Raw genomic sequence first — 60,948 nt, 5'->3', positions numbered from 1 at the left:
GGGTCAGTCATCTCAATTCTCTTCCTAAAATAGGAATCTGGAGTTCCAGAGTGAAAGTTTCAAAACCTGACCCTAATCTGACCCTGAATGGTCTCCATAAACCAGAAACACCTGCCTTTGAGGTGAGTGAGCATGGGAAATTTTCAGTTTGACGCCATTAACCCTTTTCTTGCCAGAGTGTCACTGATTATAGGTCTTGAGGCACAGAGTGCAGGCAGGGAGACTGAAAGTTCTGGAGCTTTGGAGTAGTGGAGGGGGAACCCCAAGCAGCAAAGCCGGACTCACATGGTGGAGGTGTGACATCAAAGAGACCAAACCAAGCATAAAATAATCTCATTCTTTATTAATTACATGAAGTACACGGAAGGACACAAAATGCATTCTCTGCACACATTAATAAAGCAAAAGAAAGAGAAAGATTCCAAACTGATAATGATGAATGTAAGGAGCCTGACAGATGAACCTGACAGTAATTAACTCAATCCTTTCTTTTCATTGCTAGGATTGACTGTTTCTCCCATTAATTTTTTCAGTAGCATTTCTCTTACAGTTTCCTTTATTCCCTTCCATTCTACAGTAACACAAGGAATACATAGACACATAACACACACATGGCTTGTGTATGTAGTGTGGAGGTGCATCAACTACAGGTTTTTATTAATAAATATGTTTGTAAATAGTTGTCTTCTGAACTTGAAGAGGATGACACAGGCTAAGGCTGTTGTTTCTGGCCTTCATCTTTGGAGAGTGTGTGGATGCCAAAGCCAAAATTCTCAAGGGGGTGGTCAGTGCAACAAGGAATTTTTGTTCTCCAAATTCACAACACCAAGATAAGGGAGTGCCCATTGGAAGGTTGGAAAGTGCTTGTGGCAGTCAGTTCCATTGGCTACCACACTTAAGAGAAGGAGGAGGATGCCAGAGGGAGGAGGATGTCACTCCTTGGTACTTCTCCCTGAAGTGTTAACCTAACAACCAGAAAGAAGGACTGGGGATGGAGAGGAGGGCATGTTGGAAAGAAAAAGGAGAACAGGGGCCATCTTGAGACAAGGGGAAAAGAGTTGGTCTGTCTGGGAGAGGAGGAAAAGGGGACAACTTGTGCTGTACCTGGATGGATCCAGTTCACAAGGAGAGAATGGAGAGGATCCCTGGAAGTTTGAAGTCAAGCAGACAAGACTCTGGAGGAGTTGAAGCTACCGCCCTGGAGAGGGAGAAGAAAGTGAACTGTGGGACACATGCAAGGAAGTATTGAGGTTCCTGGAGGGAACTCTATTAGATCCAGGGAAAGGAGTTTTAGCATGGATTTGTTTTGGCTGTTACCTTATTAAGCATTCATGACATATTGTAAAGATCCAAGATCCTGTTGTATGCATATGGTAAGGGCTGGGAAGTTCCAGATGCCAGGAGAGAGGTAGCCTGGGGAGCCACAGGTGGGAGTCCTTAGTTTCAGGCTTGTTCTCTTCCCCTCTTCAAAGCCCTATTGAGGGCTACTTCCTCCAGGAGGCATTCCCAGATTGATCCCTCCCTTTCCCTCTGCTCCTCCTCCCCTCCCCATTGCCCATTGGAGAAGCAGCGTGGCTCAGTGGCAAGAGCACGGGCTTTGGAGTCAGGGCTCATGAGTTCGAATCCCAGCTCGGCCACTTGTCGGCTGTGTGACTGTGGGCGAGTCACTTAACTTCTCTGTGCCTCAGTTCTCTCATCTGTAAAATGGGGATTAAGACTGTGAGCCCCACGTGGGACGACCCGATTCCCCTGTGTCTACCCCAGCGCTTAGAACAGTGCTCGGCACATAGTAAGCGCTTAACAAATACCAACATTATTATTATTATTATTGCCCCTACTCCCTCCCTATGCTCTACCCCCTTCTCCTCCCTACAGCACTTGTGTATATTTGTATATATTATTTATTACTCTATTTTATTAATGATGCGTATATACCTATGATTCTATTTATCTAGTTTGATGGTATTAATGCCTGTCTACTTGTTTTGTTTTGTTGTCTGTCTCCCCCTCCTAGTCTGTGAGCCCATTGTTGGGTAGGGATTGTCTCTATCTGTTGCCTAATTGTACTTTCCAGGCACTTAGTACAGTGCTCTGCACACAGTAAGTGCTCAAGAAATATGATTAAAAGAATGAATGTAGGCAACCCTGGGAAGGGAGTGGTAGGCTAGTCCCCATGACCTCTATGCCTGGAGAAATGACTGATTCTGTCATAAAACAATGGCAAGAGGGGTATAGGGACTTTGGTAACAGTGAGTAGGGCATCCCACAAACCTGCAGGAAAGGAATGAGAAATCTGGAGGGCTTTAGGGTAGAGAATAAAGCAGGAAGAGAAGACAAAGAAAGAAATCAAAGTTGAAATAACTGCAGCATGAAAATAGGCATTGAGTTTATTCTGATCGAGTTTATCTCATATCTATTGTTAATTCCTATTGAGTTGATCTCATTTATCATTCATTCAGTATCAGTTTTATTCATTCATTCATTCAATCAATAGTATTTATTGAGTGCTTACTATGTGCAGACCACTGTACTAAGCGCTTGGAATGAACAAGTCAGCAACAGATAGAGACAGTCCCTGCCGTTTGACGGGCTTACAGTCTAATCGGGGGAGACAGACAGACAAGAACAATGGCAATAAATAGAGTCAAGGGGAACAACATCTCGTAAAAACAATGGCAACTAAATAGAATCAAGGCGATGTACAATTCATTAACAAAATAAATAGGGTAATGAAAATATATACAGTTGAGCAGATGAGTACAGTGTTGAGGGGATTGGGGGGGGGAGCAGAGGGAAATGGGGGGGAAAAGAGGGTTAAGCTGCAGAGAGGTGAAGGGGGGCGGTAGAGGGAATAGAGGGAGAAGGGGAGCTCAGTCTGGGAAGGCCTCTTGGAGGAGGTGAGGTTTAAGTAGGGTTTTGAAGAGGGGAAGAGAATCAGTTTGGCGGAGGTGAGGAGGGAGGGCGTTCCGGGACCACAGGAAGACATGGCCCGGGAGTCGACGGCGGGATAGGTGAGACCGAGGGACGGTGAGGAGGTGGGCGGCAGAGGAGCGGAGCGTGCTGGGGGGGGGCAGTAGAAAGAGAGAAGGGAGGAGAGATAGGAAGGGGCAAGGTGATGGAGAGCCTTGAAGCCTAGAGTGAGGAGTTTTTGTTTGGAGCAGAGGTTGATAGGCAACCACTGGAGTTGTTTAAGAAGGGGATTGACATGCCCAGATCGTTTCTGCAGGAAGATGAGCCGGGCAGCAGAGTGAAGAATAGACTGGAGTGGGGCGAGAGAGGAGGAAGGGAGATCAGAGAGAAGGCTGACACAGTAGTCTAGCCGAGATATAACGAGAGTCCGTAGCAGTAGGGTAGCCGTTTGGGTGGAGAGGAAAGGGCGGATCTTGGCGATACTGTAAAGGTAAAACCGGCAGGTCTCGGTAACGGATAGGATGTGTGGGGTGAATGAGAGAGACGAGTCAAAGATGACACCGAGATTGAGGGCCCGAGAGATGGGAAGGATAGTCGTGCCATCCATGGTGTGATAGGGAAGTCTGGGAGAGGACCGGGTTTGAGAGGGAAGATGAGGAGCTCAGTCTTGCTCATGTTAAGTTTTAGGGGGTGGGCCGACATCCAGGTGCAGACATCCTGGAGGCAGTAGGAGATGCGAGCCTGAAGGGAGGGGGAGAGGAAAGGGGCGGAGATGTAGATCTGCGTGTCATCTGCGTAGAGATGGTAGTCAAAGCCGTGAGAGCGAATGAGTTCACTAAGGGAGTGAGTGTAAATGGAGAACAGAAGAGGGCCAAGAACTGACCCTTGAGGAACTCCAACAGTTAAAGGATGGGAGGGGGAGGAGGCGCCTGCGAAGGAGACCGAGAATGATCGGCCAGAGAGAAAAGAGGAGAACCAGGAGAGGACGGAGTCCGTGAAGCCAAGGTGAGATAAGGTGTGGAGGAGGAGGGGATGGTCGACAGTGTCAAAGGCAGCAGAGAGATCAAGGAGGATTAGAATGGAGTAGGACCATTGGATTTGGCAAGAAGGAGGTCATGGGTGACCTTAGAGAGACTTTTAGAAACTTGCTATCTCTTTTCTTTCTTTCTGCTTCATTAATATATGTACAAAATGAAATTCAGGAGATTCGCAAGGAACAAAATGCATGTACATTTAGAATATGTTCTTTGAATTTTGGAATTGATCCTGCCAGAGGGGAATGACAGCTAGGAATAATAATAAGAATAATGATAATGTCATTTCTTAAGCACTTACTACATTCCAGGCACTGTACTAAACACTGGGTTAGATACAAGTAAATCCAGATGGACACAGTCCCTGTCAATATGGGGCTTTCAGTCTCAATCCCTATTTTACAGATGAGATCACTGAGGCACAGAGAAGTGAAGTGAGTTGCCCAAGGTCTCAGAGCAGACAAGGGGTGGAGCTGGGATTACCAATCCACACCTGTGCCTCTTCTTCCTCAGTGGGGTCTGGAATTGGGTGGGAAAGGAACCTGCTCTTTCCCTTATTCTCCTTTGTTATTATTTTAATCAAACCTCACTCCTTACCCCACCTACCCCTGCCTTTTCCCTGCACCGCACCAAGACACCCCCTCGGCAAACCAGTCTTTCCCTTTCCAACTGACAATTCCCCAGAATAAGGGAAAAGTGGATCATTTCTGTTTCCCTCCCCATTCCCACTGCTACAGTCTCTGCCCCCTTCCACAGTATCCCACCCCTACCCATTCCTTCCTCTAATAATACATTATATGAAATGATTATTATGGTCTGGGCAATTATTCATATATCTAAGTTTCTTATACACTCATGTTAAGTCTTGATGTCCATTCCTCCATAGTACTTGTGTACATATCATTATGCTCTAATTGTCCTCCTAACTGACAAGAACAGTGCTTGGTTCATAGTAAGCACTCAACAAATACCATCAGTATTTATTTAAATATCAGTCTCCCCTGCTAGACTGCAAACTCCTTGAGAACAGAGGTTAAGTTTCCTAATTTTGTGACATTCTCTCAATCAGTTCACTGCTCTACAAGCCCACATTAGGTGCTCAATAAATACTATTGACTGATTGATTGTTGGATGGATTGAGCTCCTGTACTGGATTCTCTCTTGTATGTGAGCCAAGGATGGCAGGGTCTAAGGGAGAATTGCAGGTGCCCTGACTTAGGGCCGGGCTCTTCTGCACTGTTAGCCAAGGCTCCTGGGGGCAAGGACATCTTCTATTGGCTTGCCTGTGGTGTTGCTCAGCATTTTCTACATCAGAAAGATGCACTGTAAGTCTTCCTCACCTAGCACACTGAGAAACTTCCTTGCATTTCCCAGGGAAGCCACTGACCATTTTTATTTACTCACTGTGATGCCTTGGTTAGGCCACTCAGTATGTCCATTTCTCAGGACTGCCTCATGGTGAAAGCTCTTTTACTTTTGCTTAATATCACCTGGGGCAGTAGCTGGTGTGCAGCCATCTACCAGAGAGGAATTGGACAAGCAGGAATGGGCTAGAAAAGTGAGGGGAAACCACAGTCCAAGAGGTAAGGTGCCCTGCCAGATATTTGAAAGGACTGGATGTGGGAGCTGATGTTTGTTGTGAAGGTTAAGGGTCAGCAGAGAGAACTGCAGGGAAGAATGGGGGATGGTATGCCCCCAAAGAAGCTGCTAAGGGAGCAGGAGCAGTTTAAGGTGAGGTTTGGGTTTAGATGGAGAACTAAGATGAGGGAGCCTGCATTTATTCCTGGTCCTGGTTTGAGATTCCTTTGTGCCATTATTGCTGTTGACTCCTTTTATCCAATTATCTACTATTATAATCTGTTTAAAACTAAAAAGAGTGTTTGAGCAGTCTATGTGTGCTCATCCTGGAGAGACTGGCTATGACAGAGCAGAGGAGAGGAAGTTGGCAATCTCTCCCAATCTCAGCAGCCAACCCAGGAGCCACTATATTTTTTTCATCTATTTGTTTAGTGCTTACGCTGTGCCAGGCATTGTACTAGCGCTGGTGGAGAAACAAGCCAATCAGGTTGGACACCGTCCTTGTCCAACATGTGGCACATAGTTTTAATTCCCATTTTGCAGATTAGATAGTTGAAGGACCTGGGTTCTAATCCCCCCCTCCACCAGAAGACAAGTGGTGAAGTCAGGAATTAGACCTCAGTTCTTCCTGACTCTTAGGTCCATGCTCTATTCTCTAGGCCACACTGTTTCTCCTCCAAGAGGCCTTCCCAGATTAAGCTCCCTTTTACTCAGCTCCCCCTCCCTTCCGGGTCACCTCGTCTCACTCTCTTTGCTCTTTCCCCCGTCCCCCAGCACTTATATATATATATATATATATATATATATATATATATATATATATGCATATATCTATAATTCTATTTATTTATATTGATGCCTGTTCACTTGTATTGATGTCTATCTCCTCCCCACTGTGGGCCCACTGTGGGCCCACTGTGGGCAGGGATTGTTTCTCTTTATTGTTGTACTGTATTTTCCAAGCACTTAGTAGAGCATTCTGTGCACAGTATGTGCTTTATAAATACAATTGAATGAATGAATGAATCCTTGCTTCCAGTCCTGTTTATTTGGATCCCAAATTGTTCCCATGCACCAAGAGCATCTCTATCCCCACAGTAAAGAACTGTGGATACAGGACCCTAATATATTTGGACATCTGTGACACCATCAGGAGCTCTCAGCCCAAACCCATCTGCTGGGTCCTTAAGTCTTCCAGTTTTCCCTTTGCAGAACAAGGAGACTGGGGATCTTTTCCTAGAGAATTCCAAGTCCATATACTCCTATCACTGCCACAAACCTCTTCCTAAAGCTGAGTGTCTTCAAGAAGGCAAGGGGATCATCGAGAAATAGCCTTCTTCCCCTCTGGGACTAGCTACAGGGAGTTTGTGGAGAAAGGCCTCCCACCCCCTCCCTCAGATTCCCAGGTCCTTGCTTCTCCGCCAGCCCCACCACAGGCCAATGCTAACAGCAGAGATCTCAATTACATTTACAAGTCTTCTTGCAAGTATTCTTAATCAATCAATCAGTAATGATATTTATTGAGCATTTAGTATGTACAGAGCACTGTACTAAGCATTGGGAGAGTACACCACCACAGAACTAGTGGACACATTCCCTTCCAGTTCAAACACCTTTCCATAGCTCTAATACTTGTCCCCAACTCCAGTATGCTCTGTTCTTTCCTGAAGGTGTCCCAGGGGTTACGTTCTTCTGGTCCTTTCTCCCCATCAGGGACAGGAGCCTTACCTCTCCAGAGTTCAAGCCTTTGGCCTGTAGGGCTTTGCACACAGTAAGTGCTTAATAAATACCATTGATTGATTGACTGACTGATTGATTGACATCTTAACCCCCATCTGGGACACTCTACAATCCCTGCCTGTGCATCATTCCCAGGTCACAGTTCCAAGCCATTCCAGTGTCCTGCTCTCCCAGAGACACAGCTCCAACATAATCCAACATAATAATAAGTGGTCTAGGACTTCAACCACCAACTCCCTGGCCCCTTGACTTGCTTTCCCATTATTCCTTCTGATTGGCTTCGTTACAAGATACTTCCACAAAAGGTGCTAATTAAATTTCCCAGGAGCGTAGTGGAGAGAGCACGGGCCTGGGAGTCAGAAGTTCATGGGTTCTAATCCCGGCTCCACCACTTGTCTGCTGTGTGACGTTGGGCAAGTAACTTCACTTCTCTGAGCCTCAGTTACCTCATCAGTATAATGGGAATTGAGACTGTGAGTCCCATGTTGGGGAGGGACTGTGTCTAACTCTATTTGCCTCCAGGACGTCTCTACCTGGATGTCTGCCCGCCACCTAAAACTCAACATGACCAGAACTGAGCTCCTCATCTTCCCTCCCAACTCCTGTCCTCTCCCTAACTTCCCTATCACTGTGGATGGTATGACCATCCTTCCCATCTCTCAGGCCCGCAACCTCGGTGTCATCTTTGACTCGGCTCTCTCGTTCACCCCACACATCCTATCCATTACCGAGACCTGCCGGTTTCACCTTTACAATATCATCAAGATCCGCCCTTTCCTCTCCACCCAAACGGCTACCCTACTGCTACGGACTCTCGTTATATCCCGGCTAAACTACTGTGTCAGCCTTTTCTCTGATCTCCCTTCCTCCTCTCTCGCCCCACTCCAGTCTATTCTTCACTCCACTGCCCGGCACATCTTCCTGCAGAAACGCTCTGGGCATGTCACTCCCCTTCTTAAAAACCTCCAATGGTTGCCTATCGACCTCCGCACAAAACAAAAATTTCCCACTCTAGGCTTCAAGGCTCTCCATCACCTTGCCCCCTCCTACCTCTCCTCCCTTCTCTCTTTCTACTGCCCATCCCGCACGCTCCGCTCCTCTGCCGCCCACCTCCTGACCGTCCCCCATTCTCGCTTATCCCGCCGTCGACCCCTGGGCCACGTCCTCCTGTGGTCCTGGAACGCCCTCCCTCCTCACCTCTGCCAAACTAATTCTCGTCCCCTCTTCAAAACCCTACTTAAAGCTCACCTCCTCCAAGAGGCCTTCCCAGACTGAGCTCCCCCCTTTTCCCTCTGCTTCCTCTACCCCCCCGTCACCTCTCCGCAGCTAAACCCTCTTCTCCCTCCTTTCCCTCTGCTCCTCCCACTCTCCCATCCCATCCCCTCAGCACTGTACTCGTCCACTCAACTGTATATATCTTCATTACCCTATTTATTTTGTTAATGAGATGTATGTCACCTTAATTCTATTTATTTGCTATTGTTTTAATGAGATGTTCTTCCCCTTGATTCTATTTATTGCCATTGTTCTTGTCTGCCATCTCCCCCGATTAGACTGTAAGCCCATCAAAGGGCAGGAACCGTCTCTATCTGTTACCGATTTGTACATTCCAATCCCTTAGTACAGTGCTCAGCATATAGTAAATGCTCAATAAATACTATTGAATGAATGAATGAATGAATATTTGCTTGTATCCACCCCAGCACTTAACAAATATCTTTATTATTCTTTTTAATATGGCTTGGGATCCTCTTTCCCATCCTGACTGTGGAAGCTAGTTGGAATGGCCACCTCAGCAGCCACCTTAAAATAATAATAAATGATAATGTTGGTATTTGTTAAGCACTTACTATGTGCCGAGCACTGTTCTAAGCACTGGGGTAGATACAGGGTAATCAGGTTGTCCCACGTGAGACTCACAGTTTTAATCCCCATTTGACAGATGAGGCACCGAGAAGTTAAGTGACTTGTCCAAAGTCACACAGCTGACAGGTGGTGGGGGCAGAATTAGAACCCATGACCTCTGACTCCTAAGCCTGTGCCACTGAGCCACGCCGCTTCTTCTCCATCTTGCCACCTCTCAACTTGCCCCCTTTAAACCAGCATGCTCGACTGTGTGATGCTATAGTTTCCTACAGCCCAACTTCCTGATCCTCTGCCCATAAACCCCAAACTTTGAACCTCCGCACTAAAGCAGTGTCCAGAATTTCAATGTCGCTGTCAACTGGTTTTAATGACCAACACCACTCTGTCACTATTGGTCTTCTCCCAGCCTTCCCTACCCAGTGTCTCCTGCACCATATCTGCTCCTTCCATCACCTGGTTTTGAGGGAGACCTTTGAGAATGAAGATGTGACAGAGAGAGAGGAAGGGAAGGATAGACAAATGTTAAATGAATGTGGGAGAAACAGTTTGGACTCCAGGTGTGGAGAAAAGGGAGGCAGCAGGGCCATGGGAGCTATGGGCATGGGGAGGGGGAGGGGGTAGGGACTGGGATGAGGAGGCAGAGGAGAGGGAGAGTGGAGGACGGGGTGAATAAAGCAAAACACATTTTAATGGTGCACCTGGAGACAGGTGGCTGAAAAGGGAGATTTCTGGTGATCTGGCAAGTGACAACTAGACACTACTTCCTCTCACATGCTGTTGTTCAGCAGCAGCAGAGGCAACATTTGATACAGGAGTGGAGGGGTTTATGCCTGGGCACTCACCTGCGTCCCCTCACTGTGAACGTGGCAGATATACCGGGCCGTGTCCTCCACTCTCAGACTGTCCATCTGCAGGTAGAGCTGGCTTTTGGCGTTGTCCCTGGAGATGGTGAATCGTCCCTTCACTTCATCTGCATACTTTATATAATACCAGTCAATGATGCTGGCGACAAACTCACGGGACTTTCCTGGAGCGTCCCGATACCAGTTCATAGCATAGCTGCCAAAGTCGAACCCTGAGGTCTGGCATGAGAGATGTAAAGATTCCCCCGAGTATTTCACACCTCCTCCGGACTCCACCAGCTGCACCTCACCCATGGATCCTGGAAAGGAAAGCACAAACATTAGTTGTCACCAAAGGGAATCAGTGCCAGTCAGGAGCAGTCACAGCTTCACAGACAACCCTATCTCACAGAAAGAACCAATTTCATAGAAAACTCCAGTTTGTGGAGTTAAAAACATACCTGTGAGAGCTGAGAGCAGCCACAGCAGCTGGATCTGGACCAGCATGTTGTGGCCAGAGCCAGGGAGAGGAATATGAGAAGTGAGCAGGCCTGCCAACAAGTCACGGTTCAGGAGGAAGTCAAGGCAGTGATATTTGGAGGCAGGGGGGCAGGAGAGGGGAGGTGGAAACAGCCAATAAGCCATCAGATCTGCTCTTCCTGTGGTTCTCGCCTGATCTAGTTCTGAACCTCCCTCTCTCTGCCCCTCACCCCAACCTGAGGTTAAAATTGGGCTCATGCCAGCTCAGGGCTCCTCTGTGCAGAGGCCTTTGGGAATCTGAACCAGGGCGGCAGATTCTCAATCCCAAAGATCATGGATAAACTGTGGACCCAGGATTCTTTACCAAGGGCCAAGACTCTGGTTTGGTCTGGGCTCTTCCATGGCATCCCCAGGTGCAGGGATCAGGAGTCAACCTCTCACCTTCCGCTGCACCTTCTGCCCAGGAACACTTTGTAGTAGTAGTGTTTTCCAGCAATTCCTAGGTGCAAAAAACTGTATTGTACACTGAAAAATTAATACACAGCTGAGATTTAGACATGGTCCCTTTGCCCCTAAGGGCTTCACAATCTTAGGCTGAGGAGGAGAGGAGACATATTTAAGGAAAGGCAAACAAAAATAAAAAGACAAACTACAATAAACACAAAAGGAGTAACAAGTCTTCAGACTCCTCACAGCTCTCAGACCCACAGTCCAGGAAGTCTCAGCTGCTGCCACAGTGGTGACCTTTCCAATGTTCTAAAAGTCGAGAAGGCCTCTTGCTGTCTTTGGTCATGTCATTCCCTGAGCAGAAGCAGGGTCGATGGGAGCCCCTGGGGTCATGAGTGAAGGGCAGTGCCTTTCTGCGTGGTTGGGCCCACGGTCAGGAGTGTGGGGAGCAATGGAGGGCTCACATGAGCCCCAAGGCATGTCCTTTCCAAACTGGACCCAGGAAGGTGTCCCAAATGGAGAAAGCCCAGTTGCCCAGGCAAGGATAGAACTTCACAACAGATGGAAGTAGGGAAGGAGAAGAGGGAAGGAATGAAGATGAACCCTGAGCTTATTCTCTAGAGTGTAAGCTCGTTGTGGGCAGGGAATGTGCCCATTTTCTGTTGTATTCTCCCAAGTGCATAGTACAGAGCTCTGCATTCAGTAAGCACTCAATAAATGCATTGAATAAATGAATGAATAGTTGCACAGTTTGCAGAAACAGCTGTAGCCAATCACTGGAGTTTAGCTATTGCTTGCAGAGGTCAAGGGTAGAAAAGCAGAATTTAATACTGAGGTGTTAATCGCTATGCTAAACAGGAAATCACACTGAGGCATGTAGAAAAGGGGGATAGGGTTAGTTGTTGTTTTTATCTTCAATATTTTTTTATGGTATTTGTTAAGTGCTTACTACGTGCCAGGCACTATATTAAAAGCTTGGGCACATACAAGCTAATCAAGTTGGACAGAATCCCTTTCTCCCATAGGGCTCAGTCTTAATCCCCATTTTACAGATGAGGTAACTTAGACTCATAGAAGTGAAGTGACTTGTCCAAGGTCACAGATGAGTAATGGAGTCATGATTAGAACCCAGATCTTCCTGACTCCCAGGCCTGTGCTCACTCCACTAAACAACGCTGCATCTCATTAAGTTGTCTTTCATCAAAATCGCCATTCATCAAAATTAATATTCATTAAGCTCTCATTTCTACATTGTACTTTGAATAATAATTATAATAGTAAGTGTTTATTATGTTCCACGCACTGTAGAAAGGTCTGGAAGAGATACAGTCTCCTCAGGGCAGATATAAGATTTGTACCAAATGACAGATCTACATCTCCGCCCCTGTCTTCTCCCCCTCCCTTTAGGCTCGCATCTCCTCCTGCCTCCAGGACGTCTCCACCTGGATGTCGGCCCGCCACCTAAAACTCAACATGAGCAAGAATGATGAAGCTCCTCATCTTCCCTCCCAAACCCGGTCCTCTCCCAGACTTCTCTATCACCGTGGATGGCATGACCATCCTTCCCGTCTCTCAGGCCCGCAATCTCAGTGTCATCCTTGACTCGTCTCTCTCGTTCACCCCACGCATCCTATCCGTTACCGAGACCTGCCGGTTTCACCTATACAATATTGCCAAGATCCGCCCTTTCCTCTCCACCCAAACGGCTACCTTACTGCTACAGGCTCTCGTTATATCCCGGCTAGGCTACTGTGTCAGCCTTCTCTCTGACCTCCCTTCCTCCTCTCTCGCCCCGCTCCAGTCTATTCTTCACTCCGCTACCCGGCTCATCTTCCTGCAGAAAAGATCTGGGCATGTCACTCCCCTTCTTAAACAACTCCAGTGGTTGCCTATCAACCTCCGCTCCAAACAAAAACTCCTCACTCTAGGCTTCAAGGCTCTCCATCACCTTGCCCCTTCCTACCTCTCCTCCCTTCTCTCTTTCTACCACCCACCCCGCACGCTCCGCTCCTCCGCCGCCCACCTCCTCACTGTCCCTCGGTCTCGCCTATCCCACCATCGACCCCTGGGCCACGTCCTCCCGCGGTCCTGGAATGCCCTCCCTCCTCACCTCCGCCAAACTGATTCTCTTCCCCTCTTCAAAGCCCTACTTAAAACTCACCTCCTCCAAGAGGCCTTCCCAGACTGAGCTCCTCTTCTCCCTCTACTCCCTCTGCCACCCCCCCTTCACCTCTCCGCAGCTAAACCCTCTCTTTCCCTTTTTCCCTCTGCTCCTCCACTCTCCCTTCCCATCCCCACAGCACTGTACTCATCCGCTCAACTGTATATATTTCCATTACCCTATTTATTTTGTTAATGAATTGTACATCGCCTCGATTCTATTTAGTTGCCATTGTTTTTACAAGATGTTCTTCCCCTTGACTCTATTTATTGCCACTGTTCTTGTCTCTGTCTCCCCCGATTAGACCGTAAGCCTGTCAAACGGCAGGGACTGTCTCTATCTGTTGCCGACTTGTTCATCCCAAGCGCTTAGTACAGTGCTCTGCACATAGTAAGCACTCAATAAATACTATTGAATGAATGAATGAATGAATGACATTCACAGTGTAAGAGAGAGGGAAAATGGGTATTTCATTTCCATTTTACAAATGAGGTAACTGAAGCACAGAGAAATTAAGTGACTTGCCTAAGGTCACACAAGCAGGCAAATGTTGGATCTGGGATTAAGACACAGATCTTCTGACTCCCAGGTCTGTGCTCTGTCTACTAGGTAATACTGTTTCTTATGAAAAGTCTACAGTTTATTAGGGGAGATCAGGCAGTATACAGTCACAAAGGAATAGAACAGAAACTTGATGAGAGTTTTTTTTTTAAATGTGGTAGAAATAGGAGGAAGATGGGGAGGCTAGCTAGGAGACTGGTAATGGTCCGGTTCTGAGGTAAGGGGGGTGGGGGGGGTCTTGCTTCACTGTAGTGGCTGAAAGAGGGAAGAGTTATAGAGAGACAGATGAACTATTACAGAAAAGATACAACCCGGTGGCAGTTTGGACAGGTACAACAGAAGGAGGGAGTTGAAGAGGAAGTCAAGATAATGATCATAGGGGTTGGTGAGACTAGTGAATTTGATGAATTGAGGAAAGCCAGGTAGGGAGGAAGGGAAGAAGCTGATAACTTAGGGTTCCCCCTCCTGCGTCTCCGGAGATACTTGCAACTGTTTCTTGTAAGACAAAGTTGGGGATGAAGTGGAGTGAGTTGTTGTAACAAGACCTGATTCTGGACTGCAGCTAACGTAGTTTGGGGTAAGTCCATGGCCCAGAGCACCAGGACAGGCCAGAAGCAAGATTTGAGAGGCTGCTCTAAACCCTGTGGTGACAACAGATCAGAGGTTCTTGATGCTCTGCTGGGCTCTAAAGGGAGAGTCAAGGCTGTGAAAGTCCCTGCTTCATCAGAGGTGGATGCTCTCAGACTTCAGCAGCAAGTGTCCGGTCTTCCAAACAGCAGCTCGAGGGGTAGGTAGCAGCCAGGACCAGCAGCAAATGCTCCTCAGACCTGGAATCCCAATAGGTCGTCCCTCGGGGAAAGAGAACTAGGAGAAATGAGGGGGTGCCTTGTGCCTTCCCTGACACCCCAGCCCTGTATTTACCTAAGTCTCCTCTAGCTGCTGAGGTGGTTCTTAATGACTCAATCAAATCAATCAATTGTATTTACTGAGCACTAACTGTGTGCCGAGCACTGTACTAAGCACTTGGAAGAGTACAATGAAACGATATATCAGAGTTGGTAGACACGTTCCCTGTTCACAGTGAGCTAACGGTCTAGAAGGAGAGACAGACATTAATATAATTAAATGAATTGCAGCTATGTACATAAGTGCTGTGGGGCTGAGGGTGGGATGAATAAAGGGAGCAAATCTAGATACAAGGGCAATGCAGAAGGGAGTGGGAGAAGAGGAAATGAGGGCTCAATCAGGGAAGGACTCTTGAAGGCGACATACCTTTGAAGGTGGGGAGAGTAATTGTCAGATATGAGGAGGGAGAGCATTACAGGCCAGAGGCAGGACATGGGCAAGAAGTCGGCGGTGAGATAGATGAGATTGCTTTACATTGAGTAGTTTGGCATTAGAGGAGAAAAGTGTGCACACTGCGTTATATTTGGACAGCAATGAGGTAAGGCAAGAGGAGGCAGGATGACTGAGTTCTTAAAGGAGTTGGTAAGCAGCTGTTGTTTGATGAGAAGGTGGATGGGCAACTACTGGAGAGGTTATTTAGGAGTGGGGAAACATGGACCAAACATGTTGCAGAAAAGTGATCCAGGCAGTAAAGTGAAGTACAAACTGGAGTGTGGAAGGGAGAGACAAGGTCACAGAAAACAGATCTTAGATGGAGGTGCTACTTCTCACTGCCCAACCCTGGGAGCTGCCTATGTATATGTTTGTTCTACTCCCTTCCTAGACCTATATCTCAGCTGGCCAATCCCCGACTACCAGGACCACCCTCTGTTTCCTTCATTAAAAGTAAAAACTTCTGCTGTCTTCTAGGCTCAGCCTTCTACTATCTTCCATGGGCTATCAGAAATCAAATCCAGTGATCCTGCAGGAAACCCAGCCGATTCCTTCCGTAACCTCAGATGCAGATAATCCCACTCTGCTGCTTTAACATGTAATAGACCTGCTACATTCTCATACCTGCTACCTACATTCTCATACCTGCTACCTTACATAGATCCAACATTTAAAAATTGTTTCTTTCCCTTTTCTAGTCTGAATTTTCCACCTTCTCTTCTCAGAGTGTCACCTACCCTCATTAACTGGTTCCAGCTGGGTTAATGGAAACCAGTTTGGGGACAAGGACAGGGTTTCATATAGCAGTGACAAGTATGGATCCCTAGCCCGGCATTAGTGTACAGTGCCCAGTAATGCTGTCTTTATCAGGCCCATTATCAGGCGTATGTTGGGTGGTTTCTATTTTCATTCATTCATTCAATGGTATTTATTGAGTGCTTACTGTGTCTAGAACACTGTACTAACAGCTTGGAATATACAATTCAGCAAAAGATAGAGACAATCCCCGCCATGCAATGGGCTCACAGTCTAAAAGGGGGAGCCAGCCAGCAAAACAAAACAAGTAGTCAGGCATGATGAGAGTCTCTGGCCTTACTGTAACTGTTTCCCTTCTTATTCGTACTCTTTATTTCAACTTAGGGTGGTTGGGATGAAATCTGACTACCGTTAGACTTTGCTTTTTAAACTTTGCTGGCTTATATTGGTTTTGAATTTTGATAGGATAATTTTAAATGGCTCCTTTAGTCTCACCAAGATATCTTAAATGTCCTGAAGAAGAAAGCACCTTACAGGCAACAGCAGGCATCTCACGGTCAAGTTTGAAGAAATGGGGGAACAAATGGAAAATGAGAAGACTGAGTGGTTCCTCTGTTTATAAAGAGCACCAGAGAAAAAGAAGTGATGAGAGATTGGTCACAGGTGGCTCCTTCAGAACCACAGGGGTCTATTAGGATCTGAATGTTAAAAACAGAAACATGAAGAGGAAAGTGACTGGTTCTGAAATGGCCATTATGCAAGACTGGAAACATTTCATTTAGAGCCTGGGGGCTAATTTGGGGTGGAGAATTGAGAGGACAGGGCATTGGTGGTGGGCCTTTGAAGTAGTCAGGGGTAGAAGGGAGGATTGAGCAAAGGAGAAGGAGGAAAGCAGGAAAGAAAAGAGAAAGAAAAAAGGGAGGAAGAGGAGAAAACAAAAAAAGGAGGAAGAGGAAGCAAGAAGTGGGGAGAGAAAGAGAGCACTTGAGATCGTATACCTTCTATTGTGCACTCCTAAACTACTAGTATAGTGTTCTGCACACATAATCGTTCAATGAATAAAGTAATGATAATATTTTCCCTGCCACACCCTCTTCAGTTCAGTTGTAGCCAGCAGGGATACTTCTCTTCCCATCACTGTGCAGTGGAGCAAGGTCTATTTTACTGCCATACTTTCCTCTTTCTCTTTTCTCTCTCTCTCTCTCTCCTTCTCTCTCTCTCTCACACACACACACACACACACACACACACACACAAATAAATCAGACAAGGTGTCAAGTCATTTTTTCCCTAAGATTATCTGTTTACAATTTTGATCTCCTTTGACTACTCCAATAGCAGTACGAGAAACAGCATGGCCTAGTGGAAAGAGCTCCAGCTGGGAAAACAGAGGGCCTGGATTCTAAACCTGCTTCTACCACTTGCCTGCTGTGTGATCTTGTGAAGGCCATTTAACATCTCTGGGGATTCAACACTTGTTCTCCTTCCCCTTTAGTGTGTGAGTCCCACTGAGGGAAAGGAACTGTGCCCAACACGATTATCTTCAATCTACCCCAGTACATAATTCAGTACTTGGCACATAATAAGCACTTAAGAAGTGCCACAGCCATTATTATTAGCTGCTCTATGGTGAGCTGAAATGGGGAAACTGTAAACAGGAAGTGCAGAAGAACCGTTTTAAAACTCAACAAGGTGAAACCTCAAAGGATGTGGCTGAGGTCCAGAAAGCTGGGGTTGGATTTGCAGACAGGGCAGCTTAATGCACCACAATTAGTAATGGGGAGTTTCTCAGAGCAGAGCTTTACCAGAAGACCATGATCCTAAGAGGCAGAAATGAAAATAACATCGGGTACGATGTTTGCACACACGAGATGAGGAAGGGGATCTCCATCCTACATCAGTGTATTGCACACACACACAAATATACAGTCTGAGAGAAAATGTCCCCAACTTTCATCTCATTTCTGACCTAAGGACAGCTTCCCATGATTTTCAGTCAGAAGAGTAATAACACCCAAAGTGAATCAAAAGCTGTTTCCTTGAAGCTTTCAGAATTCTGATCGGTAGCAATCCAGGCTAGAAATAGCTCAATCAATCAATCAATCAATCAATCAGCTAATCAAAGGCAAAATGACCTGGAGGAAGAAGGCATCCTCTATGATAAACAGGAGATTCAGTTATTAAGAAAATGGAGAGCTCAAATATCAAAGTTGTCAGGGGAAAACCTTCACACTGACCCTGGTATAGTAAAGGAGTTTGCTTGCTGGGCTTCCCAGAGAGATGAAAATTCATTTCCTCCTCTAAATATTAAAGTGGGAAATCAGGCAGTGATTGGTGGGAACCATCTATCTGCTCCTGATCACTTTGGTTGGTAACAACTTTGATAACAACCATCGAGGCTGAACCTACCTACTGACATTTATCTGGAGTTTGGAGTTCTGAATTCCCCTTTACAGATGAGGTCTAGAAACCTCTGGACATATCCTGATATAACAAACACAATCTGGAGGGGGATATGAGGAACCTTGTCCCGATACACAGCAGGCAGTGTTGGGAAATGGTCAGATCACACGAGGCTTCGTGGAAAGAGCATGAGCTTGGGAGTCAGAGAACGTGGGTTCTAATCCCTGCTCCGCCACTTCTCTGCTGTATGATCTTGGGCAAACCACTTAACTCCTCTGGGCCTCCTTTACCTCATCTATAAAATTAGGATTGAGACTGTGAGCCCCACATGGAACGGCCACTGTATCCAACCTGATTTACTTGTATCCATCCCAGTGCTTAATATAGTGCCTGGCACATAGTAAATGCTTAATGGATATCATAATTGTTATTAATAATAATAATAATAATAATGTTGGTATTTGTTAAGTGCTTACTATGTGCAGAGCACTGTTATAAGCGCTGGGGTAGATACAGGGGAATGAGGTTGTCCCACGTGAGGTTCACAGTCTTCATCCCCATTTTACAGATGAGGTAACTGAGGCACAGAGAAGTGAAGTGACTTGCCTACAGTCACACAGCTGACAAGTGGCAGAGCCGGCATTTGAACTCATGACCTCTGACTCCCAAGCCCGTGCTCTTTCCACTGAGCCATGCTTATTATTATTGTTATAATCATTAAAAATGTACTGCTGCTTTCCCTAGGGAATATACCATGTATTGTGCTCTTTGATCATGGGTGAAGCTCAAATGCTGTACTAACTGTATACAAAGAACCTTTGTATTTCTTGAAGTTAAGCTGGTCTTGAGTAGTAATACTTGAGTAATACTTGGTCTTGAGTGTCTTCCTTTGTTTTGTTCTGTTTTGCTTTGCTGTCTGTCTCCCCTGTTTTGACTGTGAGCCCGTCAGTGGGCAGGGATTGTCTCTATCTGTTGCCGAATTGTACATTCCAAGTGCTTAGTACAATGCTTTGCACATAGTAAGCGCTCAATAAATACTACTGAGTGAATGAATGAATGAATAATAATGATGGTATCTGTTAAGTGCATAGTAGAAGTAGTAATGATGACATTTGCTAAGCGCTTACTATGTGACAAGCACTTGTACCCAGGTGGTACTCGCAGTCTTAATTTCCTTTTGACAGATGAGGTCACTGAGGCACAGAGATGTCAAGTGACTTGCCCAAAGTCACACAGCTGATCAATGGCGGAGTGGAATTAAAATCCACGACCTTTGACTCCCAATCCCGGGCTCTTTCCACTAAGCCATGCTGCTTCTCTAGTGCTACTACTAGTAGTAGAAGACTAGTAGAGGAAACCCTGCCCATTTAAGCTTTACTAAGAAAGAAACTTGTCTCTGACATACCCATATGAACACAACGCAGAGACTGTGAAGTTTTCTTTGACAACACAGTATGCATTTAATAAATACCACAATTTCATTAGAGTTAAATGTTTTTAACGAATCCCAGGTCTCAGGGCAATACTTCAGCAAAGAAGTTTCAAGCCCAACAGGTTGGGTGTTTAAAGCTCCGTGGAGAGAATAGACTCCCTGGTTTTCTTCCGACCCTTTGGTTTGGGTGAGGATGAAGCTAATTCTGCGAACTTCACTCATAGCCAAACTCACAAGTGAAGTTGGACGCAACACTCCCAGCCCTGACTCTGTCTCAGGTCCAGAAGGTGTCTCCTTCCTCCCTAGTATTCAGGCAAATGTTGGCCTTAATGCCCTCTCTGTCCCATCCCCCAACTCTCCTCAGAGGTCACATATTCACAGCAGCTCCGGGGGACCGGTCCCTTCAGCCCAGGAGGCTGTGGAGCAACCCCAGAGATATGTAGAAACTCCACTGCTCTGCATGTGACCCTCTGACCTTTCCAGCCCACAGAGCCTGCCCCATCCTCTTCAGATCATCTACAAGCTCAGATCACAGCTCTGCCCCAGCAGCCCCACCCTCCTGCCTGCCCTTCTCTCCCAGTTCCCCCCATCCCACCCTTCTCACTCTAGCCCACCTGCCTTTTCACAGACATTGCCCTTGTCCTTCCTCTCAGGCACCAGACTCTGGAATAGGTGCCTGTCACCCAAACTGACCATGGGCAGAGGGAAGAGAAAGGATTAATTCAGGCTATTTTTTAAGATTTTTTTCCCCAGATCATTTTGAGACCCTGGAGTAGCACATGGATGACAAATGATGGGCAGCCTCAGGGGTGGCTCGAAACTGTGACATTTCAAGAGTGAGCTGCTGCTGCGGACCTGGCTGGGGTCCAAGGGGACTATGAGATGGACAAGGTTCACACTGGGGTTGGGCACGGAGTTAAACTTAGGAGGTGAAGTGAACATACCCGCTGCTCAGAGGCAGCGGCACACAGATCTATCCGATTCCTTGGGAACCGCACCACAGGGCTTCTCAATGGGGGAGGTCCCAGATATGAGGACGCCCACAGGGTCACTCTGCTAGGGGGAGGTCAAATCCTCTCCTCCTCCCTACCTTCCCATCACTATAGACAACACCACTATCCTCCCTGTCTCACAAGCCCGTGACCTTGACATCATCCTTAACTCATCTCTCTCACTCAACCCACATATTCAGTCTGTCACCAAACCCTCAACATCTCAAGACTCCACAACTTCCACTCTATCCAAACTGCTACCACTTTTATTGAGGCGCTTATCATAACCCTTCTTGATTACTGCATTAGCCTCCTTGTTGACCTCCCTGCTTCCAGGCTCTCTCTTCTCTAGTCCATACAACACTCTGCTGCCCAGATCATTCCCCTCAAAAATATTTATGTCTCTCCACTCCTCAAAAACTTCCAGTGGTTGCCCATCTGTCTCTGCATCAAACAGAAACTCCTCACCCTTGCATTTAGAGAACTCAGACAGCTCTCCCCTTCCTTCCTAACCTTGCTTATCTCCCTCTAGAACTCAGCCTGAACATTTCACTCCTCTAACAACAACATACATATGGTTCCAAAGTCCAAAATCTCATCCTTTGGTGTTGACTCCCTGTTCATGTCTTCCTGGCCTGGAACTTGCTCCTCCTTCATATCCAACATAAACACCACTATCCTCATCTTCAAGGCTCTCTTGAAAATCATATCTCCTCCAGGAAGTCTTTCCTGACTAATCCCTAATTTCTCTACCCTTCCTTCTAAGATTTCTACGCACTTGAGTCTGTACCCCTTAGACTATATTAATAATAATGTTGGTATTTGTTAAGCGCTTACTATGTGCCGAGCACTGTTCTAAGCGCTGGGGTAGACATAGGGGAATCAGGTTGTCCCACGTGGGGCTCACAGTCTTAATCCCCATTTTACAGATGAGGGAACTGAGGCACGGAGAAGTTAAGTGACTTGCCCACAGTCACACAGCCAAGTGGCAGAGCTGGGATTCGAACTCATGAGCCCTGACTCCAAAGCCCGTGCTCTTTCCACTGAGCCATGCTGCTAACCCCTAACTAACTAACTAACTAACTAACTAACTAACTAACTAACTAACCCCACTAACTAACTAACTAACTAACTAAAACTAACTAACTAACTATTACTAACCCCACTTCCAGCCCCACAGCATTTATGTACATATCATCTTCCTCTATCTGTAATTTATTTTAACATATTTCTCCCAACTAAATTTTAAGCTCCTTGAGGATAGGAATCATGTTTACCAACACTGCTGTAAGCAGTGTGGCTCAGTGGAAAGAGCAAAGCTTTGGAGTCAGAGGTCATGGGTTCTAATCCCAGCTCCGCCACCTGTCTCTGCCACCTGTCAGCTATGTGACTTTGGGCAAGTCACAACTTCTCTGTTCCTCAGTTATCTCCTCCGTACAATGGGGATTAAGAGTGTGAGCCTCACGTGAGACAACCTGATTACCCTGTATCTACCCCAGTGCTTAGAACAGTGCTCGGCACATAATAAGCACTTATTATTACTGTTATAATAATATAACATTATTATTACTGTCCCATATGCCTAGCATAGTGCTCTGCATACAATATGCACTCAATAAATACCATTGATGGATTGATTGATTGATTGGAGGGCTTGGGTGAGAGTAGGGAGGAAGGCACAGCTGAAGGTAAACAACAACTAGTTCTAGCAGATGGACAAAGTGCAAAACCTGCCATGAGCTGTGAAGACTCTCAGATGCTGTTGGGGAAGGAAAAGGCTAATATTTACATATTGCTGTTGGGATGAGGTCTCCATTCATTCAATAGTATTTATTGAGTGCTTACTATGTGCAGAGCACTCTACTAAGCGCTTGGAATGTACAATTCGGTATAGACCCATTGCTCGGGGATCGAGATTCCCAAGATAATGATAGTTCTATATGTGAAAAGCAGAGGATATCTTAAACGAATACCAAGAGAGATTTCCTGTTGCTTTTTCAGAAAATTGACTAGAAACCCTAATACAGTGTAGGTGGGGTTGATCATTTGGGAGTTGATCTGTGGGCTGGCCATAGTGACTACGCATGCATGGTGGCAAAAATGATGATGATGATTTCATGTGATGAGAGATGCATTTGAATGGTAATATCAAGTGTATGTAGCACAAAAGTACATATTAAGCCTGTGTAGTAGACAGAGTGGGTGGGGAAGAAAGAGTAATCTCTAAGAAAACCCAGTTCCACTCAGAGTGGGGTGGAAGTCTCCCACTATTGACATGGAAAGCAAACCTTCTCAGAATGCTCCACTGGCTTCTGGGAGGTGTAAACAAACCATTTCCATTTCCTTTACCCTCTGAGTAACTTGTCTTGTCTTGTCTTGCTGGTACCAGCTCTCATAATATTCCAACTGGATTATTGCATCAGCCTCCTCTCTGATCTCCCATCCTCCTGTCTCTCCCTGCTCCAGTCTATACTTCATTCCGCTGCCCGGATTATCTTTCTACAGAAATGCTTTGGGCAAGTCACTTCCCTCCTTCTCTCCAATGGTTGCCTATCAACCTTCACATGAAACAAAAACTCCTCACTCTTGGCTTCAAAGATCTCCATCACTGGCCCCCTCCTACCTCACATCTCTTCTCTCCTTCTACAGCCCCCCCTCCCCCAAGATTCCACTCTTCTGCCGCTAACCTCCTAATGGTCCCTCGTTCTCACCTGTCCCGCCATCGACCTCTGGCCCACGTCTTACCGCTGACCTGGAATGCCCTCCCTCCTCACATCTGCCAAACTAACTCTCTTCCCCTCTTCAAAGCCCTACTTAGAGCTCACCTCCTCCAGAAGGTCTTCCCAGACTGAGCTCTCCCTTTCCCTCTGCCCCTCCTCCCCTCCCCATTCCCCCCTTCTCCCTCCGCTCTTCCCCTTTCCCCTCTCCACAACACTTGTGCATGTTTGTATATGTTATTTATTACTCTATTTTATGAATGATGTGTATATATCTATGATTCTATTTATCCTGATGGTATTCATGCCTGACTACTTGTTTTGTTGTTTCATCTGTCTCCCCTGTTTAGACTGTGAGCCTGTTGTTGGGCATGGATTGTCTCTATCTGTTGCTGAATTGTACATTCCAAGTGCTTAGTACAGTGCTCTGCACATGGTAAGTGCTAAATAAATATGATTGAATGAATTAATGAATCCCCTGAAATTTTCTTGGCATCTTTTATCATACCTTTCTGGTGGCGTTTTAGAGCACATCATTTTGGCTATTTTATCTAACCTCCCGTCTTTGAGAGACTGGAAGAGAGACAGAAAAAGAGAGAGCACAACGAGCTGAAAGTAGAGAAAATTACTGTGTGTATGAACAAGAAAGTTAAGGAAGAAAAGAAGTGGGTTTTTTGGAAGAGGAGGAGGAAAAGGAAGCAGTAAAAGTAAAGGAGAAGATGGAGAAAGAAAAAGAAGAGGTGAGCTACAGGATTGCTTGAATGAAAGAAAGAAGAATGCTTGCAGAAATCTGGTTAGACTGAGGAAGATTGTCAGGAGGGAAGTGTTCCTCCGGGGTCTTGTCTAAGGACCTGGCTGATTCAAGGACACCCCTACAGCAGCAGTTGTATCTCAGTATCCTTAAGTTCAGGAGTATTTTGCATGGAATCCACATGAGAGGCCCACTTTGGGTTATGAGGAAGGAGGCTAAGAATGCAAAGGGGAACGTTAGCTGTAGAGAAGTTAGATGGTCCTTCTGAGCTTCCCAGTGCAGCTGTTGGTCTGAGCCAGTAAAGGCACTGTACGTGATGTTCAGTACTTTTGCTTAATATAGAATTTAACAAATGCCAACACGTAGGAAATGAAGGCTAAATGCTCTCAAAATACAATTTCAGCTATGAAAGAAACCTCACGCATAATTACAAGATGTAAAAACGAGGCCCAGCTCACTCATCTGAAAATTTGGCAAGGGCCTCTGATGTTCAGAAAGCACTTCCTGGGTAGGATGTTTACATATTTACAGGAAGCAATCATTTGCACCCTTAGCCAGCCACAATGGGACAGGAATGAATTCTCAAAGTAGTAGAAGTAATAGTAGCGTGGCTCAGTGGAAACAGCACGGGCTTTGGAGTCAGAGGTCATGGGTTCGAATCCCGGCTCGGCCACTTGTCAGCTGTGTGACTTTGGGCAAGACACTTAACTTCTCTGTGCCTCAGTTACCTCATCTGTAAAATGGGGATTAAGACTGTGAGCCTCACGTGGGACAACCTGATTCCCCTGTGTCTACCCCAGCGCTTAGAACAGTGCTCTACACATAGTAAGCGCTTAACAAATACCAACATTATTATTAATAGTAGAGTATCAAGTGCTTACTATGTGCAGAGTGCTGTACTAAGCACTGGGAAAGAATGCACAGGGGGGAATTACACAGAGTCCCTTCCTCTCAAGAGGCTCACGTTACAAAAATGTAAGATGGGAGAAGAGACTGGACACAGACACATAAGAAGTAATGAAGTAGGAAAACACTAAAACAACAAGAAAGACAAGAACAAATACACAAAATAAAAACAAAAATCAGTAGGGTGTTGTGGCTAGAGGAGAAGAATTTTAGACTCTCTATGGATCAGAGTCCAAGGCATACTCAGAAATGTTATAGCACACAGAGGGTTAGTGCAGGTGGCAGGCTGCCAATCCGTTCTCTTTTCTGTGTGGGTAGTGGAAGGCAAGACGGGATGGAGGAGTAGGGAGCCGCTGCAGGTTCTTGGGGAGGCAGCACGCATGGCCGACAGCGGGGAGATACCAACAGCCTGCAGCAGCAACGTTTACACAATGCTCGGCCCACACGGAGCATGTCGGGGCAGAGGTCTTCAGTGGTACGGAGAGGAGATGGCAGAGATCTTCACTGGTGCGGAGAGGAAATGGCAGTTTTGGGATGCTTTGCTCTGCAGCAGTGCAGTGCGGTGACAGGAGGGGGAATGCCACCTTGGGGTGTGGGTTGGGCAGGAAATCTATGTGGAGGGACCAGGGCAGAGGAGCGGAGAACTGCAGGAATGAGGGTGGGGTAAGAAGGTTGCCAGGACCAAGTGGGGGGCAAGGACAGTGAGGGAGGGCAGTAAGGGGTCAGTATGGTAGCTGCTCTCAGCTCAACCCCATAACATAGAGCTCATTCATTCATTCAATCATATTTATTGAGTGCTTACTATGTGCAGAGCACTATACTAAGCACTTGGAATGTACAATTCGGGAACAGATAGAGAAATTCCCTGCCCAACAATGGGCTCACGGTCTAAAAGGGGGAGACAGACAACAGAACAAAACAAGTAGTCAGGCGTCAATACCATCAAGATAAATAGAATCATAGATATATACATATCATTAACAAAATAAATAGAGTAATAAATAATATATACAAATATGCACAAGTGCTGTGGGGAGGGGAAGGGGGGAAAGCAGAGGGAGGGAGTCGGGGGAATAGGGAGGGGAGGAGGAGCAGAGGGAAAGGTAAGGCTCGGTATGTGAAGGCCTCCTGGAGGAGGTGAGCTCTCAGTAGGGCTTTGAAGGGGGGGAAGAAAGTTAGTTTGGTGGCTGTGAGGAGGGAGGGCATTCCAGGTCAGCAGTAGGACATGGGCCGGGGTCGACGGCAGGACAGGTGAGAACGAGGGACTGTGAGGAGGTTAGCGGCAGAGGAGTGGAGTGTACGTGCTCAAGTCATTCATCAGGAAGGGAAGATTGACTAGCTATCTCGACATCTCATCTATGAAATATCTCAAAATAGAGTGTTCAGTTTTACTCTTAATTGGAAGATTACACGCTTCAATAGAAACAACTTCAGCTGAACAAAGAAATGAACTTGTTCTTCGTTTTTAACTGCCAATTTCAGTGCTCTTCCCCTCATCCTCAACCCTTCATTCAGTAGTATTTATTGAGCTCTTATTGCATGCAGAACACTATACAAAGCGTCTGTTAGCTCCTTATGGTATCTCTTATAATTATCATCATCATCATCATCATCAATGGTATTTCATCAACAGTAGTATTTATTGAGTGTTTACTGGGTGCAAAGTACTTAGCACTAGGAAAAGGACAATACAACAGAGTTGGTAGGCGCATTCCCTGCCCACAAGGAGCTTACAGTCTGGGTGTGAGAAGTCTATGAAATGCATAATGTGTGCTAAGCACTGTGCTGAGTGCTGGGAAAGAGATCAAAACAACTGATCAGGCACAGTGGTTGCCCCACATAAGGCTCTATAGGTGATTCCCCTTTAAATTTGAGGCCCACTCCACCCAAAGACCCCTGACATTTACATTGTGAGCCCATCGCTGGGCAGGGATTGTCTCTGACTGTTGCCGAATTATACGTTCCAAGCGCTTAGTACAGTGCCCTGCACATAGTAAGCCCTCAATAAATACTACTAAATGAATGAATTAGGATAAACCAAGTCCTATCATCCCCTGCTCCTGGGCCAGAGGAGAAGAAAGCCTCCCCCAACTACCTTTCAGATTTTCCTTTCAACCTTCAAGTCCTAGCATGGGGCAGACCAGGCCCCCCAAACACTTGTATCCTTTACCACTGCTCACGGAGAATCGTGGATCTCACCTCCTGAGTTCCTCCAGGGAATATTCAACCTTGCCTATGGGCAACAGGAGAGTCCTCTCCAATCTGCAGCTGCCAGACCTGCTTCCACCAAGCTCGGGTCTAGCCTCCTTGTCAGGCCTGCTTGTGTGAGCATCAGGTGTGGGTGGCGATGTTAATTAAGCTTCTGGTCAGTCTGGAATACAGAGAAATGTAGTCTCTCAAAAGTTTACCCAACTATTCCCTTGGCTGAGTTGGGGCTGTGGTTTTCAGCTATGTACCAACTCTGTTGTATTCTCCCAAGGCTTACTACACTACTCTGCACATAATATGCACTCAAATGAATACCATTGATTGATTGATCTAGAAAGCATGAAACCTGTCCCCAAATTTGGATTTTGAAATCTGGAAGCACCAACATTTCCAATATTAAGATGTCGTCAATCTCAGAGTCAGGAGAGCCAGGTTCTAGTCCCAGCTCTTCTCCTGGACTGTTGTTTGACCTTGAGCAAGTCACTTAACCTCTATGGAACTCAGTTTCCTCATCTATACATAGACTGTGAGCCCTATGTAGGACATGGACTGTGTCCAAGCTGATTAACATGGGTCTCCCCAGAGTTTAGAACAGTGCTTGACACATAGTAAGTGCTTAACAAATGCCATAATTATTATAAATAGAGATTAAGTCCCTGCTCTCTCTTCCTCTTAGAATGAGAGCCTGGGCCTGAGCATGGATAATGGATAGAGCATGGGTCTGAGAGTCAGAAGGTCATGGGTTTTAATCCCATCTCTGCCACTTATCTGCTGGGTGATCTTGGGCAAGCCACTTAACTTCTCTGGACCTCAATTACCTCATCTGTAAAATGGAGATGGAGACTGTGAGCCCCATGTGAGACAGGGATTGGGTCCAACCCAAGTTGCTTATTTCCAACCAAGCACTTAGTAATGTGCCTGGCATATAGTAAGCACTTAACAAATGCAAAAATAATAATAATTATAATAATTATAATAGTGTAATAATAATAATACAATTTGAATATATTTTATTTATACCAGCACTTAGCATATGCTAAACACAATAAATTACAGTATTAGTATTTTATATCATTTTAATAATAATCATATCAAATGCACAAATAATCAACTATATGTGTACCCATGAAGCAGAAAATAAGAAAATCAACTGACCTTGAATCAAAGAAACAATCCAGACCAATAAGCCTGATTGTAATAAACTGAATACCTCTCTGTGAGGTTACATCGTTTTTCCTTTTAGTCTCCTCCCCTCATCCCGTACCTCTGCAGGAGTCCACTTACGAGGTGACTTTGGCTGTTAATCAACCCTTGTGAAAGAAGCAGTGTGGCTCAGTGGAAAGAGCCGGGCTTGGGAGTCAGAGGTCATGGGTTCGAATCCCTGCTCTGCCACTTGTCAGCTGAGTGATTGTGGGCAAGTCACTTAACTTCTCTGTGCCTCAGTTACCTCATCTGCAAAATGGGGATGAAGACTGTGAGCCTCACGTGAGACAACCTGATTACCCTGTATCTACCCCAGCTCTTAGTGGGTTGCACATAGTAGGCGCTTAACAAATACCAACATTATTATTATTAAAGAGAAAGCGCTCTGGGTTTCACAGACCTTGGGTGGGTCTCAGTGCAACCCCTCACCTCCAGGCATGTGAGTGACTAATCCCAAAGCAGATAGTAATAATAATATAACAATAATAATAATAATAATGTTGGTATTTGCAGCATTTTTAACCTTTTTCTTTTGACTGACACAAATGCAATGATAGCATAGGATTCTTCCCTGGGGGTTTGCTGCCATCCAGTGATTGCTCTGAGTGATGACCTGACTGTTTTGTACGCACAGTCAGGCAATCAATGGTACGTATTGAGTGCCTACTGTGTGCAGAACACTATTCTAAGGGCTTGGGAGAGTACAAAACAACAGAGTTGACAGACACATTCCCTGACCACAACGAGCACACAAGACTTGCATACCACTCTCTTACTAGAGCCCCTGGACTACTCACTGAGGGCACCTGGATTTCCTTGGGTAGCCGGAAATGGCCTTGGTGGGCCTTTAGAAGATTAAAGAGAGACTAAAGAAATCAATATATTATTATCATTATTGTTACTATTATTACTATTATATTTATAAAACACTTGCTCTGTGTCAAGCACTGTTCTAAGTGCTGGGGTAGATACAAGTTAATTAGGTCAGAATACCTATCCCATGTGGGACTAACAGTCTAAGTAGGAAGGAGAACAATTATTGCACCCATTTTACAGATGGGGAAACTGAGGCACAGAAAGTTATGCTCAGTGCATTCTGGGTATGGGGTAAAAGCTGCTGCTGCAGGCTCTTGGTGTCCTCCCCATGAACCAGCACCAACTGTCCTTTCAGGTCAAACGGGAGAACAGGCAGGAGAGAGAACGGGTATTGAATCAATTTTAAAGATGAGGAAACTGAGGCACAGAAAAGTTAAGTTACTTGCTCAAGGTCACAGGACAGGCCTGTGGCAGATATGGGATTAGAACTCAGGTCTTCTGACATCCAGGCTTGTGCTCTTTCCACTAGACCATACTACTCATCTGATTTTCTGGGTCATTGCATCAACTTGGGGGCTTCACCTGGACGGGGAAGGCCTGAGTGAGCCCGGGCATGATCTGGAACTGTGTAAACAAGCATGCAGCTGCTCCTGTACACTGGAACTGCCTATGAGCTGGTGCATGTTCTCAGCTAGAAAACTGATGGGACCCCTTCCAAGAAAGCCCAAGTTGGTGATGTGTTAGTTCTAGGGAAGACAACACTGATTCTGCTCATTGATTTTCCATGGCACCCCCCTCTGTGTTGTCAGTCCTTGGGCAGCCTTATACAACAGGAATAGTAATCATAATAATTTTTAAAAATTGTACTTATGTGCCAAGCACTGTGCTGAGCACTGGGGTAGAAACAGTACAATTAGATCAAATGCTGCCATCTTCCCACCATGATTTCCTGGGTCCAAGCTCCCAGGATGCCCTGGGCATCCTGTAGAGATTTAAACTTCTACAGTGCACACCACCACTCCCCACCCCTCTCGTCACCACACGTAGCTGAGCGAATCCTCTAGGAACCCCTGCCACCTTCCCACCGTGACATACAGGACCCTCAGCATCCTCCCCTACCAACTCTCCCTGCTGCCTACCCACGATCCCAAACAGACTCTCCTTGATATCACTGAGGGAGTTTCCATCTTATATTGTCTTGCTCCACCCTGAGAGGAAAGAGAAAAGCAGGTGCAGAATGATGCCACCTTGATAAATCCTCTGGAAGAACATGATGACTGCTTCTCTAGTGAACAGAGTGTCTCAGGTTGTAATTGCTGGACTCTGATCTATGAGGGAGCTGAAATTCCCCTCCTCTAACCACAGTGTTCTACTGATTATAATTGTCATTTTATGCGTTTGTCTTGAAGTTGTCTTAGTGTTTCATTTCAACTCTCCTTATGTGTCTTGCCATTCACTTATTCATTCATCCTAACATCCGCCAAACTAGCACAAGTCCTTCTGAAAGTTCACCTCCTCCAGGAGGCCTTCCCAGACTGAGCCCCCCTTTTCCTCTGCTCCTCCTCCCCTCCTCATTGCCCCAATTCCCTCCCTCTGCTCTACCCTCCTCCCTGCTCCCATAGCACTCTTGTATATAAGTATATATTTATTATTCTATTTGTTTGATTAATGATGTGTATATATTTATAATTCTATTTATTTTTACTGATGCTATTGATGTATGTTTACTTGTTTTGTTTTATTTTGTTGTCTGTCTCTCTGCTTCTAGACTGTGAGCCCATTGTGGGGTAGGATTGTCTCTATTTGTTGCCGAATTGTACATACCAAGCTCTTAGTACAGTGCTCTGCACACAGTCAGCGCTCAATAAATACGATTGAATGAATGAATGCATTTCTCTGTGTCTCAGTCACTTCATCTGTAAAATGGGAATTAAAACTGTGAGCCCTATGTGGGACAGGGACTGTGTTCAACCTGATTAGCTTGTATCTACCTCAGTGCTTAGCACAGTGCCTGGCACATAGTGCACTACATAAATGCCATAAAAATATGGTATAGGGGACTGGGAAAATAACTGGGGAAAACTTGTTGGAAGAGGTAGGATTTTAGAAAGGCTCTGAATGAGGAAAGAGCTGCTGTCTATCTGATGTTGAAAAGAAAGAGAGTGTGAAGCCAGGGAAACAAGGTGAATGAAGGGGGCAGTGAGTGGAATTCTCCCATTCATGTCCAGAGGACAATATCTCTGAAGAAGCAGGGCATCCTTGGAACAAACTGAGCACTTTCAGATAGAGAAGCAGTGTGGTTCAATGGAAAGAGCCCGGGCTTGGGAGTCAGAGGTCATGGGTTCTAATCCTGGTTCCGCTGCTTGCCAGCTGTGTGACTTTGAGCAAGTCACTTTACTTCTCTGTGCCTCAGTTATCTCATCTGTAAAATGGGGATTAAAACTGTGAGTCCCACATGGGACAACCTGATCACTTTATATCCCCCAGAGCTTAGAACAGTGCTTTGCACACAGTAAGCGCTTAACAAATATCACCATTTATGTCTTTATTTTTATAGACCAGCGGTGGTGATCTTAAGGGCAGGGCTTTGCCATCCAGGCTGGCAACCATTAGGGACGTCTCACACTCCCAGCATTTTCCCCACCAAATCCCCCATTCCCTTCCACACACACCCTCTAACTCCTCCTCCACCCAAACCTCTTGGGTGAAGTTAAATCTTGGCAGGGCGAAGGGGGTGAGGCATCCACTCGAGCTCCATAGCAAAGTTGGACTGGGGTCAGGACAGAGAGCTGTGCCAGACAGGCCTGGCTGTGGTTGTGACAGTGAAGCAAATTTGAAGTTCGGAACCGGGGTCCAGAGCAGGGCCAGACTTGGCAACCTCCCAGCTGAGGGAAAGAGAGCCAGAAATGGTACCTCAGGAGTAGGAAGTCAAGAGGCTGAGACAAAGGAGGAGACTGAACCTGGCCAGCCTCTTTAGTGAGTCCCCAGGGGGTCCGATCCCTGTCAGATGAATCTATCCCTCCAAATTCCTTCTCCTCCAGAATCCTGTCTGTCCTCAGCACTGGCCTGCTGTCTGTCTGCACTGAGCAATGGCCCATTCCCCCATTCCATAGTGACTGGAGGGAGAAACCCCTGATTCCCCTGAAAGGAATTTAACACCTGTCCCTCCTCTGACCTGTGCACTGGGGCTGGAAGAGACCTCACAGGTTCTCCACACTGATCTGCTCTCTGGTCTGCTCTGCTCCTTCTCCAGCTCACCCTCGTCCCAAATCCACTTTGGGGATTGGGGATTCATGCCCTAGGGGAGGAACATAGAATTGTCAAGGGGTTTTCATTCCATCCCTCAGTTACTTTCCTATAGTTCACATTCATCTTCCTATTGTTTTAATGGTATTTGTTAAGTGCTAACTATGTGCCAGGCACTGTACTGAGTGATGGACCATGTCCTCCTGCTGTCCTAGAATGCCCTCCCTCCTCACCTCCGCCAAACTAATTCTCTTCCGCTCTTCAAAACCCTACTTAGAGCTCACCTCCTCCAAGAGGCTTTCCCAGACTGAGCTTCCCCTTCTCCCTCTGCTCCCCCTCCACCCCCCCTTACCTCCCCTCAGCTAAACCCTCTTTTCCCCCCTTTCCCTCTGCTCCTCCCCCTCTCCCTTCCCCTCTCCTCAGCACTGTGCTCGTTTGCTCAATTGTATTTATTTTCATTACCCTATTTATTTTGTTAATGAGATGTACATCACCTTGCTTCTATTTATTGCTATTGTTTTAATGAGATGTCCATCCCCTCGATTCTATTTATTGCTATTGTTTTTGTCTGTCTGTCTCCCCCGATTAGACTGTAAGCCCCTCAAAGGGCAGGGACTGTCTCTATCTGTTACCGATGTGTCCATTCCAAGCGCTTAGTACAGTGCTCTGCACATAATAAGCGCTCAATAAATACGATTGAATGAATGAATGCATGCAAAAGCTGTGGTTGTCCAAAGCAAAGAAGTCATCATTCCGATGAACCACTAGGGGGCAGCAAACCCACGGGGAAAAATCCTGTGTTTCAGCAGCATTTGAGATAATACAGAGAAATAGATTTAAATTGCAGCAGGTGAAAATTCAGTTGGATAAGAGAAATGACTTTTTGAATGACAGGGGAATTGTATAACATTGAAGAGTGTGATATCACCATCCCTGGAGATTTCTAAGGAAAGGACCACGTAATATCTGTTTTAGAGGGATTAGTCACTCAAGTGCCTGGAGGGGAGAGGTTTTATGGATGACCCGCTCAAGGTCCTGTCCAGCTCTGGGATTCTCCGATTGTCCAGGAGGCTCCCAGATCAGACTGAGAGTTCTCTGAAGGCCAGTCCGGTGTACATTCTATAGCCTGGGCTACCGATCATGTGTACAGAGCTCTAACTGTGGTGATGTTTTTAATTAATAATAATAATAATAACTATGGTATTTCTTAAGTGCTTACTAGGTGCCAGATACTGTACTAAGAGCTGCGGTGGATGCAAGCAAATTGGGATGGACATAGTCCCTGTCCCACAAAGGGCTCACAGTCTTAATCCATATTTTACAAACGAGATAACTAGTCCCTGTTCCACAGAGGGTTCACAGTTTTAATCCCCATTTTACATATGAGGTAACTGAGGCACAGAGAATTTAAGTGACTTGCCCAAGGCCACATAGCAAACAAGTGGTGGAGTTGGGATTAGAACCCACGACCTTCTGACTCCTAGGCCCAGGCTCTATCCACTCTGCCTTGCCAGGGATCCTGATGAATTTTCACTTGTGGCCCTACACTTTGCCACTTTATCCAGGTCATTCCTATTTTCACAAGGGCTGATTGACAAGCCAAAGTTCCCAGGTGAGTGGACTTCTGCAGACAGGTGAGACAAGGAAGGAAACTAAAAAGTAAAAATGTGTAATCTCACAGAGAGGGATTCAGTTTACTACAATCACATTTATTGATCTGGATTGTTTCTTGGATTCAACTAACGGTTGATTTTCTTTTTTTCTCCTTCATGAGTACATATATAGATGTCAATATGTGCATTTGATGTGATTCTTAATGATAATAACAATGGTATTTATTAAGGGTTTACCTTGTCTTAAGTTTGGAAGAAATGCAAGATAATCTGATCCCTGTCGTATAGGGAGGGAGAGCAGGGATTTTTTCTCCATTTTATAGATGAGGAAATTGAGAGCCATAGAGGATAACTGACTTGCCCATGGTTACATCATAATTCTGAGATAGTGCTGGGACAAGAACCTGTGTCTTCTGATTCTGAGATTGACTGCATTGTTATATTGAGATGGAAAGGGCTCCCCAGACTTCAGTGTCCAACTGTGGGGACAGGATTTATGCTTTCTTGTTGCTGACCCATAGCAATGCCATGGACACATCTCTCCCAGAATGCCCCACTCCTATCTACAATCATTCTGGCAGATGGCTGAATACCAGGTCCAGTCCTAGTCCAGCTGTGGGAATCTTTTAGAAAACTTGCAAGGTTACATTTCCCTTGATTTCTGATTGACCAGAAGCTCCATTGGCATCACCACTCACAGGAGTGTTCACACAAGCAGGTCTGACAATGGGGCTGGATCCAAGCTTGGTAAGAGCAGCTGCAGACTGGAGAAGACTCTGTGATGTCAATCAGTCAGTAGTATTTACTGGGGACTTATTGTGTGCCGAGAGTTAGAGTAAGCACTTGGGAGAGTACAATATAAAAGTGTTGGTAGATATGTATAAGGAACTTACAATCTAAAGGGGAGACGACATTAAAATTACAGACATGTACATAGGAGTTGTGGGACTGAGGGTGAAGTGACTAAAAGGTGCAAATCCCATATGAAAGGGTGAGGCAGGAGGGAGGACTAGGGAAAATGAGGGTTTAGTTGGGAAAGGCTCCTTGGAGGAGATGGTATTTTAATAAGGCTTTGAAGGTGGGGAGAGTGATGGTCATTCACATATGAAGGGGGAGGGAGTTCCAGGCTAGAGGCAGAAGGACATGGGTTTGGGGTCGAATGCAAGGTAGATGAGATCGAGGTATAGTGAGTAGGTTACAGAAGTGAAGTGAGCATGCTGAGCTGTAGAAGGAAATCAGTGAGGTATGTAGAAAGGGGCAAGATGATTGAGTACTTTAAAGCCAATGATAAGGACTTTCTGTTTTATGCGGAGCTGGTTGAGAAACCATTGCAGATTTTTGAGGAGTGGGGAAACATGGGCTGAACATTTTTTAGAAAAAATGATTCGGGTAGTAGAGTGAAGAATGGACTGGAGTGGGAAAAGATGGGAGACAGGGAGTGCAGTAGTCATGGTGGGACAGATGTCCAGCGGATATGCCCAGACACTTCGTGGGGGAGCTCTGGAGGTGAGGTACAAGATCCTCCACGAGCAGTGGCAAAGGATAGGAACTCGGGGGCCCTGGTCTGCATCACCCCAGCCCTGGAAGACTGAAAGGACAATCCGAGATATAGCTGGGGAGGGCTCTGTTCTCCTCTGGCCCAGGAACAAGGGAGGCTGGGACTTTCCCAAACTCATTTCAGATTCTGCTATTTGCCTGCTGAGTGGGCATGTCCCTTCACTTCTCTTTGACTCAATTTCCTCATCGGTAAAATGGAAATTAAGTCCTCCTTCATCTGACTTATACTGTGAGCCCTATGTGGGACAGTGACTGTGATCAACCTGATTATCTTGAATCTACCCCAGTGCTTAGTACAGTGCCTGACACTTAGTAAGTACTTATTAAGCACCATTAAACAAAGAGTTCATTCTAATGTAAACGTCAGTGATCTTGGGATGCAATGCGGCCTGGCCTCCAAAGGGGAGTCATCTTTAGAGTCCCATATGAGTCAGGAACTGTTTCTGATCAGTTGCATTGTTCTCTTCCCCAGCACTCAGTACAGTGCTTGGCACAAACTAAGCCCTTATTAGATACTGTAATGAGCTAAGAGTGGAGGATGAAAAGAATAGCACTGGCAAAGCAATATGGCATAATGGAGGGAGCGTGGACCTGGGAGTCAGAAGGTCATGGGTTCTAATCCCAGCTTTGCCACTTGTCTGCTGTGTGACCTTGAGCAAATCATTTTACTTCTCTGTGCCTCAGTTCCCTCATCTGCAAAATGGGGATTAAGACTGTGAGGCCCATGTGGGATGACCTGATTGCCTTATATCTACCCAGTGCTTAGAACAGTGCTCGGCACAGAGTAAGCGCTTAACAAATACCAAAATTATTATTATTATTATCATTATCAGCTTATATCTACCCCAAAGTTTAGAACACTTTCTGACACAATACCCTCATCATTATTATTGTTTTTAGCACAAAAAGGCCAACTGAATGTCAAGTATTTTAAGTCACAGACTAGAAAATAAAACAAAGCAGAGTTTTGTCATCATATAAAATCATGTTACAGCTGCCCCCTGGGATACTGTGAGAGATTCTGGCCATGGTGTCTAACCCAGTCAAGAAGATGAAGGGGATAGAAGAACTCCTGCAGGAAGACAGGCATAATAAACACTTAATAAATTCCATAATTATTGTTATTAGGACACTGCAGTGGTCTGGGGAAGAAGAATGAGGAAGGCATGGCATGTCTAGACCATTTTATCAGTCTCCTTATTGCTCTTCCTGCCTCCAGTCTCACATCTCTTCAGTCAGTAGTAGTTGACTCTGTGCCTTGGATCATTTTTATAATGACACTCTGCATGCATTTTCACACTTCTCAAAAACCTCCAATGGCTTCCCATTCCTCTCTGCATCAAGGCAGAAGCTCCTGACCATTAGCTTCGAGGCCCTCGCTCAGCTCACTTTTTTTTACTTATCCACTCTCTTCTCTCACTACATAGCAGGGAACCTATTTGCTATATCTAGTTCTACTCTTCAGCCACTGACACCTTGATTCCTTGAGGGCTTAGTTAGGGAAAGACTCTTGGAGGAGGTGTGCCTTCAATAAGTTTTTGAAGGGAGGGAGAATAAGTGTCTATTGGATATGAGAAGGGAGGGTGTGTCAGGCCAGAGGCAGGAGAAGGACAAGAAGGAAATCAGCAGTAAGATAGATAAGATCTAGGTATAGTGAGAAGGTGAGCATTATAGGAGTTCTCCACCCCATTCTCATTTCTCCACTCCATTTCCCCTCCCCTCTGCATTGTCTAAACCTTAAGCATTTTGACACTCAATCCTCCCCTAGTCTCACAGCACTTATGTACATATTTTTATACTTAATTGCTTTCCTTAAGTAGCATTCATTTAATGTCTGTCTCCCTCACTAGATTGTTCATTCATTCATTCAATTGTATTTATTGAGTGCTTACTATGTACAGAGCACTGTACTAAGCGCCTGGAATGTACAATTCGGCAACAGATAGAGACAATCCCTGCCCAACAATGGGCTCACAGTGTAAACGGGGGGCGGGGTGGGGAGGGGGAGACAGAAAACAAAACAAAACAAGTAGTCTGGCGAAATAATAATAATGGCATTTGTTAAGCACTTACTATGTGCCAAGCACTGTTCTAAGCACTGGGGGGGATACAAGGTAATTAGGTTGTCTCACATGGGGCGCACAGTCTCAATCCCCATTTTATAGATGAGGTAACTGAGGCACAGAGAAGTTAAGTGACTTGCCCAAAGTCACACAGCTGACAAGTGGCAGAGCTGGGATTAGAACCCATGACCTCTGGCTCCCAAGCCCTTGCTCTTTCCACTGAGCCATGCTGATTGTAAACCTATTGCAGGCAAATATTGAGTATAGCATCTCTAATAATTGTATTGTCCTATCCTAAGCACTCTGCAAACAGTAAGTTATCAATACTATTGCTTAATTGATATAATACAATAAGGTGAAAGACACAATCTCTGCCATCAACAAGTTTACAATCTACGATCAATAACTGTGGTATTTGTTAAGTGCTGGGATAGATACATGATAAGCCTGCTCCTATCCTACATGGGGTTCAGTGTAAGGGTCACTTGAATGTACCTTTTAAAATGTATCTACATACCCTATTACTTTAGTACTAACACATGTTCATATCCCGTTTTCCTTTTTTACCTCTCTGTAATTCATTTTAGAGTCTGCTTCCCTGGTTAAATTGTCAACTCTTTGAGGGCAGGGTTCATGTCTACTAATTCTATTGTACTCTCCTTAGTGCTTAATACAGTGGTCTGCACACAATAGTCAATAAACACTAATGATGATTGATGGCAAAATCAATTTCTCCTCTGGCATCCTAAGATTGTCTATGATACTCCTTTATTAGACTGAGACCTCCCTGGGGATCAGTCTGGTGTATATTATCTAATCTGAGTCACAAGCAACGTATACAGAACTCTGACCCCAAAGACTTTGGACCTCTTTTATACTTTTACTTTCAGAATCTGCTACAAGGGTCTCAGTCACAGATACAGGATGGGGAGAACTTATGTCTCTCTGGAATAAAATCCAATATCCTCCCAGCTCCTCCATTTCCCTCTTTGGTTCTGGCCAGAGGTCCTGATCTCTCTGGAATGCTAGAGGGAAAGGCCCGGTCCCCACAAAAAGAGAGATGCCACATGGGAACACTCAGCAAGGTGAGTGTTTCCTCCCTTCTCCCCTCTATCTCAATTCTTTCCTTTTCTCATAGCTTATGTACCTGGCAGCCCCTCTGGCCTGCTCCCCAAGGGTTCTGGGTTGCTCTGTGGATGCTCTTCACAGAAGGGTCCCCAAGTGGGAGGTGAGTTGCAGAGTGGAGAGGGAGACCCCCAACAGACTTCTGTGTCAGACACAGCATTGGGTGGTGATGGGGAGTGGGTTGAGGGATTTCATGCATTCTTCTAGGGGTCATTAAGTTTGCAGGGATGAACAACAGGGCTGCACCTTGATAATCTACAACTCCTTCGACCATGAATGACTTCTGGGCAACTTTGGTTTTTCGGAATCATACAATTAAAACATTGGTATACAATCCACTTCTCCCAATCCCTCTGATTACATGTCTAGGCAGAATATGATTGGTGGGCAAATCTGCCTTTTGTATGCTCACCGCACCTAGCCAGAGCTGATGGATGAGAAAATCTGCCTGTTGAGTTCCCTGCACTATTGATGCAATCCCCTCTTCTCCCACTTCCTTCTGCGTTGCCTGACTTGCTCCCTGTGTTCTTCCACCATTCCAGGCCCACAGCGCTTATATAAATACCTGTCTTTTTTTTATATATATTAATGGTTGTCTCCCCTCCTCTAGACTGTAAGTTGTTGTGGTCAGGTAATACGTCTGTTTACGGTTGTATTGTTTTCTCCCAAACCCTTAGTACAGTGCTCTGCACACAGTAAGCACTCCATAAATATAACTGAATCAATCTTTCCTTAGGGCGCTTCCTTCTATGGTTCCTGGCTCAGGCCCAGAGGACAAGGTAGAGATTTAGAGATAGGCAGAACTGAAAGAGCAGGAGACAGAAAACAGTGTGTATGGGAGCCAGACCTGTACACAGGCTCTGAGGGAGGTGAGGGAAAAAGAAATGATAGCTCTAGGAGAAGGGACATACAACTCTGACAAGTGTGTTCGTCCACACTGTGGGTGGGTGTGATTGGTATATTAACCTGTGGAAACGCATTCTCCAGAGAGCTGCAAAACCACACTGAGAAGGTATAGGAAAGAGGCAATAAGCAGCGTTAGCCCTGAAGGGTCAATGTTATAAAGCTGTAATAAGGAGGTTCATTCAGTAGTATTTATTGAGCGCTTACTATGTGCACAGCACTGTACTAAGCTTTTGGAATGTACAGTTCAGCATCAGATAGAGACAATCCCTGCCCAAAAATGGGCTCACAGTCTAAACGAGCTACTCTAAGGCAGCATATTACAGCTCCAGCTCTGGTGGGTGGGGGCTGCAAAGCCACACTGAGAAGGTCCTCTGAAGCGGCAAACTGTAGCTTTATTGCCTACGTATCAAGGATGGGCACCACTTCAGTTGCAATCCAAAGACTGTTCTCTATCAGGGATGGTGTCAGAACATTCACACTGTCCATTACAGAAGCAGCAAGACCTAGTGAATAGAGCATGGACCTGGGAGTCAGAAGATCATGGGTTCTAATCCTGGCTCAGCCACTTGTCTACCGTGTGACTTTGGGCAAGTCACTTTACTTATCTGTGCCTCAGTTACCTCATCTGTAAAATGGGGATTGAGACTGTGAGCCCCACATGGGACAGGAACTGTGTCCGAGATTATTACAATCTCACTCTTCAGAATGACCTTTCTCGGGTCCATTGATTGCCAGTGTCTTTTGCTATTGATACTCTTTCCCACTGGTGTCCTTTGTGATTGATTCATTCAGTGGTAGTTACTGAGAGCTTACTGTGTTCAGAGTACTGTACTAAGCCCTTATGTGTTGGATGTGCTGTCCTCGGTGACTTCTTTTCTTCTAATGACTGGTATTTTGCAAGCCTACCTATTCATATTTTCCTAATATTTTGCTTTCATCTGATACTGCTATTATCAGTATTTTGCTTTCTGCCCCACAACTTATCAGCATTCCTGGCCTTCCATCTTATATCTTATCAGTATACCTGACTTTCCAACTTGCAACCTTAAGTAACCCTGGTTTTGACCTTTCATCCTCTGATAGTCCCGCACCTTTTACAAGTCCTGTTAACGCAAAAACTACATCCCCTCTCCTTTGTTAAAGCACACCCCAACATACCTCAGGCCTAGTACTTGGTTTCTTTCAGACTCTCCCTGTCTCACCAACAGGGTATAGTGGCAAGTATAGCAGAATCCACTTAACTCAGCAATGCATATCTTTCAAACTGGAGAGATGGTAATAATAATAATAATAATTATGCTATTTGTTAAGCACTTACTATGTGCCAGGCACCATTCTAAGTGCTGGGGTGCAAACCGGTTGGACACAGTCCCTGTCCGACTTGGGGCTCACAGTCCCAATCCCCATTTTACAGATGAGGTAACTGAGGCCCAGAGAAGTGAAGTGACTTGCCCAAGGACACACAGAAGACAAACAGGATTAGAACCCATGACTTTCTGACTCCCAGGCCCATGCTCTATCCACTGTGCCATGTAGCTTCTCATTGAGAAGGAAGAGGAGGGAAAAACAGGTGTAGGAAATGAACTGAGCCACGGTCTTGAATGTCAGCTGCTTCCCAAATGCTCCTCCAGGCCTCCAAGCACCTCTAGTACTTTTAGTATTTTCTCATATTTTCCCCACAAAATGACCAGTTCCTTAGGTGGAGCAGAAGGGGGGTGAATGTAAAGAGTGTGGAACAGTTACTGGGCTGCTGTTACCACTGACAAATTGGGGTGAAGGCCACAGGGAGGGGGAGCTAGGGAGAAGAAAGGCCAGCCAGACCCTTTCACCTACCACGAATCTCCAACCGTCCATTTCATTTGTGCAACAAGTGCGCAGTGGAGATCTTGGCCCAGAGTCGACAATGATGAGAAGGTGCTGTGAAGGCAAAGAAGTAGTGTAGCTCTAGTGGAAAGAGCCGGGGCTTAGGAGTCAGAGGTTATGGGTTCTAATCCCAGCTCTGTCACCTTTCAGTTGTGTGACTTTGACAAGTCACTTAACTTCTCGGAGCCTCAGTTACCTCATCTGTAAAATGGGGATTAAGACTGTGAGCCCCACGTGGGACAACCTGATTCATCTTGTCAGCACATAGTAAGTGCTTAACAAAAACCAACATTATTATTATTATTAAGGTCATATCTCCTTTTGTGACAGAGGAACATACCACAGAGGCAAGGGAGAAACAACAGATGGAGATAAGACTGCAATGACGATCTGGATTCAATTCTTCTAGGATATTCTCATGGACAAACTGGCTAAGTAAAGTCATAATGACTTAATGGAATTGTCAACAAGGTGAATTTTTCATTTGTTTATTCATTCATATTTATTTAGTGCTCACTGTGTTCAGAGCACTGTACTAAGTGTTTGGGAGAGTACAATAGAACAATAAATGACACATTCCCTGCCCACACTGAGCTTACAGTCTAGAGGAGGAGAAAGATATTAGTATAAATAAATAAATGTACATAAGTTCTGTGGGACTGAGGGGAGAGGGGATGAATCAAGGCAACAAGTCAAGGCGATGGAGAAAGGAGAGGGAGGAGAGGAAAGGAGGGCTTAAGCAGGGAAGGCCTCTAGACTTTGACCCTAAGAACCTGAATGAAGAAATGAATTATAGTAACAGTGGTTTTGTAGTATCACTTGTTCTCTCTCATCCCTGCAACTTTTATTGCTGCAGAGGTAATGTGTTTTAAATGGTATTTGTTAAGTGCTTACTCTGTGCCAGGTACTGTAATAATTGCTGGGGTACATACATGATAATCAGGTGAGACACAGTCCATAACCCACATGGGGCTCATAGTCTTCCCATTTAGCAGATGAGGTAGCTGAGGAATAGAGAAGTTCAGCTATTTGCCCAAGGTCCCACAGCAGACAAATGATGCAGTTGGTGGCATGGTTCACTGGAAAGAGATTGGGCTTGGGAGTCAGAGATAATGGGTTCAAATTCTACCTCTGCCACTTGTCAGCTGTGTGACTGTGGGCAAGTCACTTAACCTCTCTGTGCCTCAGTTATCTCATCTGGAAAATGGGGATTAAGACTGTGAGCCTCACGTGGGACAACCCGATGACCCTGTAACTACCCCAGCGCCTAGAACAGTGCTCTGCACATAGTAAGCGCTTAACAAATACCAACATTATTATTATTAATTAGAACTCGGGTCCTCTGACTCCCAGGCCCATGTTCTTTCCATCAGGCCATTTGCAACAAGCAAATGGGTGGGCCAGGATGGAAATCTCTGTGATGTGCACACAGAGAGTTTTTATGGGCAGAAACCATCTATGGTCCAGGTGACTACAGGAGAGCACCAATGTTGTGCACTAGAGATCACCAGGCAGATGCTAGGGTAGCAACCTTGGTCACCATCATGGCCTTCCCCACCCATAGTGGCCAGCTGTTTTTCAGGATGTCTGCTGAGCCTGTTCACCAGGTGAGATACCCTAGACCGTTCTTCAGTCAGAAACCTTGGCTGCAACAGGCACTCCCCTACTTCTAGCTAATTCACCTCCACTCCCAACCTCAGTGACCTATGGACTGGACTTTGGAGGCTTGATTATTGCTGATACATGGAAAAGGAACTGGTTCAAATTTTGCACCCCAAGGCTCGTTGTCCACCAGAGGGACTGTGTTCAACCTTATATTTATCCTACTATTTAGAACAGTGCCTGGCACATAGTAAGCACTTAACAAATACCATTTAAAAAGGCTCACTGCCACTCTGGGGAGCATTTGAAGAGGTGCCCTCCAAGACTGATCCTGGAATCATTCACTGATGACCTCAACTAATTAACTAAGCGTTTGTTCCTCAAATGGATTGGTAACACTAGATGGGGAGGTGGATGCTCGCATTTTGGAAAACAGGAATAGAATTCAAAGTGATCCCCAATATGTTCAAACCTGTCGTAGGGGTGACTTTGGGTCCCATAGACCTGCCGCAGTCCCACTCAGATCCCCCAGGGACACCAGAACTTCCACAAGACTCAAAATTGGATGCTCTCAGCAACCTGACTGTGGCTCTGGAGGGTCCAGCAAGCTTCAGCTCATGCCAAGACTGTCCGGGAACATCTGTGGTCTCTTAATTTACGTGTTTCCCTCCCAATAGTCATGATAATAGTAGCTGTGATATTTAAGTGTTTACTATGTGCCAGGCACTGTCCTAAGTGCTGTGGTGGTTGCAAGCGAATCCAGTTGGACACAGCCCACATGGAACTCCCTGTCTTAACCCCCATTTTACAGATAAGGTAACTGAAGCACAGAGAAGTTAAGTGACTTGCCTAAGGTTAGGCAGTGGACAAGTGAAGCAGCATGGTACAGTGACTAGAGCATGGGCCTGGGAGTCAGACGGTTATAGGTTCTAATCCCGGCTCCACCACTTGTCAGCTTTGAGACCTCGAGCAAACAACTTAACTTCTCTGGGCCTCAGTTACCCCATCTGGAAAAAATTGGGATTAAGGGTGTGAGTTTAACGTGAGATAGGGACAGTGTCCAACCTAATTAACTTGTATCTACTCCAGTACTTGGAACAGTGCTTGGCACAAAACAAGTGCTTAAGAAGTATTATTATTAAATAATAATTTTGTTGTTAAGTGGCAGAGCCAGAATTAGAACCCAGGTCCTTCGGACTCCCAGGCCCATGTTCTATCCACTAGGCCACACTGCTCCCTAAAAATCACCCTCCTCTGGTCAAGAACAACCTTCTCCAGCTAAGAACAGAAGACTACAAGCAGCCTCATTTTCTCTTCTGCCACTTCCTAATATGTGTACTTGGATCTGTACCTTTAGTCACCCTAGTCTCAGCCCCACAGCTTTTATGTACGTATATGTAATTTATTTTATATCCTTGTCTGTTTCCCCCTCTATCCTGTAAACTTGTTGTGGGTGGGGAACTCTATTATATTGTACTCACCCAAGCTCTTAGTACAGTCCTGTATACAAAGTAATAATAATAATTATTATTATGGTACTTATTAAGCGCTTACTCAGTGCCAAGCCCTGTTCTAAGCACTGAGGTAGATACAAATTGATCAGGTTGGACACAGTCCCTGTCCCACTTGGGGCTCACACTCTTATTCCCTATTTTACAGATGAGGTAACTGAGGCACAGAGAGGTTAAGTGATTTATCAAGGTCACACAACAGACGTGTGGCAGATCTGGGATTAGTACCCAGCTCCTTTTACATCCAGATCCAGGCCCTATCCACTAAGCCATGCTGCTTAAGTGCTCAGTAAATATGATTGATCGATTGATTAATTAATTAATTGTCAAACTCATAATCGACCCAGTTCAGGATTTTGATTATAATAATAGTGCTATTTATTAAGCTTATAATAATAATAATAATAATAATTGTGGTATTTGTTAAGCTTACTATGTGCCAGGCTCTCTACTAACCGCTGGGTAGATACAAGAAAATGGGGTTGGACACAGTCCCTGTCTGATGTGGGGCTCACAGTCTCAATCCCCATTGTATGGATGATGTAACTGAGGAACAGAGAAGTGAAGTGATTTTCCCAAGGTCACACAGCAGACAAGTGGTAGAGTCAGAATTAGAGCCCAAGACCTCTTCACTCCCAGGCCTATGCTTTATCCACTAAGCTAAGCACTCATTAGTATGTGCTAAGCACTCAGCTCTGGACACTAACTACAGGATAATCAGGACAAAGACACCAGGAGCAACAGGGTGATGGCTATCCCCTGTACACCCATCCTTCTCTCCTTCCACTGCTTAGATATACAATCAGGATATTCCTTTCCCCTCACCTCCCTAAGAGATCATTTGATCATCTTATTTGTCCTCATCACGCTTCCTCCAGGTCCCCTGCCCCGGAAATTACCCACACATACGGGAAGCAGCGTGACTCAGTGCAAAGAGCCCAGGCTGGGGAGTCAGAGGTCATGGATTCAAATCCGGATCTGCCATTTGTCAGCTGTGTGACTGTGGGCAAGTTATTTCACTTCTCTGTGCCTCAATTCCATCATCTGTAAAATGGGGATTAAGACTGTAAGCCAAGACAATCTGATTAACCTGTATCTCCCCCAGAATTTAGAACAGTGCTCTGCACACAGTAAGCACTTAACAAATACCAACATTATTATTATTATTATATCCACACACAGACACAAAAAGACACTCACACACTAATTCAAAGGAATACTTTCACAATCTTTCCAAAGATGTAAACTCAATTGCCCACATGCTAATAGTCATCCCTCCCAAATTAGTCTCCAATTTCCCTCCCCAAAAGGGCAATCACATAACAAATCCTAACCAATCATACAAAACCTTTACAATTCCCCCAGCTGGGTCCCTCGCTTAGGTTGACCTCGTTTTCCACAGCAGTGACTTTCCTATTGTTTCTTCATTCTAGGGGCATCTGAACATTCAGACCATCTGCTCTGGGTATTCTGTCTCCATTCCAATGTCCAGCTCCCACTAGCCCAGCATTGCTTAGGATCTAGTAATAATAATGTTGGTATTTGTTAAGTGCTTACTATGTGCAGAGCACTGTTCTAAGAGCTGGGGTAGATACAAGGTAATCAGGTTGTCCCATGTGAGGCTCACAGTTAATCCCCATTTTCCAGATGAGGTAACTGAGGCACACAGAAGTTAAGTTCTTCCCCATACCAAGCTTCACATGCCCTTCAATGCCCATAAAGCTGCCTGGCCTCAGCTTGCTCTCCTCCCACTAATTCCTCCCCTTTCCCAATTCTCTCTGTTATCCTAACAGCTAACACGGGGACCTTTCCACTCTAAACTGCCCTCACCTCCATCAGTTCTCACATTCTCTGGTCACTGCTCCTCCCAGCTCTTCCCTTACTGATGAAGTGATCCTGTTGGCTCCCCAGATTCTCCCTTTTCATTTTATCCTTCTCCATACATCACCTCTTGCCTCCCACTTCAGATGGCATCGTCTTCCAACTCCTTACCTTACTTCCCCCCCCCCCAGTTTAACAAGTTCACACCTTGTGATACTAGTAGAGGTTTTCAGCCCTAAATCACAGCCAAAAAACCCCTGGAATCACTGTAGAAGTGAGGTCAAAAAAACCCTGGAATCACTGTACTAATCTGCCTCTACTGGGTTCAATCACTCAATCATTCAATCGTATTTAATGAGCACTTACTGTGTGCAGAACACTATACTAAACATTTGGGAGAGTACAGTACAACAGAATTGGTAGACATGTTCCCTGCCCACAACGAGCTTAGAGTCTAGATGGGAAGACAGCCATTAATATAAATAAATAGAGGTTTCCAGATTTCTCATTCTTCTACCATAGGTTTTGGGCATCTTACTCACCCTGAACCCATCTCACTGCTTCCATTCTATGACTGACCCATGCATCTCCCCAAAGTTGTAGAGGACATCAAGGACTAGCCTACCACTTCTTTTCTGAAGTTGGTTACAGGAAACCCATGGACAAAACACTCCCAACCGTGGATCCCCAGGTCATACCTCTCCCCAGCATGTGGAGCTTCCCCCACTGCTCTTCCCGCAGGCAGACACCAAGATCTGGAATCTTTATAACATTCAACATATTCTTAATTTGGCAGCAACCAAAACAAATCCAAGTTTAAACTGCCTTTCCTTGGTTATAACACTGTTCCCCCAGGACCTTCTATATTTCCCTGCAAGAATTCCAGGGCTCAATTTCTTCTCCCCTTCAGGGGTAGGATCCTCGCTCCTCCAGAGTCATGACCACTGGACTTTGAACCTCCAGGTAACTTTTCCAATCCTCTCTCTGCCCTGTCTCCATCTGGAAAGGTCCACATCATAAACTCTCCCCATTTCCTGCTTTCCCAGGAGTACAGCTCGCTTCCCTTATCTTAAAATAGCTGACAATGCCCTTCTTCCCTCAACCTGCCACTCTGCCTCCTCCCTTCTCTCTAATTAATTCAGCATATACTTCAGGGAGGGGCACCAACAAGGGACTCTCCTGGCTTCCTCCTCCTTCTCTTAAGAGTGGGAACCAGTGGAACTGGTCGTCACACTCAACTCTGCAGACCTCCTGCTCCACCCCACTTCACCTAAATTGGACATTAATTCTTCTTTTTATTATTATTATTATTAATAATGCTAATAATAATAATAATCACAGTAACAGTATTTGTTAAGCAGTTACTATGTGCCAGGCACTGTACTGAGCATTGGGGTAGATGAAATCAAATCGAGTTGGACACAGTCCCTGGCCCACATGGGACTCACAGTCTCAAACCCCATTTTACAGATGAGGTAACTGAGGCCCAGAGAAGTGAAATGACTTTTCCAAGGTCATGCAACAGATGAGTGGCCAAGTCAGGATTAGAATTAATTCATTCATTCAATCATATTTATTGAATGCTTACTGTGTGCAGAGCACTATACTAAGCTCTTGGAGTAGAATACATGAATGCTTACTGTGTCCCAAGCACGGTACGAGGCACTTAGGAGGGAACAATACAGTACAGTTGGTAGACACATTCCCTGCCCACAAGAAGCTTACCATCTAGATGGGGAGACAGACATTAAAATATATTACTGATGGGGAAATGATAGAGTATAAGGATTATGTATATAAATGCTGTAGGGCTTGGGTTGGGGTGAATATCAAGTACTTAACAGGTACAGATCCTGTAGTTTCTACCTTCACTACCTTTCCAGAATCTGCCTCTTCCTCTTCATCCCAATTGATCCAAGCTGATCCAAGCAGTTTTCATCTCTTGCCTAGACTATTACATCAGCCTCCTTGCTGACCTTGCTGACCTGGGTGAGTGGTCTCCCATTCAAAACATAACTGCTTGCCACTGACCTTAAGGAACTCACTCAGCTCACTACCCATTACTTGACCTCACTGCTCTCCTGCTTGCTATCTATTTCATTGATAAAATTAAAGCAATCATGTGTAAATTCCCTAAAAACTGTCCTGCACCTCTCCAATCCCATCCTCCTTCTGACCTCCTCTTCAACTCTAATCCTCCTTAACCTCTTAGCTTCCTTCAACACTATGGACTACCCCTTCTCCTAGAAATATTATCTAACCTTGACTTCATGATACTATCCTCTCCTGAATCTCCTCCTATTTCTCTGGCCATTCTTTCTCAGTCTCTGTCACCTGCTCCTCGACTGCCTCTTTTCCTCTAACTGTGCAAGACCATCAAAGCTCAGTTCTGGGTCCCTTTCTATTCCATCTACATCCACTCCCTTGGAGAACTCATTCGCTCCCATGAGTTCTACAAACATCTCCACTTGGATGATTACAAAATATACTTCTCCATTCCCAGTCTCTCTTCTCTGCATTCTCATATTTTCTCCTGCCTTCAGAACATCCTGCAAACAGCTCATACTTAACATGTCCAAAATAGTACTCATTTTTCCACCCAATTTATGGGGACGAGAGGGTTCACAACTTTTTCACTATTGTGGACAACTCTATTCTCCCTGTGTCACAAGCCCCGAATCTTGACATTATCCTCAAATTATGTTATTCATTCAACTCATATATTCAATCTGGCCCCAAATCCTGTCAGTTCCATCTTCACTTCACCTCAAGAATTTACTCCTTTCTCTATCCAAACTGCTACAAGACTGGTCCAGGCACTTTTTATAACCCACCTCGACTACTGCATCAGCCTCCTCACTAACGTTCACTGCTTCCAGCCTCTTTCCTCCCATACTTCATTCTGATAACTAGATCATTTAAAAAAAAAAAACATAGAGTGAACATCTTTCCATTTCTCAAAATCCTCCAGTGTATGCCTGTTTATCTACACATCTCACAAAAACTCCTCACCAGCTTTAAGGCATTCAATCAGCTCTTCCCCTCCTACCTAAACTCAGACATCCCCCTCTACAACCCAGCCTACACACATCAGTCCTCCAGTAACAACCTACTAACTGAAATCAGTCCTCCAGTAACAACCTACTAACTGAAATTTGGTCTCATCTCCCACAATGTCAACTTCTTGCTCACATATTCTCTCTTGTCTGGAAGTCCCTCCTCTCTCATATCTAACAGTGGCAAGAGCACGGGCTTGGGAGTCAGAGGCCGTGGGTTCTAATCCCAGCTTCACCACTTGTCAGCTGTGTGACCTTGGGCAAGCCACTTAACATCTCTGTGTCTCAGTTACCTCATCTGTAAAATGGGGGTGAAGACTGTGAGCCCCACGTGGGACAACCTGATTACCCTGTATCTACCCCAGCGCTTGTTCCAAAAGTGCTTGGAACATAGTAAGCACAGGAACACTATAATCATTATAATTAATTATATATTATATATATATATATGAATTATTATATATATAATTCATTTTCAAAGCTCTACTAAAATCATACTCCTCCAGGAAGCCTTCCCTGACTAATTTCTCATTTCTCCACCTTATTTCTCTCTCCCTTTTTCACACTGCCCAAGCAATTGGGTTTGTACCCTCCAAATACTTTGATGCACAGTCCATAGCATGAAGGCACAGGGATCATTGGGCCCTTAGCTCAACACCCCCATTCTGGGGCTGGTTGAAGAAGGCTCATGGGCAAAACACTCCCTGCCATGTCCACATCTCCCAGGTCTAAATGTTTTTCCACCTCCTGAAACTTCTCCTCCAGCCCCTACCACAGATATATACTAAGACACTGAAATATCCATAGGTTCTTAACAAGGTAACAATGAAAACAAATCCAGCTCAAACTGCTTTTCTAATATTTCATCTCCAGGAACCTCAATCCTTCAGTATAGACATCCCAGGGCTCATGTTCTTCCAGATTACCCCCCTCCTCTTGGGAAAAGCCAGGGTCTAGTCCTACCCCCTTCAGGGATAGACTTGTTCCTTCAGAGTCCTAGTTGCTGGAGCCCTAACCTCCAGGGTTTGAAACCCTTACTTGGGATTCTCTCAGATCCCACTCTGACCCCAGGGGACCAGAGCACAAGTCTTCCTTGTTCCCTACTCCCTCAAGCACATGGCCTCTTCTCCTCACCTTCAAATGGCTGAGAATCTTCTTTTCCAACTACCTGGCCCACCTATTTCCTCCCAAATCCCACTGTCTGATTGGCTCAGCTAAATTTTTACACTTCCCTCAAAGGAGGGGCACCCTAGAGTGAATGTACTGGCATTCTCCTCTCTCTCCTAAGTGTAGGGGACAGTGGAACTGGTCATTACACTTCCTTCTTTTTATTTCCTGTGGAGGATAGTTTGTCTCTACAGATGTGCTGTCCACAGTGTTCACCTCATGGAGTATACATGAAGATGCTTTTTCCAGACAAACTGTTGCTAAATACTCTGAGTTAAAACCCTAACCAAACACATCATCCCAATTGTGACGGGTCGCAGACAGGAAGCAGCATGGTGAGAAGCAGATTAGTGCAACATAAAAGCAGCATAATGTTGGGAAGCAGAGTGGCCTGATGGATAGAGCTTAGGCCTGGGAGTCAGAAGGACCTAATCCCAGCTCTGCCACTTGTCTGCTGGGTGACCTTGGACAAGTGACTTAGCTTCTCTGTGCCTCAGTTACCTCATCTGTAAAATAGAGATTAAGACTGTGAGCTCTGTGTGGACAGGGATTATGTCCAATCTGTTTACCTTGTATCTACCCCAGTGTTTAGTTAGAGTGTCTTCCATTTTGTAAATGTTTAACAAACACCAAAATTATTATAATAATAATTGTTTCCTAAGGCAGAATTCAAGCATACCTACTTGTGGTGGCCGGTTAAACTAGTCCCTACACTTAGGAGGGGAAGAAGAAAGTCAGAAGAACCACTCTGTCACATTCTTCCCTGAGGGAAGTGTGGATACTTAGCCAGAACAGACAGAAAACTGGGGAGGAATGTAGTGGGGCCAGGTAGTTGATAACTCTTGGACACCTTGAAAGTAAGGGAAATGAGTCCTATACCAGGGAGAGTAGAACACAGGGAAGACTCATGTTGTGCACTCTGGATGGACACAAGGCACAGAACTGGATCAAAGAGGATACCTCAAGACTGTGGAGGATGAGGTTCCTGACCCTGAAGGGCATAATGGACGTTAGGAGATATTGTGACTGAAAGAATCAGAGAAGGTGAGACTGGAATCTGGAACCTCTAAAAGAAGAGGGGAAAGGACTGGGAGCTCTGGCATGCCTACAGGGAAGTACTGAGGCTCCTGAGAGGGAGAGTACTACACCTAGGGAAAGGCAGTTGGAATCAAAATTGTTTCCACTATTATCTTTTTAAGAAACAATTAAACATTGTAGGGATCCCAGATCTTGATGTCTGTCAGAAGTATAGGCTGGGGGAGAAGCTCTGGGAGCCGCTGGGCTGACACATGTTCTCAGAAAACCACTGGACAATAAAAGAGAGCTTTCTCCATGAGTTTCCTGCAGTCAGTCCAGGGAGTGGGGCATGATAGGCTAGTCCCTGATGACCTTCTATACCTTTGAAAAGACACCTGGGCTTTAGTTGATGATGGGTGGTGCCTGCGATTTGTGGAGCCCTGAGCAGAGGTCCCCAACTTGTGTTAGAAGAACAGGAGACTTTAGGATGCAATAGAGACTGATTGTGGTTAAGACTTTCCTAAAGTGACTTCCAGGGATCTTTTGACTGGCATTTAGGACTGTGAATCCGATAAAGTCATAGTTGTATAAGCAGAAAAAGGGCCAAAGATTAACCATCAAAAATGGGATGCAGACAAGGCCATTGTCAAAGCTGCAGATGAGGAGCTGAGGTGAGCAGAGGAAGTGTGAGGGTACAGATGGAAGATGAAAGATAGTAGCCTATGGCTGTTTGAGGATAAGCTGGTTCTGGGGGGCTGATTCTGGCCAAAAGAGGTATTCATTCATTCATTCAATAGTATTTATTGAGCGCTTACTATGTGCAGAGCACTGTACTAAGCGCTTGGAATGAACAAATGGGCAACAGATAGAGACAGTCCCTGCCGTTTGATGGGCTTACAGTCTAATCGACTGTATTGGGGCTGGGGTTCGGTTGTCCCCACCAGCTTCTATGAAAGGGCTCCAGTTCCAAGTCTCTGAGATATCAGAACACAAGAATACATCAAAGGAGCCACAGAAGGGTTTGCCCAAGGGGGAGGGTCAGGACGAGAACCTGGTAGAGTCAGAGCTGGCAGTTACTCTCTCCCACTTCAAAACCTTATTGAAGGCCCATCTCCTCCAACCCTGACTAAGCCCTCCTGTCTCTGTGCCTCAGTTTTCCTGATCTCCCACCTGCTTAGGTTGTGAACCCCATGCAGGACAGGGACTGTGTCCAACATAATTAATTTGTATCTCCACCATCACTTAGAACAGTGTTCAACATATAGTAAGTGCTTAACAAATACCATAAAAACTCTACTGTATTGTTCTCGTCCAAGCAGTTAAAACAGTTCTCTGCACACAATAAATGCTCAATAAATACCATTCATTGATGAATTAATTATAATAACTGGAGATCAGGGGTCTTGGAACATTTTACTCTCATTTTTTCCTGCTTACATAATTAATGGACCCCTTCTTTGTTTCCATTTGTAGGATCTGGTGCCTTTCTTCATCCATCCCCAGGGATCACAGGTTTTCATTACTATATCTGGAAAGAAGCTTGAAAATAGACATCAAGAGGTCAAACTCATTGACTCTTACTGCTCAGGGGGGTCATTGACCCACCGACAGGAATAGACTCCCCTATTTGTTCCTGATTGGCTCCAGAGTCTTGATTTTGAAAGCAATACACGGTCTCCATCCCATAGCAAACTGATCATCTTAGCACAATGGCAACCCAACCAGGTAAGTCAGAAAGACTATTCTGAGGGCGGCCTACTGCAAAGAAGAAAGGCTAATGGGTAAGACCTAACCTAAGGGAAGCATTGCAAGTAACAGCGACTGTAAATGAGACTTTAATGTAATAGCCTTCTGGCAGCTGGTACACCCTAGTGGTACTGAGAGACACTGAGCTGGAGACGTAAAGAAGCAGTCAAAAACAGAGACCAGTCCAATGTGGGTTAAACTCACTAATACAACAAGGGAATATAGGTACTTGTAAGCAATGTGGGAGGGTGTGTCAATCCTGCACTGGTCTTTTTAATTTGTGTTTAAATTACTCAGCCTAAAATGGTGGATTTCTGAGCTTTTTAGATTTTTGCTCCTGCAATCAAAAGGAAAAGTTTGACACCTCAGTCCACATTGGCACACAGAGATGGGACCTCACCACCAGGATTATCGACTTCAAACATGAATGACCCTCTGCTCTCCCTGCCAACTTGGGGACCCCTGCCCAGCAGGTGTAAGGTCCACTGGAAGAAGCTGCATCTCACCCTCATCTCCCTCTCCCTTTTTCCTTCTCCCAGAGCTGCACTCTGTGGACCGGCACCGGAAGAGTGTAATCTCCCGGGTGACAGGGGTGGACAGCATGCTGGACCGTTTGTGTGGCCAGGTGCTGAGTGAGGAGCAGTGCCAGCATGTGAGGGCGGAGAGGACCAACTCTGACAAGATGCAGAAGCTTTATGGTTTTCTTCCCTCCTGGAGCCAGGACTGCAAAGATCAACTGTATCGGGGAACAAAGGAGACACATCACCATCTGGGGAAAGAACTGGAGAGGTAGCCGGGAGATGTCTGTGAGGAGCAGAGTGGGGGGCATTGAGTGGTGGAGGAAGGCCCTGGAGTCCAAGTTTCATATTCCCTTTCTCTCATTTCCTATCTGTCCTGGAGTTCTGAAACCCTTAATCCCAGGAGCTGTCAGACTTTCCCAGACCCTTTTTCTCCAACTCCCATGACTTGCCCCCGTATTCAGAGCACTGTGCCCTATAGGCTTACTGTCTGATGGGGGAAGACTACACACACACACACACACACACACACACACACACACACATAATAACAGTAATAATGATGGTATTAGTTAAGCGCTTACTATGTGCCAAGCACTGTTCTAAGTGCTGGGGTAGATACAGGGTAATCAGGTTGTGTTGGGGCTCACAGTCTTCATCCCCATTTTACAGATGAGGTAACTGAGGCACAGGAAAGTGAAATGACTTGCCCAAAGTCACACAGCTGATAAATGGAGGGGCCGGGATTAGAACCCATGACCTCTGACTCCCAAGCCCGGGCTCTTTCCACTAAACCACGCTGCTTCTGACCTGAGACATTAGCTGGAATGGTCTGTAGCTCCACATTGGCTAAAAAAAAAAATGAGACAGTGTAGCTGGTCCACAATAAATTATTTCAAAGCAGAATAATTTACCACATCTGGGGATGGGGAAGGAATAGTAGTAATAGCAATTATTTAGGACTTGGTACATGCAAAGCACTGTAGTAAGCACTAGGAAAGAAGTACAGGGATGAACTATGAACTATGAACGCAGACCCTGGACACCAGGAATGATTTGGGAGCTGGTGGTAGTTGGCGACAAACACATAAAAAATGGCAAACAGAATTATAAAACAAGGATAGGAACTCAAAGAAATTTAAATTTGTGAATTTTGATTGAGGAGCAGAGGAGTTGCTTAACGCAAGGAATGAGTATAGGGAGTTAATTCTAAACCCCAGAGAAAGGGAGAAAGGTTTGTGAGGAGGGCTTTTCTCTATCATATTCAGCACTCACTGTACTCTGCTTCTCATGGCTACAGGCATTCTCAATTTCTTAGAGGTTGACTGGGATTAGGGTAGGTGAATTTTGCTTAGGAGAAGCTTCTTGCCAATCTACCTTACTACACGCACACATTCATAGGGGCCTCAGACACCATCCTCATGAGCTCCGTCCACATGGGGTTCACAGTCTAAGGATGTGGGAGATGGTACTTAATCCCCATGTTACAGATGAGGAGACTGAGTCATAAAGAAGTAACGTTGCTGAGGTCACAAAGCAGGCACGTAATGGAGGGATTAGAACCCAGGTCTCCTGACTCCCAGCATTTTCCTCATTTCCTCAATAAGGAAATTGAGGCATACGTATACGATCATTTTCTCTCATCTGTGGAGGAGGGACATTCATTTGAGCAATATTTATATCATTTATTCACCCTTTATTGTAAGATATTTGCTGGGGTAGGTAGTAGATAAGCATTTTAAAATGTGGTGTTGGAGAAGGCTTTTGCGAATGCCTTGGACTGCCCACAAAATGGACAAATGAATTTTGGAGCCAATTAAGCCAAAGTGGTCTTTGAAAGGCCAAATGACTCGACTTAGATTAGCATATTTTGGAAACATAATCAGGTGGGCTATTTCTCTGGAGAAGACACTAATGTTAGGAAAAGTCCAAGGAAAATGTGGAGGAGGCAGACTAGCAGCTAGAGGGACAGAAACCATGACAGTGATAATGGAAGAACCGTTAGAAAGGTTACCGATTATGGCAGAAGAGAGGCCGTTCTGGAGAAAATATATCCATAGATTCTCTATGAATTGGAAACGACTCAAAGGCACTTGATAATAATCATAATAACATAGACCCTGAATTGCATGAGATCACTCTCTAAGGAGGTGGGAGAACAAATCCCCATTTGACAGATGAGGAAACTGAGGCACACACACAATCCTAACAGGTGGAGGAGGATCAAGCAGAAACAATGATCTCAGCTGTCCACTACATCTACATAGTGTTGTCATGGTGAGAAGCCAGGACAGATTTAGGGCAGCTTAGGACTGCCCCAGGCACTCTTCTTTTTCCTCTTATGGGACACATAACTCTGAAGTCCCGACCACCGACCCCTGACCTGGCTGGCTGTGAGTTCCTTCCTTATTGGAGATATGGAGGTCAGAGGTGGTAGGAACCTGTCACCAATCAATAAGTCTTATGTTCAGGGATTCCATTCGTGCTGGCTGGTATGAGTTGGGGGCTAGGCAGAATGAGACAAAATGCATTTAAAATAAGAAACTTGATTTCTTTATTTTGTCCCACTAACAAACAAGCCAAAATAGAATCATGACAAGGAAGAAGCAGACAGTCAGGACCCAACAAGCAGGTTCCCCAAGATCATCTAATGCACCAGTAGAATTCATTACAACCTGGCCTAAAGGCCGGGCTAACCTAATTATCTAATATGCGAGGTTTCAATGTAAGAATCATGACAAAACATGGCCCAGGCCACCAGGATCACCTAGGTCTAACTGAGGTAATTGCGGGAACACAGTGTGTAGCTACACTGACACCTGGGTCAAAGCAGACTATACTTAGATACAAACAACAACCCAGTAGGTGCCCCTTCTTCCTAGCAGTGTGATTGCAGATAGGCACCCCACACTTTGTTTAGGGGAGTGTTAGAGAAGGAGCAGGGCTTAGTGGATAGAGCACAAGCCTGGGAGTCAGAGGATCTGCGTTCTAATCCCAGCTATGCCACTTGTCTGCTGTGTGATTTTGGGCAAGTCACTTCACTTCTGTGTATTTCAGTTACCTCAGTCATAAAATGGGGACTAAAACTGAAACCCTGTGGGACAGGGACTGTACCCACTCTAATCGGGTCTTAGTACAGAGCCTGACACATAGCAAGTGCTTAACAAATATGATTTAAGAGAAAAAGAAGCAACAGTGATCTTGTCCTGCTACAAAGGGCTGTTCCTCCATGCCAATTTTTATGGACCCTGGGGTGGTTGTGCTAGACCTTGTTCCGCTCATTCAGTGCAGGTCAAAGACGAACACCACTTTCTCTCTCTTGTCCTCCAGGGTCAGCAGCTGTAGTCAGAGATGTCAACAAGGATATCTGTTGCTGAATTGTACCTTCTAAGTGCTTAGTACAGTGCTCTGCACCTAGTAAGTACTCAGCGACTGCAATCAGATGTCCTAATGGGATCTGCTGATCTGGGGCTTGTGTCCTAACTTTTTCCACCACCAGCAGCTGCGGTTGGGGATGTCCCAATAGCACCTGCTAATTCCTTCATTCATTCAATCGTATTTACTGAGTGCTTACTATGTGCTGAGCACTGTACTAAGCGCTTGGAATGTACAATTCGGCAACAGATAGAGACAATCTTTGACCAACAACGGGCTCACAGTTTAAACTCATGGTGCACATGATGCAACCACCCCAAGAAAATGGCAGCTTGAACAGACAAAATGGAGTCCAGGCCCCAAGTCCATATAATAATAATAATGATGATCTTGGTATTTGTTAAGCACTTACTAAGTGCCAAGCATTGTTCTAAGCACTGGGGTAGATACAAGGTAATCAGGTTATCCCACGTGGGGCTCACAGTCTTCAACAACATTTTACAGATGAGATAACCAAGGCACAGAGAAGTTAAGTGATTTGCCCAAGGTCATGCAGCAGACAAGTGGCGGAGCCGGGATTAGAACCCATGACCTCTGACTCCCAAGCCCACGCTCTTTCCACTAAGCCACGCTGCTTCTCATATCTGGTTGACCTTAGTAAATTTCCCCTTGGGTTAGTTGTTTGATCTCCTCATTTTTTCCTCAGTGGCTTGGGTGAATGCCCTACCTTATCTGGTCCTTTCAGGGTCAGCAGTCCATCAGAGTTGGCAGCTGAAATCGAAGATGTCAACAACATCTGCTGACCAGGAGATCGTGGCATACGTGCCATGTCCACTTTGGGTTAATGGCAGCTTGGCCAAACAAAACGGAATCCAGGCCTTAAGCCTGTTAGAGAGGCAACCAGTCTTGACCAAGACCCCAACTCCAGGAAACATGGGGGTAAATGGGTGGTCATGAGGTAGTAGCCCTGAGGAGAGGGAAGTTCCACCTTAGCCCTATCCCCTTCCTTCCTAGCAGTGTTGAAACTTGGCCTTAGTAACTTGACCTGAGAAAGGGAATAATGGTTTTGATAAGCTGCCTCAAAAATGATCAGTCTTTGGGGAACTCCACGAAATGTAAGGTCTGCCCATAAAATCAGATTTGTTTCACGGTACCAGCTGGAGCAGTCTTGTCCCCACCACATAATCTCCATTATCCCACTGCAGCTGCAGATTTAAATACCACATCTCCCCATACAATGGCCTGTCAATCCGTCTGTCAATCAATCTTTCAGTGGTATATTGAGTGCTTACTGTGCTCAGAGCTCTGAACTTAATATTTGGAAGAGTACAATATAGCACCGGTCTGGGATTCAGAAGGTCATGGGTTCTAATTCCGACTCTGCCACGTGTCTGCTGTGTGACCTTGGGCAAGTGACTTCACTTCTCTGTGCCTCAGTTACCTAATCAGCAAAATGGCGATTGAGATTGTGAGCCCAACATGGAACAGGGACTGTGTCTATCCTCATTTGCTGGTATCCCCCCCAGCGCTTAGAACAGTGCCTGGCACAGTGCTGGCACACACTTAACAAATACCACTACTATTAGTAGTAGTAATAGTCAAGGACCTTACAGTCTAAAGGAGAAAAGATAGATGTTGAAGTTAATTAGAGATGGGGAAATGGCAGGGTATAAGGATATATGCAGTGCTGGGCTGAGGGCGTGCCAAATATATAATGCTTAAAGGGTACAAATTCATTCATTCATTCATTCATTCATTCAATCATATTTATTGAGTACTTACTACGTGCAGAGCACTGTACTAAGTGCTTGGAATGTACAATTTGGCAACATATAGATAAGAGACTCACAGTCTAAATGGGGGAGACAGACAGCAAAGTGAAACAGAACAAAACAAGTAGTCTGGCGTAGATATAATCAAGATAAATAGAATCATAGGTATATGCACATCATTAACAAAATAGAGTAATAAATAATATATACAGATATGCACAAATATGCACAGTACTGTGGGGCGTGGAAGGGGGAAGAGCAGACGGTGGGAGAAGGGGGAATGGGAAGGGATGGAGAGCAGAGGGAAAGGGGGGCTCAGGCTGGGAAGGCCTCGTGGAGGAGGTGAGCTCTCAGTAGGGCTTTGAAGAGGGATAGAGAGTTAGTTTGGTGGATGTGAGGAGGGAGGGCATTCCAGGACAGCGGTAGGATGTGGGCCAGGGGTCGACGGTGGGACAGGCACGAACAAGGGACCAAGAGAAGGTGAGTGGCAGAAGAGCGGAGTATATGGGGTGGGCAATAGAAGGAGAAAAGAGAAGTGAGGTATCGAAAAATGAAAGATTAGCTGATTTTTTGGATATGAACGGGGTGATTTAAATACCTCAGCTACCCCAAACAACACCCCCCGAGAGCAGAATGGATTGACATTAAATGTTCTCTCACTCCTGAGGCCGGGTGTGATTGAATTATGAATTGCTGCCAGGCCACTGCCCTTGCCAAGCTGTGCTCTAAGGTAGTTGCTGACCTCACAAACTGTCTGAAGCTAATTCTGATATCCGCAGGACCACAGTAACTGTTAGGGACATTGATCCCCAGAACCACAGGAACTGTAGACCATGTGGGAAGGAGGAGAGAGGGGAGCATGTCTCCCAAGCCTGGGTTTATGGGATCTTCTCTGGCTATATGATTTTCCTGGACCCCTACCGCCCTTACTGGTCCCTCCTTCATAGCTGTCTCTAAAGCCCTTTGATTTGATATGATCCAAGACAACTGTATTCTCCATTCTTCTGATTCTCTTCAATTCTCCTCCTCCCCAAGGCTAAACCTTTTCTATCCTTCCCATCCCTTCTTCTCTGTCTTCTTTTCTAACCCAGCTGTGAGGCTCCCACTTGGGCTTCCTCCTTTCCATTCACCCCCAACCCTGTCCCCACACAACCCACCCCCATATGCTGCACTCAGCTCACACCCAGCTGGCAGGGTTGGCTTTTGGTGAAATAGTCACCATATTCTGTCACCTACTACTCTGTCACCTGTCTGTTCCCTCCTGCTCCCAGTTTCCAGTTCCACAGCTTTGGCCTCTTGCTTCACAGCTTTGATTGAAGGTGATCCAGGCTCCCCACTTATGGTTGGCTAAGCAGCAGTCCGTCCAGGGCCAGGCACCTTTCTCTTCTCTGCCAGAGGCTGTAATGGTTACGTTTCAGCAGAGAATACTCATTCCCCTTCCCCTCTCTGGGGGAATGCTAAGGTTCTGCCAAAGAGACATTAACACATAAGGTTGACCCTCCTGCACAGGAGGCCTATTGCTGAAAGCAAATAAAAATAATAATAATAATTGGAAAGCCAGTGGCTCCTGTCATCCCAATGGTGAACTGGTTTTCTGTGAGGGAGGTGGGAGGGAGAGAGGCCATTTAGTCACTGAAGAAAATGGGTCCAGGCCCCAGAGTGAAATAAATGGTAGAGGAGGAGCTGCTGCTGCTGGAGACCAGAGACAGCAGACAGCAGAGGCTGAAGGAAATCCAGGAGGGGGAAGGGGTAGGGAGTGCCCTCCCTGGCCTAATCTTGGAACTCTAGGGTGAGGGCAATGACTCCCCCTTTCCTCCCCACCATTTTGTCTGACAAATGAATGTTTCTC

The 60,948-nt window shown here is 45.5% G+C and overlaps 1 gene segment (V, D, J or C); it reads right to left on the bottom strand.

Moving 5' to 3' along the window:
* Nucleotides 1-323: 323 nt before the first annotated feature.
* LOC103167882 lies at nt 324-27,339 on the bottom strand. The segment is given in 3 exon segments: nt 324-1,198; nt 9,971-10,290; nt 27,114-27,339. Coding segments are annotated over 2 exon segments (354 nt in total).
* Between the last annotated feature and the right edge of the window lie 33,609 nt (nt 27,340-60,948).

The sequence above is a fragment of the Ornithorhynchus anatinus genome, chromosome 2 (assembly GCF_004115215.2).
Source record: "Ornithorhynchus anatinus isolate Pmale09 chromosome 2, mOrnAna1.pri.v4, whole genome shotgun sequence".
Lineage (NCBI taxonomy): Eukaryota > Metazoa > Chordata > Mammalia > Monotremata > Ornithorhynchidae > Ornithorhynchus > Ornithorhynchus anatinus.
This window is presented reverse-complemented; position numbering and strand designations above follow the sequence as displayed.